Raw genomic sequence first — 70,781 nt, 5'->3', positions numbered from 1 at the left:
TGACGTCTTGACTGGGTCCTCTGAGTGCAAGGGGTCCATGAACTTGTATAACGGAAATGGAAGAACCGGGAAATCCTCATTGACCCCATGACCCCGGGACTCAATTTCGCACTCACAGTGAGTCACACGAAAATAGGCAACGGAAGGAACTATTGATCTTGTGAAAGAGATGAGGGATGGGTCATACCAAGACTACTTTTACTATTATACTGAAGCAAAGATGGATATGGAAGAATAGGGCGAGAGCATGATGGAGGCGGAGGGCAGTGGAATTGCAGTAGGGAAAACGCGCAGGGTGAATTCAAAGACAAAAGATCGAAATACAGAAACGTTTTGGGCAGGCCTAGATGAGTGTATACTAGTTGTGTATACTAGTAGAAGATGGAAACTATGGAAGTCTAAATGAACAACGTATCAAGAAAATTATTGAGAGATTCTTGTACGAGGATGGCGCACTCTATTACAAGTCAAACGAGCTAAACGTTGCGCACAGGAAATGCATCTCAAGGGAGGAATTGATCAGCAAGATTGCAGAAGAACATAGTATTGATCATCGGGGACCCGAGACGATATACGAATCCTTACGGTGTTCGTATTATCCTATCAGCTGCTTTTTATTTTGATTTGGCTGTGTAGCTGCACGTGGGTCTCTGCCTCTTTGGCATTCTCCTTCGGTACGACGTACCCATCTGTGTTACAGTTCAAAAGGCACACGTGCACCGTACATTGGAACAGCTAGCTCGATCGACGAGCACACGGGCTGGACTTCGTTTTTGACGACGAATGTACGCGTGGAGGTCAAGTCCGGCGTGACGTCACTCGGTACTTCGGGACAATTTTGGGCACCTTCTTTTCAAGTTTTCACCCACTTCCAGCCATCGCAGAGAAAAACGGATAACACCATCGTGATCAGGAGCCAAAGAACTACAAGATAAGACAAAGAAATATTTTGGTGACAGTTCCCCTTTAACTGCGATTCAAATCAAATTTGTATTGCCGAATGTTCGGGCCCAAAAACTTGGTAATAACATAAACTTGATTTGAATCGCAGTAAAGAGACCAATTTGGAGTTTGGACTTGAGAAGTGAAGTTTATATAAATAGAAAGGAAAGGGACATGCGGATATGAGTTAACGAGAGAGCTTGAAAGCTCAATGCCCTTCGCTATGCTTTTTTGCTTAGCTCATCATGCATGTTCTAAGAACTGATCGGCTACATTATTGTCTTGAAAAAAACGTTTCCATTATGTTATTAGACTCCATAGGTATTATGCGGACCTTGTTTCCACGTGTTATACCCAACGGTATTCCACATTCAGCGCATATTTTTTTTGTACAGTTTCTTTCCCGTTCCCTTTGTACAAAAGCATATCGATGTTATAATTAATTTTGTTCTCTTCTCCTATACGCGTCGCTCACTCTTTCTTTTCCAAAAAACGGGATTGAAGCTGTGTGGACCCTGGCTAGAGCCAGACGTTACTCAAGTAACGTCTTTTGCATAGCTTCGGCAATTAACAATGCATAGTAATTATACTAGAATACACTCCGAGAGTGCAACCACCAGGCATACAACTGACAGAGTACTGAGACATTCGGTCACCTGGCATTTACAGTCCACAACCACTAGGCATACAACTGACAGAGTACTGAGACATTCGGCAACCGGGCACTTACAGTCCACAACCACTAAGCATACAACTGACAGAGTATTGAGACATTCGGTCACCTGGCACTTAGAGTCCATTTAGAAAAAAAGACGAGCGTTGGCTCAGGCGAACTCTTGTATTTGGTGATTTTCACCATTTTGTCGTACAGAGTGAAGTGCCCGCGAGACCTGAAACTTGAAAAAGGGTCCAGAAAAGGTACCTCAACTGGGGTTTGAACCGATCATTTTACTGTTATGCGAGTGGAGTTGACAGCCTGGATTTCATGGTTTTCCCCAATTCAGCACTGTGGTGGCAAAACCTGGCCGTAATCCTATACTTTTTTCCTTAGGTTTTTCGGAGAAATAGACTTCAGAAGCATAATTTGAAGAGCATTCCATGGGGGATTGCCAAAAAAATTGTGAAAAATTACTGAGTGCGCAGTTAGTTGCATCAACAAGAGCACTGTAAAACATGTTAAATTTTCGGTGTAACTTTAATTTCAGTGATTTCGGTAGAGAAACCAGGCACCTAAATTTAAATTACACGTAAAAGGCACTAGCGTGTGCACTGTATGTGAAGGGAACGTTGGTCACCTAATTCTACATTACACCTGAAACCTGGCAGGTCTGGGGCACCGAAATTTTAAATGCACCTAAAATTACATTGTTTACAGTATGCAACTGTGGTTATGGGTCAGTGCGCGGCGCGCTGCCTTCATTTCGTAACTTGCCTACATCACGCTATGCAAGCATGCACTCAAACCCACAATTTCTGGTACGAGCCCATCCGTTTTTGATCGATTCGTTCCAGTACCTATGCAATCTCTAAATTTTGGTGCGTGAACTCCAGTTCCGTACGAAAGTTAATTTCAAACAACAGGGGGAAAGTGCTGTGTTTGATTTTCCGCAAGGCGCGAACTGCTACTGAGTGATGTTATGAAGGCAGCATGCCGCGCATCTGGCCCACACAAAGGAGATCACAGTTGCATACTCTTGTTTAGGGACTCTTGGCACCATTCATAGCTTTAGGAAAGTAAACCTTCTTACATGAAGTCGTATACTGTAAAGGCCATATCTATAACGAAGTGCTCACTCTAACAAATTAACGAGGAGAAATCTGTGGTTAAAATAGAAATCGCTATGCAGAAATCGATACATATACTGTCCTATTGAGCTTTGAGAATGAGTGAGAATCGTTACCTTTGGTACACGTAAACTAGTCAATTTTGGGAAATCGTTATATATGCACCTCGTTAGAATAATGGCTTTTACAGTAATACTTGATGGGTCATGACTGGCCACTGTAACAGTGAGAGGAGGAGGTCGGAAGGAATATTTCACGCTGCTGTGTGTATTTCCGTGCATGCATGTATGTGTGTGTGTGTGTGTGTGTGTGCGCACGCATGCGCGCTGTGTGTGTGTTTGTTTGTGTGCCCACATTTGCGTATGTGTTTAGGTGATTCGTGTGATGGCATAGCCAATGTGGCCATTGTCAATGCAACTGTTTCTGACGTACACGCCGCGACCATTTGCAGTAACCTGCATCTACGATTGCCGGGTTTGACTGGTTTTGAAATGCGATGCCTTCAACAGATGATGGCTAAATACTTCCCTACCGGAACGGCGATCTTTAGATGGTCGTTTTCCAAAAAAGGGACTTACTATTCGTACAACATTCGAGGTGTGCAAGCACTACAGATCTCGAGTACGGTCTATGCTAGTCACGTACTGTGCATTGAAGATCAACTGGGAGTGAAGTAAGGTGAGCATTTGTTGTTATCTCCCGATGGATGACGTCACTAGGAGTCCATCACCAGACGTAGACAGTAACCACCAAGAGATAGTAGATACAGTGTATGCCGGAGTATAACGCACACCAGAGCATAATGCTCACCCCCTTTCTTTGTCCAACGCTTTGGCAACTCAAGCAGTGTTCCCGCTAAGGCGACATAGCGGGGCGCTGCGCCATCCTTCACTCTCTACCGACCCCTTTCACAATGAATGCACCACCCTTCAGAGTACGAGCGCCGCCTGTTATATCCGCCGCGCATGTAGTAGCAGAGCAGTGCGTGATTTCATTGCATCATAATCGTCACTTATCTCTAAAAACAATATCAACGGCTGGTTCCAGTGGCTGGTGTATAAATTAGGGCCGAAACGATCGTGGATTTTCGCGTATCCATTACTCTTTAGCCTAACGATCGAGTAATCGATTATACTTCAGTAATCGTTAGCAAATAGTGTCATAATTCTGTGCAAACATTACTCTGTTTCCACAAACTATGCCTTCATAATACCAACAAATCTGCATTGGTGAAAGGGTAGCTCCGAAACATGGCAGTTTTGAAGTCAATTTAACCTCAGAACATGAACCATACCCTGGCAACTGCATACTCCCAGCGGAAACTGATTTAAGCTTCACAAAAAAAGCATATTAAGACATCAAAATGTCTTTCCAGCTTTAAAAATGCACTCCGATCGCATAATGTAGTATGATAGGATCTCATTGCTGTATTCTTGTCTATCCTTCTTTCTTCTCTTTTTCTATATTCCTTTCTTTTCTTTTCTTGCCGTGGTTGGCTATAACCCCTCTCTCGCACTTTGCGTGCCAATTGGTCATGAACCACGAGTTGTATGAAATAAATAAATAAATAAATAAAAACGAGGGTTTACAGCACTTTCTGGACACAAATTTAAAAACGCAAAATAATCGTAATCGGTAATCTAAACGATTGCTGGATCATTAGAGTTATCAAACGAGTACTCGATTATTCGGTATAATCGTTTCAGCCCTAGTATAAATGCATAGAATGTATGGAAGTACAGTACACTGAAACCTGTGTAAGACGACCGCTCAGGGGGCCTTCAAAATGTGGTCTCTGTTACCAGGCGGTCTCCTTTTCCAGGGTCGTTTGGCCGGAAATAGCATCCCTCGGTCCTGACCTGTCTAAGACGACCGCTCAGGGGGCCTTCAAAATGTGGTCTCTGTTACCAGGCGGTCTCCTTTTCCAGGGTCGTTTGGCCGGAAATAGCATCCCTCGGTCCTGACCCGTCTAAGACGACCGCTCAAGGGGCCTTCAAAATGTGGTCTCTGTGACCAGGCGGTCTCCTTTTCCAGGGTCGTTTGACCGGAAATAGCATCCCTCGGTCCTGACCTGTCTAAGACGACCGCTCAAGGGACCTTCAAAATGTGGTCTCTGTTGCCAGGTGGTCTCCTTATCCAGGGTCGTTTGGCCGGAAATAGCATCCCTCGGTCCTGACCTGTCTAAGACGACCGCTCAAGGGACCTTCAAAATGTGGTCTCTGTTACCAGGCGGTCTCCTTTTCCAGGGTCGTTTGGCCGGAAATAGCATCCCTCGGTCCTGACCCGTCTAAGACGACCGCTCAAGGGGCCTTCAAAATGTGGTCTCTGTGACCAGGCGGTCTCCTTTTCCAGGGTCGTTTGACCGGAAATAGCATCCCTCGGTCCTGACCTGTCTAAGACGACCGCTCAAGGGACCTTCAAAATGTGGTCTCTGTTGCCAGGTGGTCTCCTTATCCAGGGTCGTTTGACCGGAAATAGCATCCCTTGGTCCTGGTTACAGTGGTCTTCTGGGGCAGGTGGTCGCCTTGACAGGTTTTACTGTTAGTAATGTTGATCAGCTACTTACAGTGGGGGTAGCGGCAAAAGTGGCGGTAAAATCACAAAATCATGGGTTGGATTGGATTGGTTGGTTTATTTAATGTCGAAGAACAAACTAGTAGTGTTGCCGTATCACTTGAGACTGACTAGAGGCGCACAGCCAGGACGGCATGCGATGTCATGCAATTCACAGCAAGTGTACTACACCGCGACAAGCGCAGCACGCGCACTTACTGCGCTGCATGCAAAACAGTCCAAATTGTCATATGTAGCAGGATCAAACCAGCAACAACACAATTCAAACAGAACATCTAACTGTACGACTGTACAAGCCAGGTAATAGTACCGTACCGCACCGTTGTACACGACTAACGGGTACTCGTTTGCTAACGGCACACCGTTGTACACGATTAACGGGTACTCGTTTGCTAACGGATCAGCAGCTAAAGACACGGGTACCCCGTTCACCCCTTGCTTTGTCAGTGCCCGGATCACCCCGTTCACCCCTAGCTTAGTCAGTGCCCGGTTTGTGTTGTCGGCTCCCTAACGCCACCTTGTCCGCTCTTTGTGCAGGTCTTCGCGCCGGTAGGCAAACGGAGGAATATTTCCAGGGACCGAGTGCCCTGGCAACTGCAAGCGATCGAGTGCGGAAACATGACGTCATAACCATGGCAACCCGCTGTCGTCGGCCCGTGGCGTTTGAGTTCCTTTCCCCCCCGGCATGCATGTAGAGTTGTTGATAACACTCTAGGCCTTTACGCATTCCATATGTACATGTGTATGCATTCTTTGCCATTCATGCATTCTTCATGCATTCTTCATGCCTTCTTCATGCATTCTTCATGCATTTTTATGCCATATTTACACGTGGACTGCACAGTCATAGTTGGGTTACCTAGTAGACCGGTGGTTGTCGAATTCCAGCGCCGAAATATCCATTTCTTTCTTTTTGTGCATCTGGTGGCAACATGTGTGCTGAATTACTACTATCTTATTATTATATCTGTTTTGTTTTCCTTGCCGTCTGGAGATTGTGTTTGGTGAACTAATTGGTGCAGTGTTTTCTTGAGCTTGTAGAATGCATGCATTATCTTCACGTACTACAGCACTGTCAGGTGCCGGAGAACGGAGCGCCGAAGGAAGAACATGCTAGGATTTCACCAAGCGCGGCATGCCAATGCATACACGGTGACTCTACTGTGCATGCAGTGATACCTGTCTAAGACGACCGCTCAAGGGACTTTCAAAATGTGGTCTCTGTTGCCAGGTTGTCTCCTTATCCAGGGTCGTTTGACTGGAAATAGCATCCATTGGTCCTGGTTGCACAGTGGTCTTCTGGGGCAGGTGATCGCCTTATCCGAGTGGTCACCTAGACAGGTTTCACTGCACTACTAAGCTGTAGTAGATGATAATACAAACGGCCCGGGCTAGAAAGTTGACAACCCAGTTCTTCGACACTGTACAGTCCGGTAGCATATATATATATATAGTTTCCACTGGCCGCAGAGTACTGTAAAAGCAGAACATTTTCGGTGTAGTAATATTTTCGGCATTCTCCAAAAACCGGCGGTTTGGCGGAGGGAAATTTTCGGTAAACCCGTTTTCCAGGTAAGTGTACTATACTATACAGAAATTTTCGGTGCGTTTTATTTTGGGTAAAAATTTCGGCACCAAAGTTACCGAAAATAAAACACTACCGAAAAATTCTGCTTTATCAGTACTAGGAATAGATGATTACAGGTCGCAGTAAACATTGCTGCATTAAAGTATTAGAGAGTTTCTGCAAAGCGAAAATGCGTGCAAACTTTGATTTTCGCTCTATGTCATGAAGTGAGAAGCTTCGCACGAACTTTGCGCGAAAGTTGCAGGCAATGCGAAATGAACTTTCGTGAAACGTTTCGTGAGATGGGGTCACAGATTCACCGCGTATGTGCACTTGGGCGCATGCAAACTAGGAAAATGCGCAGAACGCAAAGTTCGTGCGAAAATTCGCACACATTTTCGCAAGGCCCGTCGCGAAACTTAGTTCGAATATTCGTTTTGCAGAATCACTCTAACATGGGTGCCTAATGTTACCATATTTCCGGAGTATGGTGCGCACTTTAGATGTGCTATTTTAGGCCCTAAATCGCAGGTGTGCACTATGCTCCGAATATGAAATGCATGTACTTCAATGAGGATTGAAGTGCGCACCCCCAATGAAGATTGGGGGTGCGCGTTATACAAAGGTGCGCACTATACTCCGAAAAATAGGGGTACATGCAGCCACATGTGTGCATCAACAATCCGGAGCGCTAATGCTACTGACAGCTAGACGCAGCCACTGTGCATCAACAACCAGGAACGCCGAGGCTCCACAGGTTCACCCAAAACTCCATTAGTAGAGAGGTTAAGTTTCACGTAAAAGTCTTACGTCCGTGAACTTTTACGTCAAAAGACTTTTAAAGTGAAAAAACTCACGTAAAATTTGATGTGTTTTACGCGAGTTGACTGTCCCGCACGTAAGTTCATGACGTGAGTTTTTGGAAGTTTCGCTTGGTTATCCCGACCGAATTTGTGTGAGTTTCCGGAGTTTTATCGAGATTTATCAAGTTTTTTGGAAGATTTGATATTTGTGCGAACTAAACCCGAATCCTGCCAGGCAAAATTTCACGTCGCGTCGCACGTGTAACTTAACCTCTAAAAATTACACGTAACGTGAGATTTGCACCGCGTTTTGAAAAAGGGCAAAGAACGTGTAACTTAATCTCTCTAGACTAGTCTAGTAGAGCTAGAGTGTCATGTGCTAGTACACACACCACTACTTCATGTTTTCATACAGATTATTAACCGATAATGGGAGATCTACATGCTACACCAGTATACAGTAGAGTCGCGAGTTGCAGAACGTTGAGCCCAAGAGCACCCAGCCTGAGATGCTAAGAGCGACACAGCCTAAAGTTGAGAACGGCTGTGTTAGGTTTCAGGCAGCTTTTCGGATAGATATGGTCCAGTACGAATTGTTTCTAAGAACGTGCTATAAGAACACAGTCAGGTTGCCGGACAACATAAGAACACTCCAGGCTAAAGCCTTGGAAACAACGTTCTTAAACACACGACTCTACTGAAGACCGAGCAAAAGATCGAGGTCTTTTACGAGGTCTCTATTCTATGTATTGACTGACACCAGTCGACTTCGGTTATAACAAGCTCACATGTAACGAATTATGTGATACAGCGAACCATCATGTCCCTGTTTTGAACCAATACCGAATGGCCCCTTTGTAGCAATCCGTTTTTGTTTATAAAGAACCATAACTTATATTGCGGGGTCACATGCACTCCAATACAAGTACACTCATACGTCAGCGCCTTTAACGTCATGGCCTTATATTCGAAACACCGCTGCTTTCCTTGCTATGTAAGATGCAAAATGACTCACCCACTACGCCATGCCATGAAAGTTAAAGACAAACCAAAAAAAATCATTCTAAATCCACTTACCGTATATTCTCTATTATAAGCACAGGTCTCCATTACTAGCACAGTCTCTAATACTAGCACACTGTGAGCACCTTTCGAAACATTAAAAGCACAGTCTCTATTATTAGCACGGTCTTGGTGGAAATCAATGCTGCATGCATGATATCTAGTATTTCTTCTTGCTCTGTATGGATGTACGGGCTGAAACAAATACAAACACAGTCTCCACTATAAGCGCGGTCTCCAATATAAGCACGGTCTCCAATATAAGCACGGGGTAGAAGGGTGTTGAAAAAGTATACGCACAGCGCTTATAATAGAGAATATACGGTATTAACCCTTTCTGCTGGGCTGTAAGTTTGTGTGGTACTTCTGTTTTACAAAACATACTTCAAAATGTCATCTCAGTAATTTAAGAAGCCCATGGCTTCATAACTGAGACTGGCTATAATCGAATACACCTCCATGGCTTTAAACGGGTATATAGAAGTTTCCAGGGCAACAGCAAGAATCTGGTGGAAAGCCAAAAAAAAAGCTGCCCAATCCTTTCAGGCAGGATGAAAAACCCTTGTATGAGTACAAGACAACTTTCCTGCATTCACGTGTAAAATATTACCCAAGTGCAAGGGTGATACCTCCCGAATATCTTCCTGACTGCATGGCAGGAGGGACGATAGGGAGGTTCCGGAGTACGATTTTTCGTGCCAAAATCCGTGGAGGCTCTACGGATTTTTTATACGTCGTTTTCGAGCAGTGAAAAGTTCCGGGGTACGGAACTTATGTGTTTGCCGTCATTGCCTAGGTTACGATCGCAAACACGTCACATTCCCGCGCTATGCCTTTCTATTTTGAAAATTTGTACCGAAATCAAAACTTCCCGCGAAGAATCGATGTTTCTCGTACCAAATTTGTACGCGAAAAATCTTTCTGCACCCGATGACGCAAAATCTCCATACGAAGCATGGTTCGTATGAAAGCCAGTCCACACGGATTCTCGTGCCGAAAAATCGTATGGAGCACGCCTGGAAAAAATTCGTAGCGCCCATACGGATTTTGGCACGGAAAATCGTACCCCGGAACCTCTCTGATATTAGGGTACGGTATCACCCGAGTACGCGGGTCAATATCCTGCATGTTCTATGTGGTGTTCACAGGGCTTTACTAGACGAACTTCGCCAATAAACTTGTAAAGAACTAAGAGGGCGTTCGCAGCACTGAGTTTTGATCTACTTCTTTCTGTTGACGTTTTTGGTTTTTTTCTTCCACCGCCAGCAGAGGATTCTATTTCCTCTACCGGCTCTACCAGGTTTGAGGCTGGTAGACGTCCGTAATAATAATAATAATAATAATAATAACTTTATTAGGATGACCCAAAGGCTGACCGCCTATCGTGGGGTCCGTCGCATTGAAGGATGATGGTACAAGAGAGTACAGATTGGGAAGGGGGGGGGGGGGGCTACGATGAACAGGGTAACGGCATGCCAGCAAGTATGTTATGTTAGCTTTATTTTACTTCACCATAGGTACAGGCATTGCTGCCTTCTTGCTGTGGATCATAAATGATGCCACAGCTCCTAGGCTATGATGAAAAATATAATAGTATGATAGATTAATATGATAAGATGTCATGACTGTCAGCAGGACAATTATAAAAATACCATGCAGCAGTGTATTTTATGTGTGTTGTGGTTGTACATGTAGATAATATTGATGATGGACAGGGGACAGAACGTACTCGTGTGTCAATAGCTAATGGAGTGAAGTGAGATCAAGATCTGAAAGAGATTTTTTGAAATGAACAAGGTTTGTTAGAGAGCGGGTAGCATCGGGTAGAGAGTTCCATGTGGTGCTACCCAGAAATTGGATAGAACATCTCCCAGCAGGATTGGGTAGGAATGGGATGCGAAGTAAATTATGCAGCTGCCCACGGGTGACTATACGATCAGCAAGTGGTATCTGAGGCTGGGCAAGTAATACAAAATAATCTTGAAAGAGAGAGAGCTTGCAGATCCGTGTATAGACCGGAAAACAAATACAAGCAGCTTCTGTAAAAGGACTTGGTGAAGTGATGGCATGGATAACTTAGCAAGCAAGGGAGCTGTTGCAGTGCGGCGGGGAGCCTGAAACACAGCACGAATACCAGACTTATGCAGTTTTACAAGGCAATTTAGCAGAGACCGTGAAAGCGCCGGAAAGAAGCAATTAAAGGCGTAACAGAGATGAGATAGTATCATAGACATATACCACACTCGACGTGCTTTCAGTGACAAGGCCCGGCCATGCCTCCAAAGCTGTCCAGTGGTCGCCGCCAATTTTTTCGCCAGAAACTCGATGTGGGGTGCCCAAGTTAGCTGGTCATCAATCAACACACCGAGGTATTTTGCCACGTGTGTGACTTGCAGAACACTGTTGTTGCAGGTGACGAGTGACGGAGCAGCGTCAAAGGCACCTCTGGGACGAATAAACATCAAGTAGACCTGAATACTGACAAGAATGTTTGCGCAGCTCTCTCTTGAATACATGGACAGAAGATTCCGAAGTCAATGTGGGTGGGAGACAATAGAAGTTGGTAGAGGTACGGTGTTTCTGTAGTTGCGTGGAGAATGAGCTGAGAGCTGCTTTCGGGAAAATTATCGCACATCGTACTGTAGCATTGACGTTCTTCCGATACGTTTGTAAACTACCGTCCACCGTCTTTTCATTTTCCAATATCTACTGTAGTATACTCTTACCGAGTAGACAAAAAACGAATGCAGCCTATTTCTCTTGCACAACGGTGCCCGCTATAATTATCAGGAATCAACTGTACGAGGTCTATGATCTATTTTATCGTCTTCTCTAAAAGGAGGTAACTACAAGCAGACAATATGCAATATACTAGTATTTGAGCGCTTACGCCGTTATCACACTGTGTTCTCCGACTCCCGTTTATGTCTACGTCTATGGTGAAAAAACCAAAACGGGTGGTCGTGTCATCAGACAGGCACAGTTCTTGACGCGTACACGCAGTCAGGTTTTTGGAGAAATTTGAACGCACATACATCGAAGCACAGGGTCGCTCGGAAAAAGGCTGGGGGAGATACGCACGTTCATACAAAAAGTCGTATACCCCCCCCCCCCCTCCATACCACGTCCACGTCTCCCGTTTCCTCTGCTCCCGTTTTCACCCCGTATACGGATCATCATGACAACCGACCAAAAACTCCTAATACGTGGACGTAGACGCCGTGCTTTGTACCATGGTGTGATGACAGCCTTAAGCGGGATTCACAGAAGGTTTTTTGCGATGCGACACGCGATGCGACAGCCGCGAAACCGGGAAATCCCCAAATCGCAACCATCGCGGACCCCACGCAACTGCCGCAATAGGGCCATCGCAGAAGTTGAGCTTGGCTCAACTTTTGCGATGCGATGCGACAAACGATTTGGCGTACGATTTTCACCTTTTCTACAGCAAAGTTGTACAAAGGTTCAAGAGTTGCCTATGAATTTGTACAAGTTGTATCAAACCGCGGGAATATCATGGTGACGTAGCCAAATCAGCAAGATGTTGTCGCAGCACTGACTTCTTCTGTGAATGGTATTTCGCGAGTTGGCATCGCACGCGTCCGTCGCAGATCGCGTCGCATCGCGTGTCGCATCGCAAAAAAGCTTCTGTGAATCCCGCTTAACGCACCAGGGAAATCAGTGAGGTCCAATGCTAAAGAGGGTGAAAAAATTAAATTTTTATAGTCCACCAAATGGCGGTCAACACACGGCACATAATAATTATCCTATGTTTATCTAACTGCAGAACATTATTTTCTATCACATCTTGCACGTCCTATCTCCTCTTACCTTCAGTGCTTCGCCATCAGTTCCCGCATCGCGCCTGCGGTCGATGGTTGGCGAGATCTTGCTTGGTATGGTAGCCTTGGTAGCCTGGGGCATCAGTCTTGGCGTGTTGCATGCAGGCATAACGATGCAGTGAGTGTGTAGTAGGCAACGGCTTGGATCGCCTCTCGAGTTTCGTCCCTGCAGGATTCGTCAACCTTGGTCTGACATTTACAGACTCTCGATTGTACGCAACGATTATAGGAAGCATTGAAATGAAGCAATGAAATGACTTGCTATTTTAGGTGTATATACCGGTATTTGGCCCAACTTCGGCAGTAATTGTAGAAGAGGGGACTGGTGGCTGCTCCTGACGATGGAGCTTGCCAACTAACGACTTGTATTACTTCTCTAACATGACGATAATGATGCAATGCTCGGATGCTTTATAGCCAATAGTAGTGGAAAGAGGTGCCAGGTCATCGAACACCTCCCTGCTCTGCCAATAACATGGTGCCAGCCTGCATACAATCTTGCAGCTGAAACTAAGATTTTGCAACATCGGCGCTAATTTGTGAAGAAGATCGTGCGGCTGCTCCGGACGTCGGCCACGTCGCGCACAGCTCGCACTTCCTACCCGACCTGGCATTTCACTTGACTGACTCACGACTGCCAGCCAGAGCGCACAAGAAAGCACCACTCCCACGTCCCAGCTACACAGTGTGTCGGGAAATAATTCGATCCTCATCACTTGAGCTTGGGTAAAAAAGAATGAAAACAATTTTTTTCACACTTTTAATTAATTATGCTGTTATAAAATGTTCTATTTTTGTACACAGTACCCTCAGTTCCGATACTATTCACTGATGAGCGGAACACGAAAATCGATTTTGAATAACATAAAAATCCTTAAAAATTCCATGAACTCGTTGTTGTCTGGCCATGTCTGCATCGATTATACTCCTAATTGCACTAATAAAATTGCTTTCTCCACGCCGACTCTTTAATTAATTAAATAATTATTTTCACTAGTTTGAGGGAAAGAGACAAACGGGAAAAGTCTGAAGAAAAAATTGACTGTCACCACCAGGACTCGAACCAGGGACCCTCGCTTGTAGCTAGCGATGCTCTAACCACTGAGCTATGGTGTAGTCGTCATCCCAGCAGATAATTATTATTAATTTTTGTTTTCTGCGAATGGTCCGGGCTAGCCCTAGGCCCTCAGGCTCAGGCCTAGTGTCCGGCGGATAATGCCGGCATTATATTAGATACTTATGAGACTATCCGAGCATCAGAGCATTCTGGAGCATTAGAAAGGAACAAGACGAGCATTATGAATTTATGATTGTGAGGTTTGAGCATAACGAGTTTCATAGTGGATAATAATAATAATACCACAGCACGCGTACAAAGGCCAAAGAACAATGCATGAGAATACACTGAAATTAAGCCAAGTCCGCTTCTGTCTCCAGTCAACAATAAACTCATCCATAAACAATGTCTGATCTCCATTTCGACTGTAGACATGTAACACCTTTAGCACTAATGCTACAGTTACCTGACTACATACATGTAATGCCATTGCTACATACAGTCTTTATGTACTTCCAAATTAGATTAGATGAGTATAACCAAGAGTACCAAGACTCAGGCAAGAGTACATAACCCCCCAGAATGTGCAACGCCTGATCCAGCTCTGCATAGGGTCTTGGTGACTTGGTCGAGCGGAATCGGATCTTTGCGTCATAATACCGTACACATCTGAGGGGAACCCGGGGAGTCGCGGGTACTCTCGGATCAAAAACAATGGTGCCCTGCCTCGAGACCGGCCTTGCGCTGTTGTGGAGTGTACGCATGACATCAGAAGATCCGATTCCGCTCGACCAAGACCCTACAGTAAGATCGGGCGCCGAAGAACGCAGGGGCTCGAGCGCAGCCTAGGAAAGTTCTTTAAAAAAATTTGATTCTACTTCTAGCCAGACCGTTCTTATTCACACGCGCGCGGCGAGTCGAGTGACGTCATGACGTTTGTCATGTACATGTACATGTACATGTGGTGCATGCAATGTAGTACTTCTAAACTAGTGGGTGTCGTAAATGGGAATGACTGTACATGTAGCAGTTACTGTTTACACGTGTACATGACATGTACTCACCTCCCATACATGTACAATGTAGATCTACGTGTAAATTCGCAACTTCATGTAAGTACATGTATGCTCACTGACTTGTCAGTTTGAGCACTCTGGCAAGGTACATGTACGTTCGGGCCTGATTGGAAATTTTTATTTCCATTGCTATCAGGTTCGGCCTCATTTTCTCTGTGCTGCGCTGATGAGTTCAAAAAGAACGAAACAGCATGCTGTCCGCAGATTGAGTATGACAACGTACATGTAGTCGTAACTCAGTTAAATACTGCACTCATGTGGAAATTCCAAATTTTAAAAGTGTTCTTCAATCTGATAATTCTGGCTTGGACTGTTCTTAAATTTTGCCGGTTTTCCAGCATGGGTGTTCTTCGGCGCCGGCGAGGTGTTCTTCGGCGCTCGATCTTACTGTATGCAGAGCTGGGTCGGCGTTGCACACTCTGGGGGGGGGGGGGTTATGATTGTACTCTTGGTATGACCAAGAGGCAAGAGGAGGGTTATGTACTCTTGGTATAACATGTACATAACTGTATTACATCTACATAACTCAGCAACTGCATTACATCTACAAGTACATAACTGTATTACATCTGAGTAACTGTATTACATCTGTAGTGCACATTGTAGTATCCCTGACTGTCACTGGTACAGTAGTCACGCAAGTCGCAACCTCCTGTACCAGTACTACGTAGTTACATTGTAGTTCTTGAACACTACGCATGCATTGTACTTTAGTGTTTCTTTCCCCCGCACGCGCAACCACTGTACAGTGTAGTGTAATAGTAATATCCCTGCCTTGCTAACGTAGTATTCTACACGTGTGTAAACTGACTGTGATACATGAACCTAGTACCTAATGTTAGCATTCTAACGTCTTTCACTGTACATTACAAATCTCTCGCTTATACTCGCTTTACGTAATTCCCCACGCTATAGCTCGTTCTTCCATTCGTCTGTCTTAATTGTCTTCCGAGTATTTCCCACGACACTATTCTAACACTGTTTCTCTTACACGCATTCAAAGGCGATTTCTAGTAGTTATGCATGACACGCCTCGTTGTTTCTGTTACTTCTTGGAACTCTTATCGCTGGCTGTAAACCGGCGTTTGCTTTGTCTAGTTCAGTTCCGTTCAGTTCATTCAGTCAATCTTATTCAGTGTGTCTTGCTCTCAGTCTTACTCTTAGTACTTTTGCTTGTGACTTCAGTCCTATCCAAATCTTCTAACTGTGTGTCTACTGAGTTACCGTGTGAGAGAACATAACATTTGGCGCCCAACAGTGGTTCACGAATACCACGACCCTGAGATTCCCGATTGCTGTGCTGTGCAAGCATCTGCCCTGGTTGTTGCGCTTCGTCTTCCCGTGCGCCAGGTAAGTCGCCACTTCGTTTCTTTCGACTGTCTTGCGTAGCGCTCTACCCTTACTTCAAGTACTGTAAATATACACATTTTCGGCAGCTATTTTATTTCGGCTATATTCGGCACCGACCCAAAACGCCTAAATTAAAACGCCGATGAAATTTTTCACAGCATCTGGCAGTGTCGCGCGCACTACACCATGCCCTCTACCCCACGCCGAAAATAAATCGCCGCCGAAATGTCAAAAATCGTGAAGTGCCGAAATTTTGCAGCGCCGAAATTTTGTATATTTACAGTAGTTACCTCCATAGCTCCCTCTGAACGCAATCTACACACACACACACACACACACACACACACACACACACACACACACACACACACACACACACACACACACACACACACACACACACACACACACACACACATACCATGGCCGCGTCACTAGTCAAACCGCCGACGTTTTCGGGGACCCCGGATGAGGACAGTGGCGGGTTTAGGGGGGAGGGGGCGCGGGGGGCGCGCGCCCCCCCCTCAAAAGTTTCGACCTTGGTTTCGAAAAATAAAAGGCAGGGCGCCGGGGCTAGCTAGGCTAGGCTCGGGGCGCGCGCGGCCTGAAACGATCGTCCAAAAGCGGTTGCACGCGCGGTTCGGTGCTCGAGCTGGTGTTGATTGTACACACTACAGTCTCCAGTCCAGAGTACTGTCTACAGACCACACTACACTACAGTAAGATCGGGCGCCGAAGAACGCAGGGGCTCGAGCGCAGCCTAGGACAGTTCTTAAATTTTTGATTCTAGCCAGACCGTTCTTATTCACACGCGCGCGGCGAGTCGAGTGCCGTCATGACGTTTGTCATGTACATGTACATGTACATGACTGTACATGTAGTGCAATGTAGTACTTCTAAACTAGTGGGTGTCGTAAATGGGAATGACTGTATATGTAGCAGTTACTGTTTACACGTGTACATGACATGTACTCACCTCCCATACATGTACAATGTTCCAAGTTTTAAAAGTGTTCTTAAATCTGATAATTCTAGCCTGGACTGTTCTTAAATTTGGCCGGTTTTCCAGCCTGGGTGTTCTTCGGCGAGGTGTTCTTCGGCGCCCGATCTTACTGTACAGGCTCTTATCACTCCCTTAGTATTGACTCCCATTGATTTTCGCTATACCTAAGCAGTCAAAATATTCCTGCATATTTCACTCCTAGGCTATACTGACTGCTTATATTTGACTGCTTAGGGGTTGCGCAGTTGAACGGTGCCTAGTGCAGCATTGCATGAGTAGGTAGTGGTGCAACGGTTGTGCAATCATAAAACCGGGATTCATGAGGACTGGACTGTTTGTCGTGATAAAATTTAATCTAATATTGACTTCGTACTTGGTCAGTATAGGAAATAAAACCTCGTAAAAGACCTCGGCTTCGCCTCGGTCTTTTACTCGGCTTTTATTTCCTATATTGACCTCGTACTCAGTCAAGATACGTACAGTCTAGCAGAGTACAGCCAGTGCGCATGCACGGCTACAGTAGTACAGAAACACGGTGGCCTGACTACGAGTCAACCAAAACACGATTCGAATGCCGAGGGCTCAGCTGATCAGGCGATCATCCTCGTTTGAACCGTGTTTTGGTTGACTCGAAGACTTTACTCCGATGTCTCAGCGACATTCCCAAAGGCCAAGCTCTAGCCAGCAGAGCCTGGATTTTTTGTGAAGCGTTCCTCTGGCGGCGCAACTCCTGCTGCCGCTCCAACAGGAAACAGTGGGAGTGATGAAGTCGCTGTTATTCCAGTTGAACTTTCGGAGCGGGCTGACAGTCACACTCCGCCAGACGTGGAAGCACCTGTTGTCAGCGAGGAGCCAGAACATGAAGAACAGCGCACAGTGACAAGTGGACGTAGACTCTAGTACCGCTGCCTATGTAAAGGATGCTTTGAGCGGTGAGAAATTGTTGGACGATCTCCTAACAGTCAGAATGATCATTAATTTATAATAGTGAAGCGACTTGTGCAGGCATTATGCTGTTTATAATGAGCGCAAAATTGTGCCCGAAATTCTGAAACAGAATCTATAGCGGTAATTTTGGGTGGAAGGATAATATTATTTGCCGATTTTATGTAAGAAAAGGGAAGATGGAAATTTCCCATGAGAGTTGAAAACAAGCTTGTTCGGTCTGCGTTCACTACGAGCAATATTGATATCAAAAAGGGATAAGATATGAGGTTGAAAATGGATGTACATGTACAGTAGGTATCGGTTATAGCGTGGGTGTTTGAAAAACGACTTTCTATTCTTATTTCAGATATTTCTTACACACGATAAATCAAGACAGCTAGTGTGGCATATCATAATGCATGTGCGCAGGGGCAGGAAGATTATCGTACATGCAACGCAGTACTTCTGTGCATGTGCCTGGTCATAGTCCCATAGGCTTACCATGTGGCTATGCAAAATGAGTTACATGGCCACAACAGTTGAATCTGCAGCACTACGACGCAACGAGAGTCTCATCAGAACGGAATTGGACAGATGTTATTACTACAGGCGATACACTTAGTACTAATCTGGCATGTTTCGCTACACAAAGTCCATTCTTAGGGCCAATATAATTCTAGTATGGGATAAAACTGCTTGTAAGAATAAATGTGCACTTGAAATCCATGTTATGATTATGAAAACAGGAGGGTTCATTCTTGTAGGCAGTATATTCTTTTACACGACCACGCTATAACCGATACGCACTGTATTTGAAAAGAATTGTAATTTGAAGTGTACAATGTACAATGTAACTGTGTACATAAATACTGCTCGTGGTGTGTGAGATTTACGGCTTCTTGACTTGGCTGACCTGGGAGAGTAGCATGATGTCTACCCCCACCCCATCCCGGCCGCAACCCCCCCCCCCCCCCCTCAGCCAAATCCTGGGCACGCCACTGGAGGACATGGGCCAATTTCTTTTCGAGTTCGATTTGGCCTGTGCGGCAAACGATTGGCCCGAACCGGACCAGGATTACGGGGAAGATGAACGCAAAAACATGCGACACATCATGCTCCAGCGCTCATTAAAAGGCAGGGCGGCACGCATTCTGTTAACACTTCCAGACGACATTTTGTCCAGCTACGAGCGCCTACGGACGGAACTGCTAACATGATTTTTGCCGCCAGAATTTCGGTCGGTAAAGCGAGCCCAGCTAAGAATGCGGCGCCGTCAACCAACGGAAGCACTACACTCTCTTGCTGAAGATATTCACATCACTGCCTGTCGGGCTTACCCCGACGCCGCAGATGACATGATACAGGAGCTTGCCAAAGATGCATTCATTGACTCCTTGGAGGCAGATCTGCGTCTCCGCGTGCTGGACGCGGAACTGGCTACGTGAAGTGCAGCATTTCGCCGCGCTTTGGTCGTGGAGGCCAACCTCCAGCGCACCGTGGCCGCCGCAAACCGTTACGGCAGCCGCGCTGGCTAGTCCCAGCAGTGAACGCGAAGAGCGCGAAGAGCTTCGGAAAATGTTGCGAGATATCTCGGATAGGCTAGGCCGACTTGAAACTGAACAGTGTCGCACACGCCGTGAGGCGCCGAACGAGTCTGCGCCACGACGAAACATTTGTGAGTTTTGCTCCAAACCCGGTCACACTGGTGACAATTGTTGGTCCAGGCCTCCACAGTTTCAACGCGCACCTCATTTTCAACATGCTCAATACCCACAGCGTCCACCCATGCATTCACACTATGGGCCGCGACCTCCTCGGAATCACTTTCAGGAAGGGCAACACAAACCCCAGGGTAAACAGGGTCCCGGAAGGCCTAACATGTCACGCCGTTTAACCTAACTGCTGCGAGTGCGACGGGTCACGCGCTTGCCACTAGTTCTGCATCTCCCACCTCCTCCTGTACTGTCCTCCATCGCCCACCCAGGATATAATAGGGATAGTTTGGATATTTCCATTGATCAGGGCCAGCCTAGTATTTCTTGTGCCATGCTGGATACGTCCTGTGCATGCCATTGTCCGAACTCTCCAAGCGAACATTGCCCCCTAACTGCTAGTTCTAGCAGCAGTTCTACCTCTCAGAATTCTGCATCCCCACACCTGACAAAGGAGTCCCCTACAGCTTGTTGCATATCACCGCTTTTAGTCCTCTTGTGCACGACCATTGTGACTTGCCTCAGTGTGGTTTCTCAAGCAGTCGTTCTCTGCCTGATCCGTTGTTCTTCTCAAACCTAATTGTGCTTGTTAGTGATTGTTTCCGTATCCTGTATACACGCACGCCCATCATTGACCCGATGGCATCATCCACACACACCGAACCTACACCGACACCAAAGCCTCCGCGTGCTCCGTCTCCACATGTACCACTCAACATGCTCGCTCTGCAGTCAGCACCCACGACGCACGCACTTCCCATAGCAACGTGCACTACCCATACTGCATTTTACGTTCCCTTACACCTCAGGTGGCCTACAGTTACACCTACCCAAGCACAAGTTCCGGTCACTGCCTTTATCGATACCTCGGTCTCGATCGTTTCACTCTCATTCCTCGCAACCATCCACTTCCCTCTGGACAACATGACGTCGCGCTCGTCCACTGTCCGTCTGGTCTCAGCTACGGGTGCTCAGATCCCCGTCCGTGGTCAACTAGTTCTGAACACGCACCTGCCCGATGGCACACCCCTCGACATAACTGCTTTGGTTGTTAAAGGCATAACAGAGTAGGCCTTGGCGGATAATGCCGGCGGAAAAATTGGCAGAATTCGGTACTTTTTCTGGTAAGTTTCATGCATGTTTGGTATGTGGATAAAGAAATGGAGCAGAATTCGAGGAATTGCCCGCCATAAGGTTTGTATGGTTCTGCCAATTTCACTGCTTTTCGAGCAGAATCTGCCACCTTTTCGAGCATTATCCGCCAAGGCCTATAACAGAGTCGCTAATCCTCGGTGCCAACTCCCTGGTAGACCACCACATCACCCTCGCCTTCACATTTCCTCCATGCATGATCTACGCCGACCAGAAATACACCCTCCACACACCTACCACATCAACATCATCCCACATCAAAAGCGAACCACCCACGTCTTCATTCACCACACCGGCTCTTACACCAGCTTGCGCCGTTCCCTCTGCACACCCACCACAAACCACTTCTCCAGTCCCCACAACACATGACACACCGCATTACACACCGGTACATGAATTATTCCAATGGCAAGATTTTGCTGGCACGACCTCTGAACGCCACGACATTATTCACTTGCTCGAATCATTCTGGGACACAGTGCTCAACACCCCGCAGATGTTGGCTGCGCCACATCAGGTCATCACACGATCATACTCACACAATCTACACCAATCGGTCACGCACCACGCCGCCTAGACCCACAACAAGCCAACCTCATCGACACAATGGTCACCGACATGTTGGACCATGGTATCATCGAAGAAAGTTCGTCACCGTACGCCAGCCCAGTAGTACTCGCACCAAAGTTTGATGGATCAAAACGGTTCTGCGTTGATTACCGGCGCCTGAGTGCCATCACTCGGAAGGACAGCTTTCCTCTCCCACGTATCGACGACACGCTCAACGCCCTCGCAGGGTGTACCTATTTTTCTACCCTGGATCTCCGATCCGGGTACTGGCAAGTTCCCATGGCCGCCGATTCCAAGCAATACACGGTGTTCGTCACCAGGAATGGTTTGTACCATTTCCGCCGTATGCCGTTCTGTCTCTCCAACGCACCAGCCACTTTCCAGAGAACAATGACACCCATTCTCCGGGATCTGCTCGGAAAGCATTGCCTAATCTACTTCGATATCTCTAAAGGTACAAAATATTATCCTGCAGCGAGGGTGTTTTTGAGGCCATGAAAGTAGGTGTACCGGTACTATTACCGGTATGTAACATAGAACGGTCTACACCCGGGAATGTCCTTCACAGACCTGTAAAAACACATTGGCAAGGTACAGGCACTAGTTTTCCGAGTGTTGCTACGGCAAGCAGCATTTGAATCGACCACATCTCGGCTACATAGGTGATACGAATATTCAGAAATTGTGCTAATCTATTCAAAATTCATCTCACTGCAATCGCCCTCCTAGGAAGCTCATCAGTATAATAATATTGTCGTGAGACGTTCTATCGAAATAGGAGTGGTAGGGACGGATACCAAGGTGGCCAACAGCAACGAAAATAGAGAAAAATGGGAGTTATTGGCCATCCTTGCCCCTCGACTATAGTCGCTGTTGAATACTCCTGATAAACGAAAGTCGAATGGATATATCGAATACAAAAGACATTTCCCAACCACATATCAACACCATGAGTTTGGAACTTCGAGGCTTACCACTTTGTAACATTTCTCTATCGATTTTAGGGGCATACACATGATGACTGACCTGGGGGACGTCAACATTCACATAATTTACTATAGTCTGTTTCAAAAAGATTTACAATCAGGTTTGGGTCTTAAAAAGTATGAAGATAAGGGAAATTTTGACAACAAAGTACATAGAATGGCTTGTTAGGACACGGCAAATTGTTCTGTGAAGGTTTCGGAACAATTGGACCAACCGTTAAGGAGTTAGAATTTCGGCCAGGTTTCCGGCCTTTTCCCATGGTTTACAATTTGCCCAGGAAACCAGTATCGATTTTTTATCAAAACCCACGATTTATCCTTTCCTTTTTGGCCTTGTGGTTATCATGGTTATGAATGCTGTCTGCTGACCGACCATGAAGTTGTGAGTTCAAATCCCCACCTATCCTCAAGTCAAACTTTTTTTCATTGTTTTGATCAAGCTGGTACAAGACAAAGAAGATGGCTGCACCAAACGACTTGTTGTTGGAGCTCGCGCTTCCTGCCGAACTGACTGACACTTGACTGGCTCACGCCATGTGAACACACCCACAACACTGCAATGGTGTGAGTGAATTATAATGGAAGTCATCGCGCCGTAGCTTTTTGAGATTTATTTTAGTATTTCAAGATCGCCAATTTATTTGAATTTAGCAGTCAACGCCGTCTTCTATCAGCGTTCACAAGCGTCTGCTTTTCTCAAAATGTCGAAGTCACACGGATAGCTTTGCCAAGTCATGGCCTTGGGAATGAGTCCGTGTCGATGTCGTTTTCGTCACACGGTGAGTAAATTGCATCGCAGCTCAAAGAAACTATTTTGGTCACAAAACGAATTGGAACCCACGCCGCTCGTCAACATTTACAACACTTTCGTTTCGACATGTCCTCTCTGACTCCATTATCGATACGAGGAAGAACTCGTTTGTTGTAAACCAGACGTACATGACTGTATCAACCTGAGTGAGTTGTCATTTTTCCTGCTTTCGGGCGGAATATTTCTTCGAGTTCAAAGTGAGTTTTTCCAGGCAGCGCTCGAGTGCTCATACGGTAAGACGCCAAACTCCGCGGGCGATCGCCAGGATTGCAAATCTTTTTGAAACGGACTGTAATTTCATCCAATTCCTACGAAATGGGCACGCTTCAACAGGCCTTGCCGACCTTGCATGACGCCAATATTTTGTCAGCTGAAGCCTCGGTGGGATAGCTCCAGACGGTCAAAAAAGGAACTTCTGGTTGGCCTCAACAGACCCGAGGAATGCATAATTTATAGGGGATTCACACGCACGGTTAAAACCATGGTTATGGGAAAGTTGTTATAGAAACTATGGTACTGGGAGAAAGGAAGAACCTCTCGGGAAAAAATTGGCAAAGCCGTGGGCCTCAGGGCGTTTGTCAAGGGAAAAATCCCATGGCTATAAGACGCGCATGCGTAGATCTTGTCTTTGGCGAGAACTCTGAACCCTAGTTGTACGAGTGCATCGCAATTTGCATTTTCAGACAGTGCCCATCGGAAAATCGTGCATGGCGAATGCAAGATACAGTACAGAATGTACTACAAAAATGCAGTACAGATTATTTTTTTAGTTGCCCCGCCACAAGTTCATGGTCAAACGTGCGGCCAAGGCAAAACTGACCACGGGTGTGAACGGCCCCGCTCCGTTGACCGAAGGTCTGAACTTTTACCTTGTCCCGTGACCTCAGGTTTACCCGTGTTATAATAGGGGATTCACACACACACACGGGTAAAACCACGGTTATGGGAAAGTTGTTATGGAAACTATGGAACTTGGGGAAAGGAAGAACCTCTCGGAAAAAATTGGCAAAGCCGTGGCCGTGGGCCTCAGAGCGCTTGTCAAGGGAAAAATCCCATGGCTATAAGGCGCGCATGCGTAGATCTTGTCTTTGGCGAGAACTCTGAACCCTAGTTGTACGAGTGCATCGCAACTTGCATTTTCAGACAGTGTAGTGCCCATCGGAAAATCGTGCATGGCGAATGCAAGATACAGTACAGAATGTACTACAAAAATGCAGTACAGATTATTTTTTAGTTGCCCCGCCACAAGTTCATGGCCAAACGTGTGGCCAAGGCAAAACTGACCACGGGTGTGAACGGCCCCACTCCGTTGACCGAAGGTCTGAACTTTTACCTTGTCCCGTGACCTCGGGTTTACCCGTGTGTGTGAATCCCCTCTGTCCCGTACCGTCGGCGTTGAACGTCGACTGCTGCATGTCGTGTCGAGGGAATAACAGCTCAACCAATCCTTCCCGACAGGCTATTATAGGTTATTCACACACACACGGGTAAAACCACGGTTATGGGAAAGTTGTTATGGAAACTATGGTCGTGGTGTTGTCTAAACCAATGTTGGTTTATGGTTGGAGGTTAGATTCACACACTGATAACACAGAGACACCAGTTACTTGGGAGTCGGATAGTATATTTCAAGACGAGGAAAGATCATTGAGAGACCAGCATTAGGGCAAGAATTCGACTGACTAGCTAGACTCTCTGAAGTCTCGTTATATTATGTGAACTACAATAAATGTACGGTGCAATGCATGAGCATTTAGCTGGGCGCGCATTTTATGTATAGCCCGACTATGTACACTAGAAAGGGGGGAAAGGAAGAACCTCTCGGGAAAAAATTGGCAAGCCGTGGCCGTGGGCCTCAGGGCGTTTGTCAAGGGAAAAATCCCATGGCTATAAGACGCGCATGCGCAGATCTTGTCTTTGGCGAGAACTCTGAACCCTAGTTGTACGAGTGCTTCGCAACTTGCATTTTCAGACAGTGCCCATCGGGAAATCGTGCATGGGGAATGCAAAATATCGTACAGAATGCACTACAAAAATGCAGTACAGATAATTTTTATAATTGCGCCGCCACAACTTCATGACCAAACATGCGGCCAAGGGAAAACTGACCACGCGTGCACGGGTGTGAACGGCCCCACTCCGTTGACCGAAAGTCTGAACTTTACCTTGTCCCGTTTCATTTTTATACTCGTAGCAGCAGCAGCAGCAGCAGCAACACCACCAGCAGAAGCTGAAGTTGCCGGCGTCTTCTTCCTTGAACCGCCTTCCTTCCCATCTCTCGCGCCATCGGATAGAATGGCTCCATCGCTAAGTTTTCTTCTAGCCTTCCTCATTGGTGCTACATATGCAAGTAAGTAAAAGTACAATGTGCATGTTCAACATGTACAGTTATGTATGTACTGTATGTATTGTATGTACCTGTACCGGTTTATCCATTCCCTCAGTCTGTCAACAATCATGTACGGTCATCTGTATCTATAGGTATTGCTGCTCTGTGTGTTCGTGCCATTATCAATTGCCACTTCAGTCTGAAATCTGCCGGCTGTGTCAGAACAACTTTTGGTGGTGTTGGAAGGGAGGGGGGGGGGGGGGCAGGTCAAAGGCAACATTGCCTGTTGGGAAATCCCTAACAAAATAAGAAAAAAATAATAATAATAATGTGTGCGTCGCAGATGTTTTTGTTGATTCTGTGTTTATAATTGTAGTCATGGGTTATCGTGATGAGATCATCCTGCATCATATTGCACTGAAATCGTAATCCTGTTGATGTCGATAAAACTTTTGGAAGTAGTCAATGAATTCAAAGTGTTAGTCCACGATTGTCTAAAACGAAACAGCAAAGGAGGAACAATAAACATGTATTAAAATGTAAACAAATACATTGCTGAGTCCGGCACCTCGTTCCAACAACTACACTGATCCTGAGGATATAAGGGGCAAGGCTATGGTTGGAGGTACTGAGAGATAAACAAGGCACTCTATATAAATAACGAGAGAGCTTGGAAGCTCAGGGCCCTACGCTATGCATTTTGCCTTGAGGATCTAGACAAAAAAGGCATAGGGATATTATAAATTCTTATAAATTTCTCCTTTTTTTTAAAGACATAACCTGGGATTCGAACCCGCATTAGAACGAGGTCTGTCTCGTTGTCCAGGAAACGACCAATCAGTGACATTCCCGCCAAGGGCCTTATCAGAGTTTAAAGCCCGATCAATCGTTATTTTACTACTCTTGATGACGCGTCGAGGGCCTTGGATTAGTTTAAAGCCCGCTGAATATACTCTAAACTGGTGCATACAACTCCCTGTATGCATTATAGTACGGTGCAGACAATGAACTCTGCATAAAATGTACGGTGTACTACTAAGCCATTAAAGGCCGTGTTTACATGAGAAATTTCAACCCGGGTCGAGTTCAGCCCGGGTTGAAAGTCTGTACGATAGACAAAAGAAGTGAGCATTTACATGAAGACAGTTGACCCGGGTCAAATACTGATATGCCGCCAAAGGTCCACTTCTACAGTCCTGTATGGTCACATGAATCCGTTCGCGCGAAATTTGCATGTGCAGTGCTGTTCAAACCTGGCGCGAGATACGCACAGAAGTACGTTTGTACGATTTTCTTGACCCGGGTTGGTTTCAACCCTCCCCTTGGGGGGAGGGTTGAAACCAACCCGGGGCGAATTTTCAACCCGGGTCAAGCGCAATGCGTCATGTAAACGCGCCATTTACTTTGTGCACATGGCGGGTTGAAATCTGACCCGGGTCGAACTCAACCCGGGTTGAACCGCCTCATGTAAACACAGCCTAAAAGCTACGCCTTTCAGAAGTGTGCACGGTTTTTGCCTCCCGTATTCTTTCATCTGTACGAATTTCCTTTGCCAACAGCTTGCGGAAACCTATAAAAACCGAAGATCCTAGTCATTAGAGGTATCGACAAGGGGCTCTCAAATCCCCTAAATAGCTCCACAAGCTATGAATAAGAATGAAGCTCGCAATAAGAGCCCAGCATTTCATTTGCTTCTATTCTAGTTTTAGTAGTCCTAAGTGGTGCTGAGTTTCCATAACTTACCAGAAGAATATGATTCTTTCATACCACACCAAGTCTCTCTGCACACAAACCACAAAACTACCCAATATAATGGTACACAAGCATGATGGAAGTGAGACAACGCATGGAACCTCGTTCTAAAAATTAATAGTTAGTGCATGGCAGGGAGGGTCTTATGGCTTGTTTGTGCCCTTCGGGGTAGCCCTCGGGCCTACGGCCCTCAGGCTAACCTGTCGGGCACTAACAAGCCATAAGGCCCTCCCTGCCATGCACTAACCTATAATTAATTATCGCCCTGCATGCATCCCCCGATACACTTCCCACACATACTAATTCTCCCAAGTTGCTTCGCGTTATGATCTTTTCATTTCAAAGCCCTATTTGAATATGCATTGTGGCGAGCCGTCTTTGATGGTTCGGTACAGTACGGGACAGGTACGGTCGAGGGTAATACGACACCGTCTATCGCTTTGATGACAGCAAGCAAGCATAGGGATGTTATACATTTTTCAACTCTCCTAGTTTTTTAGGCATAACCAGGGATTCGAACCCACACTATCATCCTACATGCATTCCCCCATACACTTCGCATTCGTACTCCTTCTTCCAAGTTGCTTCACGTTACGATCTTGCGTTTGAAAGCCCTATTTGAATATTGCGGCCAGCTGTATGTGGCCAGCCGTGTTTGATGGTACGGTACAGGACAGATACGGTGTAGCACCAAGCGTGACACAAACAAACAAACAAACAAACACCAAATTAAAGCTGTGTGGACCCTGGCTAGCGCCAGACGTTACTGAAGTAACGTCTTCTGCATAGCTACAGGAATAAAATATTATACATGTGACTTTGGTGAGTATGAATGATATCCAATCAAACCTCCTTAGGACGAACACCAAGGGACCGATGGTATTTGTTCTGTGAGTTTGTTTTAACCCTGTGTTTATAACCAGTGAATACAATTATTTCTCCAGAAAAGATACGAATAAATTTCTTCTACAGCGAAAGATTCTAAGCCAGACCAACTCATTGACTCGTCTCGTATGAAACAAATCAGTCACTGAACCTTTCTTTAGAAACATGACGGCAACTGAAAGAGCAAGAGAGAAAATACGATACATGTACAGCACATTCTTGCAAGTATTACCACTGTAGATTTGCATTTCCTAAGGCAAGATTCCCATTCTCAGCTTTCACCAGGCACTCAAATTGCTCATATCGATAGTAAAACTTGTCATAGAGGAGAAGAGAAAGAAAGGCAAGAAACACATGGGCATGCGCGCAGCTTACAAGGCCAGCGATTCGTCACGTGGACAGGAGCAGGAAATACGAAATACAAATGTAAGAAATAACAATCGTCATGCAATGATTACGGTAAAAGTCAAGTAATCATTGGCCTGTACTACAAAATTCCCCTCCTCTCTACATTCACGACCTCGTGAATAATAGGCAAGCAGGGCAAAAACCATCCATCGACGAGGCCAGGCGCGAACTGATGGTGGTGGCGGTGAGAAGGAGAGCTCTGTGCCAGAACTGTGCAGCTTAGAGAGCGTGTGTGGGCAGGCGTGTGTTCACCGCCATATTGCCAAGTGTGTCTTTACCACCATATTTATCAAGGGCAAAACAAATAAATTTATAATATAGAAAAAATCACGGGTATACAATGACTTAACTACAAAACATAGTCACCAAATCTCACAGGAGCAGTGCGGATCCGGCCTGATCGACGCCATAATACTGGAGTAGCAACAGGAGGAAGTAGAGGTGATACGTCAACAGGCGGCGACAACGGAGGCGTACTCGGCACAGAGTCATCGGCATCATGTGGCACAACAGGAACAAAGTCATTAGCTGACAAACTCACTGGGTCAGGGAGATCATTGACAGACGACGGTATTAAAAGCAACTGGGCACGATGAAGTAACTGGCTTCAAGCGACTGAAGTGAACAGTACGTTCAACTCCATTCAGCACTAACGTGTATGATGTCGGACCATGAACGCGCACAATAGTATATGGACCAGACCAGAAATGATGAAATAATTTAATTTCACTACAGCAACACGCGCATGCACCAACATGACGTACACAAAATAACATGCTACTTGTACAACATAACTCCCTCCCAAGAGTAGAATCATAAAACAAATTAAAAAGAGGAAAAGATCACACAAATAATTACTCAATCATACCACACCAGTCACACCGAGAACTGGACTGCAGATTATTAAAAAAACTCTGTCCACCCACCCAGAACACCAGCCACGATCGCTGTCACATGTGTACGAACTGATAGCCTCAAAAACTACTTCACTCAACACACCACCTCACAATCACGCAAAAATTCTAAAATGTGACAGCACAAATCATAAGAATAACAAAAAGAACAGAATCCACTGGCTCTGTGGGGCCTCTAGTTTTCCTCATAGAAGAGCAAATCAAAAAACGAACAGAACACACGCGCTGTGTAGGCGCCTCTTTACCCTCGAGGAGAGCAGTAATAAAGAACAAAATGTTGGGAGAACAGAAAATACAAAACTCACATACTCATCACGTTCACAACACACGTACCCTCTCACCAACGAAACTCCTCACGCCGTCTGCCATGCCATCCGCCATCTCAAGGAGCGCTGCTCAGCGTCGACATCCTCACACTGCGCCTCTTGTCTTCACCTTCCGTCCTTTCTTTTTTAGTTTTTTCTTCTGGGCACAGTTTACGTCGTGTCCGGGACCAACTCAATGACGACGACTGATGAGAGACAATTTATCACGGACGATGACGACGGACCAAACTGTGGCGATAAGACGACTGGAGATGACATCGGAAGCTCCAGTCTCTCCGGAGGAACATCATTGAAGTTAGTTTGATAAAGAAGACAGGTAAATCTACGACATCTCGGAGGAAGAATGGGTGACTTGCGAGGCCCAGAGTGTCAAGGCTTCTTCGGAGACGATCCGCAGCTCAGGAGACGAGATCGAGAGCGTTTACCGCTGCCACCAATGTAGGATTCACTTTCCTAAGACAAGATTCCCATTCTCCGGTTTCACCAGGCACATGAATTGCTCATATCGAAAGTAAAACTTGTCATAGAGGAGAGGAGAAAGAAAGGCAAGAAACACGTGAGCATGCGCGCGGCTTACAAGGCCAGCGATTCGTCACGTGGACAGGAGCAGGAAATACGAAATACAAATTTAAGAAATAACAATCGTCCTGCAATGATCACAGTAATACTCAAGTAATCATTGGCCTATACTACACTACAAACAGATTGCAGATCGTAATTCTTGCTTTGCCGGCACGCAACTTTATTTAGGGCTGTGCAATCTCGGCGCTACTCACAAATCAAACAGCCTAGACTCGAGTAAACAAAACTAATGCAATCGTACGAGATTTTCACGAGACTGCACCCATTGGCTTTTTTCGTATGAAGAAAACCAGTCACTGAACCTCTCCTTAATGGAGATTTTCCCTGATATGCGAATTTATTTTGCATACTCGCCGAGTCGGTCAATGCGTCCTTGAACCTTTCCCTCCAGATTGGAAACTGCCAAAGATGTTATGCTACTGCAAAATTCCTATTCTACCCTATGATCGGGGCACGGAATGTGGGAAGCAATCATGACCAGTGATGGACGGTTTGGGGTTTGAGCAGATTAGTTGCCAAGGCCTGGTCTTGTGCCGCAATGACCAGGCTCTCTGTGGTCTTCTTCAGACCAGTCTTTGTCAGCCAACTCTCAGGTGTTCTCGTTTGGTCAGTTGTTCTGTTTGCCGGACAAACTGTCCATGCAAAGGTGTTTGGGTCCACGCCAAGAGGTGTTCTTTTTGAAGCCGACACTCCAGCCACCTTCAGGAGTTCCTCGTCTGACGAAAGCACATAGCGCTGCAGATTGCTTTTTTCCATGGTGGAAACATCATGAATACTTTGCAAACCACGTCCACCCTCCTTGCGGCTGACTTGCCTACCGGCTACATCAGCATGTGGATGGAGAGCTCCGTGCATAGTGACATAAGCTTGCGCATTCTTCGGTTAGCAGATTTCAACTCGTCAGGCGTCCATGCCATGATACCAGAACTACCGTATCAAGGCCACAGCCCAGGAGTTGATGGCTGTGATGATGATGATGTGGCCGTTTAGAGCTGAACGGAGTACTCGTTGCGCACGCCACTGGTACTCCTGCAGAATTTTCATCTTCATACGTGAATGGTCCATACCTCCAGCTTCAAGGAATCCTTGGTATTTGTACTATTCTTCTTCCTGATCGATGAGCGGGCAGGCAATGGGATTTCCTCAGAGGCTGCATACTTTTCTGCCTTTATTATAGGTGGAGCTCTACACCACTTCCCATAGCATGCAACTATAGTCAGTTTTACACAAAATTCCCATAATCGTAATTGTACTAATAAAAGGCCTCTTTTACGGGCAAATTAACACAATGGTTTAAAATGCAATAAATCATACACTGGAGAAGAAATCAGAAAAATGCATGTGTAATTGTACTCAGTTCTAGCCAGGGAGTAGTACAATAAGTATCTATTATTGCACGATTAAAGAGGTCAATATATGAAATATAGAACGAGTAAAAGACCGAGGTCCCCCGAGGTCTTTTACGAGGTCTATATTTCATATATTGACCGATTATGAGGGCAATAATAGATTTATCACGACATAGCATACCTAAAACTGGTTTTGCTTTGCTATAGGAAGAAAGGAATACTATTGTAATAGTATGTACATATGCCGTTTACATTGGACATTACTTCTGTGTAAACCGAAGTTTTCAGTTGTCTCTTGTAGTATGTTCCCCAAGTTCTTTGACTGAGAATCTGACAGTTTGGGTTCAAACCCCAGCATTTGGCTTCAGATTTTTCTTCTTTCAGTTCTAATTTTTTTCTAAGTTGAGGAAAAAGTTCTAAGTCCTCGGGCTAAGTGGTCAATAATAAGTGGTCAATATAAGCGGTCAATATATGCTGATATTTGACCGCTTAGAGATCACAAGTTTCTGTGGGGGTCAATAATAAGAGAGTGATAAGCAGTATTATCACTCTCTTATTATTGACCCCCACAGAAACTTGTGATCTCTAAGCGGTCAAATATCAGCATATATTGACCGCTTATATTGACCACTTATTATTGACCACTTAGCCCGAGGACTTAGAACTTTTCCTCAACTTAGAAAAAAATTATAACTGAAAGAAGAAAAATCTGAAGCCAAACGTTGGGATTCGAACCCAAACTGTCAGATTCTCAGTCAAAGAACTTGGGGAACATACTACAAGTGACAACTGAAAACTTCTGTTTATAGAGAAGTGATGTCCAATGTAAACGGCATATGTACATACTATGTACTATTACAATAGTATTCCTTTCTTCCTATAAACACAGCTAAAAACAGTTTAGGTATGCTATGTCGTGATAAATCTATTATTGCCCTCATAATCGGTCAATATATGAAATATAGACCTCGTAAAAGACCTCGGGGGACCTCGGTCTTTTACTCGTTCTATATTTCATATATTGACCTCTTTAATCGTGCAATAATAGATACTTATACTAGCCATTCCAGCAGTGGCAATCTTTCTGAAACCTTTGCCACAGCACTCTACCCTTTTGAGTGATCGTTTTCGAATTTCCATTACCTTCATGCATTTTAATTAACCCCTCTTTCATCTGTACGCTTTTCCTTTGTGAACAGCTGGCGAGAAACCCTATATAAAGCTCCACAAGCTATGAATAAGACTGAAGCTTGCAATAACAACCCAGCATTTCATTTGCTTCTATTCTCCTTTTCTCTCTGCACATAAACCACACAACTACCCAATATAGGGGTGCACAAGCATAATGCAAGATGATACATGTAACCTCGTTCTAAAATAGTTAGTGCATGGCAGGGAGGGCTTTATGGCTTGTTTGTACTCTTCAGGTGTGACCTTGGGCCTACAGCCCTCAGGCTAACCTGTGGGGCACTAACAAGCCATGAGGCCCTCCCTGCCATGCACTAACCTATAATTAAAAATCAAATACATGTTTCTTCTGCTTACAAAGATCAGGTTTGTACAACTTGACGGGTACAATCAGCCCCAAGCACTTCCACCTGACTAGCATACCGTGTACGACACACAACAGAAAAACTAAAATCATCATAAACCTGGAGACAATTAGGGTGAGACAACAAATTAATGAAGAAAAACAGCAGACTTCTTACGATCACAATCTCCATCCGATTCTTTCTCTCCATGAACCGCAACCTCGTCCTCCATCTCATCTCTCATCTCATCCTCAGTGTCATCTTCTGTGTCATTCTCCTCATCAATGTTGATCACTCCCAGACTCGCTTCATGTTCCTTAGCCTCTGTTCACTGACTCCTTCTTTAATCTTGATGGTCAATTATTACGAATGTTGTTGTTCCTGTTGTTGTTAAGTCCTGTTTTCCCGTGTCTTCGCTGGTGCTTGGCATCCGGTGCTGTAATAACTCGTAGTGGTCACTATAGCATAACCTGTAGCTCTTTGGTCCTCTTTTCTTCTTGTAATAATCCTTGAATAATTAGCCTTTGGTCATCTAGGTCGTTGAATGTTGATTTTGTTGTTTTCAGTCAGCATGTCCCACTGCACATGCTGACTGGCTCGGCACGGGCGCTGCAGCCCAAACGCCGCAGGCCACCTAAGAACCCTCGGCCACAGCCGTCGTTAGTACAATTACCGCCATCGGCAAGAGCGCCTCCATTACCCGGGTCGAGAGCCTTGGATACGGAGAATCTGCACATTGTTAACAAGACACAATGCACCATGACAACACAAGTGCGCACGCCACAACAACATCCAGCTCAAGACCAAAGTGGATGCTGCGATGAGGTGATGCCCCCACCCCCCGGCGTTGTTGCCGTTGCCTCCCCCGGAACCGCCAACTGCATCCGTCATCAGCAGTGCTGTGGCTGAGTCTGTGGCGTCGGTGGTACATGCGAATATGGATGCGGCAAGCACTGGACATCGCCAAGGAGAAACAAGGCGAAAGGGAACGGAATACGACAAAGAAAGCAAAACACAATCAACAGTACAAATATTATCCATTTGTGGCCATTGTTCGAAAAGTGACGAAATGATTTTAGCGGGTCTCCTTTCCATTCCCACCTTCCAACCCGGCAAATATTTAGATTTTGATAAAAACGATTCAAAGCCTCTCAATTATTTTGTAATACTTATAAGAATACAGTTTCCTCTGAGACAAAAATGCGATAATACTCATAAAAAGGACACACTTCAGGCTCATTAGTATACTTCTGAAGACAAAAACTTTCATGATGTTCGTAATGAGCCTGAAGTGTGTCCTTTTTTTAAGTATTATAATATACGAATGATATTAGAGAGGTTCCGGGGTACTATTTTCCGTGCCAAAATCCGTAGGGGCGCTACGGATTTTTTTCCAGGCGTGCTCCATACGATTTTTCGGCACGGAGAATCCATGCGGACTGGCTTTCATACGAACCATGGTTTGTATGGAGATTTTGCGTCATCGGGTGCAGAAAGATTTTTCGCGTACAAATTTGGTACGAGAAACATTGATTTTTTGCGGGAAATTTTGATTTCCGTACCTATTTTCAAAATAAAAAGGCCAAGCGCGGGAATGTGACGTGTTTGCGATCGTAACCTAGGCAATGACGGCAAACACATAAGTTCCGTACCCCGGAACTTTTCACTGCTCGAAAACGACGTATAACAAATCCGTAGAGCCTCCACGGATTTTGGCACGAAAAATCGTACTCCGGAACCTCCCTAATAATCTTTACTTATAAAGAAGAGGCACCTGTGACGTGTGTCTGTGTGTGTGTGTGTGTGTGTCACGCTCCTTATAAAGAAGAGGCATCTGTGACGTGTGTTTTTGTGTCACGCTGAAGCGCTGCGGAGCAGCACTGCCATGAGCACGCGAAGCGTGCGAACAGTGTAGCACAGTGTAGCTAGCAGCCGCAGAAGCACTGCGAATCGTGTAGCTAGCGGAAGCAGCCACAGAAGCACTGAGCACGCGAAGCGTGCGAATCGTGTAGCCACCACCACGTGCTGAGCACGCGAAGCGTGCAAACAGTGTAGGTGGTAGCAGACACGATCAGTACGAGTGCAGTAGCAGCCGCGCGCAGAAGCACTGAGCACGCGAAGCGTGCGAATCATGTAGCCATCTATACCTAGTCTAGGCCATAGGTAGCACTAGCAGCCGCACAAGCGCTGCGGACCACGTGAACCGTTCTCTGCAAATAGAAACATCTGCAACAAAAGGATACAAAAGATCTGCACTGACTACACTCTGCATCTGATCTGCAGTGAAGAGCGCATCGCACTTTTGTTCGTCATTTTATGAATTTTTTGAGCCGCTTCATCCGCCGCCAGGTGATGGACAACCCTGACCAGCCTCCCGAAGGCGTAACAGACGTCCCTCCTTCTCCTTCCAACGTTGAAGAACCTCCCTCAAGCTCACCAGGACTTCAGCGGTCTGGCCACCACCACGTGCTGAGCACGTGTGCTGTTCATGTACTTGCTTCACCCGCATGCCACATTCGGCCAGGCAACGCCGGCCGTTGGTGCTGCTTGTATAATATACTTTCACACAAAACAAGCTGGGTGCAGCACTAATCATGGCAGGGAACCCGACCTTTTCCTGCTTTTCAGGTGAAGTGATCGGCCTGTGCTTGAAACAGCGAAAAAGCTGAAAGTTACAGCAAACCAGCGGCCGCCTTCTAAAGACCTCGGACATGCCTACATCATAGAAAAGACCTGAGGCCGGGCCAACTTTCCAACTCCTTGACGGCTGTGGCATTATTTTCTGAAACCTTCACCATAGCAAGGAACTCAACAAACGTGTTCTTCTGCGCGATCAATTTTCCAATTTTCATTCAACTTTTCACCTTGCATTTTCCTGACTGCCGATTTCTTATGCTTTGGTAATTGACAATAATGACGATCTCTTCATAGTGGAAGTTGTATGTTTTGCTCTTTTTCTTTTTCAGAGAAGCTCCTTCATGGTACATTCACAGATAGTACGCCACCAGGTAAGTGCAGTGTATAAGTCTGTCATTCTTCGGAACCGCGTGGTTGCATGAGCCCGATCGATTTTGTTCAAAATGGCACAGCTTCAATCCTACCAAAATATTGTCCATCCCGAAAAATGAGAAGGATTGAAGCACTGTCACAGCTTTGAGGGAAAGACACAAACGGGAAAAAACACTTCTTCACAGTTTTAACCCGATTTAACATTTCCGTTATTTTGGAGCATTTTGCACAAAAACACATCCCAGTATTTTTCCTCTACTATTGTAGTGTTCAGACTAAATGTTGTAGTGTTCCCTTCAGGTATCTGAGTGGTGATTTCTGCAGTCGAGCCAAGCCAAATAGGGCGAAAGGGCTTTATTTTCAGGGATCTTGGCTACCCACACTAACAATCTCTTTAGGTTTGGAACGCAAATATCGGTACTCCGCGGGGTGCTTTCCGAAATTGGCCTGATAGATTTTCTTAATTTCTTCAAGAGGTACAGCCAGCTATGTGCGTGGTCCATATGCTAAACATTAGATATTTGACATTGAATCGATGTGAAGTACCTAGGAGCACGGTTTACCTGTCCCTCCAGGAAATCGCGATTCCACGGATGCAACAAATTTCGCGATTTTCGCCCAAACCCGCGGTTTTCAGCAAAATCCGGGATTTCCCGCGTTTTTTGTTGTTTTCTGCACTATATCTCACTCTTTCTGCACTTTTCACGCAGTGCTTTCCATGATCCTGTAGGTTTTTTGCACTCGTACTACTCCCGAGTAGATATACGATGCAACAAATTGCGTGATTTGGCTCAAATCTGCAATTTTCTGTAAATATTTCCGCGAATTCCTGGCAAGTTCTGCATCGTTCCGCACTTTTCGTTGCATTTTTTGTTGTTTTCTGCTGTAATTTCTTGCGCAAGTTTTTGAGAGTTTTTCCGCAAATTTCCACAGGGACAGGTTTACTGAATCCAATATTGGCTGACTTGTGCGGTAGACCAAAACATTATAGCACAATAGACGGTCAGCCTTTGGGTCATCCTAATAAAGTTATTATTATTATTAATATTAATTTCAAATTTGGACTTCACGGAGAATTGTTTTAAAGTGTTAGGAAATTAGAGGCCACATGCCACGTACTGCTCTTTTCTCTCCGAAACTCAACACTTGCAAGGCAGATATGAAAGAAAGTAAAAATCATCAGTCACACCACCGGGTGTGAGTTGCCAGTATGATGCAGGCCAGATATTGATTGATCGAAGAAGGATAGATTTGCCATCACTGTGGATAAGAGTCATACTGTAGCTCAGTTGGTTAGAGCATTGCTCGCGAATAGCAAGGTCCCTGGTTCGAGTCCCGGTGGTGTGACTGATGATTTTTTCTTTCTTTCATATCTGCCTTGCAAGTGTTGAGTTTCGGAGAGAAAAGAGCAGTACGTGGCATGTGGCCTCTAATTTCCTGATTATTATTATTATTACTATTATATTTGAAACTCGGATGTTGAGCCATAAATAAATGTGGAAAGGAAGAGGACATCTGGATACGATTTAAGAGTAACTCTCCATCACTGTAACTGGATACTTTATATGAGCCAGAGCACGCCAAAACATGACCACAGACCAAAAATTCGATTTTCAGTTTTTGTTCAAAAATGATCTAACACACCTAATGTTCACTGTCTGAAAGTTTTGGATTGATCCGACATGTCTAAGTGTTGCTACAATGGTATTATATGCAGCACTGTTGAAATGGTGAAATTCTATGTACAGCAATGGGATTGTCATTTTTGCACACAATTGATATGCCCCTGGGTTCATCCTTTCCGGGTCAGTTCCTCTGTCCAGGGTCTTATAGCATGAGCTGACAGGTACTCAGCCACATCCAAATTGTGTATAGGCAGCTGAGCTGGGTGTCCGAAATACCTCCTGTTTGGAGCACCACTGGAGAACCGCCAGCGAAAACACGGTCAACATCAGACTAATAAGATGGCGGAAGAAGTTGGCACTCCACGTCCTCTCCATCACACTCCACCTGTACTTTCAGATATACAGTATACACCACTACACACAGTCTTCCTCAACATACTCGACGTCGCACTCATATTCCCAACACCAAAGCCCATCTGCACACGGTTTTCTCCGCTCACCAGAGAGTACTGCTTTCGCTGCCTACTGCTCGTGCTAGCGATGTTCCGCATAAGGGTACTCAAAATTATCGACTTGAGCAAGTTGAGGTAGCAGCAGAGTCCAGTGATTGTTTTTGCACTTGCAACCAATACTGGCATTGTCCCGGATATGTGCAGCGATGTCCATTCTGGCCAAATCATCGGCCGACTCACCTCCCAAGTCAGTGTCGATGCCAATCGCTTGCCAGGTTGTCATCAGAGTAGAATTCCTCGTCACTGCAGATCGTGGGACTACCAGCATCAATTCTTTTTACGCTCGATGAAAGTGTTGCCCTCAAATGACTCGTCGCTGTAGCCATCATCGTCTTCCTTCTGTTTCCGACTCGAATCCTCAAAATATTTTATCCTGCGCATGGAGTGCGATGATGTCGTCTTCTTCCGCTCCGCAGTACATTACTACAACTAGGCTCTTCTGTCGATACATCGATGACGATCAGTTTTAGGCGACTCAGCGCAACATGGAATACAAACTCTAACAAATAAACTTACTTGCAACAAAGAATTGCATCCGGAACAGATCCAGTCGACCGAGTAAAACAACAACAGCGACTCGCGTTGCACTGCACTTCGTATTTTTTGCCGCGGAATTCAAATCGCGATTATCTCGACTTTTTCAAAAAAAGCTGTGGTCATGTTTTAGCGCGCTCGGGCTCATATCTGGATACTATAATTATATTGTCAGTTTTGTGGCTAGGTATTGTACTTTCTGACTGTATAGTATCAAGTTACAGTGACGGAGAGTTACTCTTAATTCGTATCCAGATGTCCTCTTCCTTTCCACATTATTATTATAGTCAAACATAATGGCCCGTTAGATTTAATTCCAATTTTGCTGAGGTATACTTAGATGGAAAGCGTCTGCAAAGTTATAGCCCCCTGCAGCTACCAGAAGCATACTTTCTCAAGTCCTCTCAATTTGTCGATTGGGGGTAAATTAAATTTACACATTACTGCCCTCAAGAAAATTGAAACCGCCTAAATGGATTTCCTTAAAATTTAGTACGAATGTTCCTTTGATTGATGCACAAGTGCCTGCCAAGTTTCATGTTTCTGTTACCACCCGAACAAACTTTGGAGTCCATTATAGAAGCATATCTTGTCAAAACCACTACCGAAAAAGAAGAACACGTTTTCACCGGGGAAGCCCGAACCCGCGAGAGGCAAACATATTTCTACTCCAAACCTGCCCAGAAGGATGCTCAAAGGACTCGTTTTCGATTTAGGTATGAGCCACCTTAAAGACTTAGAACTTTCTCCTCAACTTGAAATGAAAGAAGGAAAATCTGAGACCAAATAGTGGGACTTTCAAACTGTAATATTCTCAGGCAAAGAACTTGTTAAACATACTACAAGTGACAGCGGAAACTTCTGTTTGTAGAGAAGTAATGTCCATTATAAAGAGCATACTGGTATGTGTCACAATACTGTTCGACTTCCCAATCCATTGCTCACAAAAATGGCAATTTTGTCCGGTATACCCTATCCTTGGTCATGTACATACAATAATCCCTTCACTGTGCATAGTTCAAAACTCCCCCCCCCCCCTCCCCTCCCCTCCCCACACACACAATGGTTTCCTCTTTGCTTTGTCATACCACAACCATTCAGCGCGGCGAGCCCATCGATAGGCGATTTGCCTTTGGGTCATCCTAATAAAGTTACACATACAATGTACTATGTACTATTACAATAGAATTCCTTTCTTCCTGAAAATTAAAAGCATTATTACATTTATAACATTTCGAAGGAAAGGTGTCAGCACCGACCCAATACACACAGTCAGGTAAGCCAATTTAGTAACCGAACGTTTTCGTTCCCTTCTCATCATGGGTAAATACAGGGAATAATGGAAAAATGTCAAATACAGCAACTAAGGGCCCTTACACACTACGTACATGTAAAACGCAACTAACGTTGCGTATGCGCCAGCCTGATCAAGTGCAGTTGCACACTGACAAGTGATCTGCTTTTTACGTACATGTACATGTAGTGCAGTTCGGATGAAAATTTCTGCTCTCAGAACGAGTGCTGTGTGTGCTTCTTTGATTTCGTTCTGCATCTTGTGTTGGAGCCATGCCCATGGAGCTCAGGTTGACTCCGGCAAGGAGAAAGCGGCGACGTAAAATTGTTGCCGACATGACATTGCAGGACCTGCAGAAGCTAGTGAAGTCGTCTGATGTCGGTCCTGTTCTTGATATTTTCTAGATGACTGATCACAGTTGCTCAAATTTCATGGTGACGACGATGCTCAGCATGCTGTTGCGGAATGGTACCGTCAAATACAGAATTGGTCGCAACTTGTGGACAGCTCACCCTGAGAACGAGTTTGGAATGCCTTGTTTTTTTGATATATCGCCCACAGCTCCATGAGCTTCACCTCCATTTCTTCTGAGCACTGGATTTTCGGCATCGTGTCGCGCTCAGCGAGCAAACAAGTTCGAGTCTACTACGGCTTGAACAACACGAGTTCAAGTACGAGAATTTCAGAAGCAGGCGAAAAATCCAATGGACAGCTGAAATTGAAACACGGAAATCCACACAGCATCAAACAGCAAAAACACCAACAAGAAGTTGAAGTCCGAAAGCGCGGGAAGGCATAAAAGCTAAAAAGCTACTACCTCCGACAAGCGAAACTTGGCGCGTTTTTTGATTTTTATTTGTGTTAGTACCACAAGTTACTTCACAAGGCTGTGAGGTACGCGACCTACTTGTACCCTCCATGCAACCGGGTGCAGGAAGCCAAGCGACGAGCTGGTGAGTGGCACATGGCTCGACTAGTCAGAAGCAGGCCAGTCTCTCGTGTACCAGCACAACAGTGCGCGCGCGAAGCGCCTCCATTCTGCGAAGGAGAATCGTCGTGATTTCGCGTTTCAATGCAAAACCAAGAAGTTCTCTCCCTTCACTTGATCACTCAGACAGCACAGAGTACATACATCCATGCCAAATAATCCTAGCGTCTTTCAATAGCCTTCAGAGCGATGCGTCTCTGGTGGCAAAGGAAAAGCGCCAGGAATTGCTGCCTGCAATTTTGGACAGTAGGAGAGAATACCCGGCAAACATGTTGCAGTCAAGGCGCGTGTGGAGGTGCTGCAGAGTTCTTACCACGTCAACCTAGATAGTGGCGGCGGAAATGACGACCCTGGACACCGTGGCTCAACCACAGGAGCGACATCGAGATTTCCAGAGCGATCACAACAGAGATACTTGCTGCAACTGAATCTGCTCTAGTCGCTCTTTCGTCTCAAAACAGGGACAATTCCTCTCCCGAAGAAACTGCGATCTCTGAATCAGAGGAGAGTGATTCAGCCTAACTGATGTCTCTTATATCCTTGTTGAGCAATGCAAAGTAATATTTTGTGGTGAGTCAATCATTAGTCTTGATTGAAAAGTGTGAGTTATTTCGTGTAATTTGAAGTAAAAAACGCGCCAAGTTTCGCTTGTCGGAGGTAGTAAAAAGCAGCCTTCTACACCCGTCCGAGATCTGAGTAAAACGTTTACGCAACTTTTTAGATTTCGTGCCATATGACGTCAGTCGACATGGCAACTTTTACAGGAACGCAACAAAAAAGCGGTTTTCTACGTAGTGTGTAAGGGCCCTTATACTGTAAGACATGCATATATATAACGAGGAAGTAAATCTAACGTTTTAACGGATGACATTTCTTCGTTATAATAAGATTCGTTTAGGCCGTGTGGCTTCATATATTATGCTGTGTGTGGATATGGCGGAATACTACAGGATCGTTAGCATATCTTCTTGTTAACCCATGAATTTTGGACAATCGTTAAATTTGCGACTCGCTATAATAACATGTCTTACAGTACAGCAAAAGCATAGATTGAGCACTCACGCTATATGTGTGGAAAAAATAAAACTCAGGTGAACAAGTCAACAACAGGGTGAAGGTGAAGAAATGACTAGAACATAATGAAAACATCAATGAGAAGAAGCATTCCTGACACTTTCACGAGGATTACCGCCAAATAACTGAAGCGATAAAACATTTTCCTTCTTAACACATAGTTCAGGGGACAACGTACTCCCTACTGTAAACCGTGAAATTATTGCCATGGTCTAATTTCTGCGAAATTCGCGACCGCGTGGAAATCGCGAAATTTAGACAGCGCGAAAAGGAGATCCATGAAAGGTTTAGCAAGAATGCCACAGGTTTAGCAAGAATGCCATTCTGCAATCGCAAAATTAAAACCTCGCAAACCTGTCCGGATTCTGAAAACGCGAACTAAAAACGCCGCGAAAATTTCGCGCTTTACAGTATAATTATAACGCTTTCAAAACAGACAAATGTAATACAGATCTGCCACCGGCCAAAAACTGAGAAAACATCTCTGTACAACTCACGACAACTATCACTAATGGACAGATGACTCTTGATAGCCGATTGCTGACTGTTGGAATGTCGCGTCTTTTTCGTCACCTCCAATGTCACACAGTCACACACACACACACACACACGCACACACACACACGCACACTCACACACACACACACTCACACACACACACACACACACACACACACACACACGCGCGCTCGCGTGCACACACACACACACACAAACACACAAACAGTGACTTTAACACACACACACACGCCCGCGCGCACATACACACGATAACTTCAATTTCCAGGACGAAATGGCAAGAATTGCTAGGCGTAGAAAATGATACCATGTTTTGGTTACAAGTGTTGTAAACAGATCAAGCAGCACGGCATTGGAAAAGGAGACTTTCTAACACCTCTTCATTCTCGTTTTCTTCGTTGTCACCATGTACAGGTGGGTACCTTCCTGAGTTTTTCGTCGGTAAGTGGTATCAACAAGTTAATTAAAATATAATTATAATTAAATATAATTACATAGCAGACTCAGCGGAGGACGTTCAGGTTGGTTGTAACTCTGAGTTTCATGCCGCTAGGCAATCATCAGACAACTGATACTCGGGTCTACCCAACAGTATGCTTATAAACATAGAGCCACAAGCATAAACAAATTTAGCGCTAAATCTGGTGTGAGGTATGGGGAGAAAGCTGGCGCGGGCCAAGGCGCGACAGGGGGAAGTGCCAGGATGGTGGCGGGCAACAGGCAGGTGTGAGCATGAAAGCGCGGAAAGAGGCGATGGGGAGGCAGTGTACAGCAGATGGGTGGAGGTGCCAGGAGGGTGGCGGGCAATGGGCCAGTGAGATCGCTACAAGTAGGGAGTCGTTTGGTGACGGGCAGGCGTGAGCAGAGTGGCATCGCCGACTACAGGCCAAGGGATTTTGTTATTAATAATAATGCGTGCTCAGGCAAAGTGCAGTACAGTACTTGGTCAGTTCATTTGATAGGTGTGAAATTTGCGAGGCGGAACTTATTCTCGTGCCTGCATTTCGAGACCATCTCAGACCGCTTGTTGAGTAGGAGCTTCTTGGGTGTAGTCAGGATGTGGAATTTTTCCGCGGTACAAAGATTGCATTTTTTTGACTCACATCTGTATGATCGGCTCTTCTCCCGCACCTTCCATGTAATGGTCAACGGCTTTCCCTCGCTCTTCAGCTCCCATACGTGTTTTGCGAGCTCAGTGCTGTTTTTGTATTTCTCATGACGCATGGAGGTCAGGTGGTTGGCGTGACGGGCTTTGAAAGGTGTCTCTGATAGGCCGATGTAAATCTTGCTGGTAGATTCTGCAGTGGCCTCATACACAATCTCCTTCGTCTGGCACTCTCCGCGCAGCGGGCAGGATTCCTTGATTCTACAGGTGCATGCCTTGGTTTGTTCTGGCTCTCGGAGGTTGCTCTTGTTGTGGCTGCTGATGACCGCTCCCATGTTGGGCATGCAACTGTAGCTCACTTTCAGAGTGTTACGGTTGAAAATCTTCCCGAGCTTGGATGTTTTCGGGAAGTGCCTGGAGACAAGGCTCAGGAACCTACCAGCGACGTTTGTGCTAACGTTTTTGGAGTAGGGAGGGTTGAACCATATGATCTTCCGGCTGCGGTTCTTCCTGCCCATGTGCTCATGTGCCTCGGGCTGAAAGCTCAGCACTTTGGTGTATCCACTGGCCTTTAATGCGGTCTGGTACACGGGGGCTGCATGGTTGAATGCCTCCGCGTCGCTCGATATAGCGGAAAGGCGCTTGTTGACAGCAGCAGGGATGTTGTTGGTGATCCCAGGCGGGTGGTTGGACTGCTTGCTGACGTAGAGCGGGTTGTCATTTGGTTTTCGAAAGGGTTGAAATTTCCCGGTGTCCAGGTTCATGGTGACATCCAGGAAATCCACCACCTTCAAGTTCGCTTCGATGGTAATTTTGAGGTCGAAGCGCTTGAAGATTTCCGTCAACTTTTTTCTGAGGCGGTCTGCGGCCTGTGGGCTGGTGTCCTTGAGGGCGGCCAGTCCATCGTCTCTGTAGAGGCCGATAGCGGATCTATCGACGAGGCTTGAGAGCTGGTTGAGAAGAAAGGCTCCCACAAGTTCGCACGTCTCGGCGCCATCGTAACTTCCCATTGTTACGTCGAACATGTCGCCCTTGTCCTTCATCCAGGGGCGGCCATCGTGGAATAGGAGCGATTTCCGGGCGTGAAAGATGATGTCCATTTCACGCGGCTCGATCGTGGTGAATTGCTCCGCGAACGATAAGGCCTGACGGAGGAGCTGCTCACCAATTGACGGGTAGAATTCTACCACGTCAAAGCATAGGAACGTGTGGCGCTGTTTGTCGGGTATCTCCTTGAACCACTCGATCACTGACATGGTGCTCCTCCATAGGTTCACGGCCGTTTAAATATAATTATTAAATATAATTAATATTTTGTTTTACACACTTAAGATGCAGAAGTGGATGAAACTCTGTACATCCCCCCCTCCCCCCTCCCCTCCCCCCTCCCCCACACACCCCCCGGACACCCCACCAGTTAAGATCTGACTTTGTATGTTCCATAAGGTTTTGAATGGAAGATCCTTACCACTCATAGTTGTAGTCGATGAGAACGAAAGTATTCCTGTAACATCAAAACACATAGGACAGTACTCAAGTTCCCTCAAAACCCCATTGTAATTATAGCAACAAAAACTGCTTTATGGAAGTTTTCAAAAAAACGTTATCGTGTTCTAGTCCTGGGTCCTTCCCCTAAAGAAAATTTATAAAATTGCTTCCAAACTGCCTTGGACTCCGTCTAAAAAGTAAAAAATTAACGAAATGTGTTTGCCGAAAATATAAATTTCGCACAAAACCTCACCATCATCACAACACTTGACAATCCAATCCCCTGCAGCGCCACTTCCAGCACTCACTGCAACATATGCGGCAGTTGTCCACGACCCAGCCAGGCCAGGAGTGTTGCAGATACCGGCCGACAGGGATCCGACAGCATCTAGCACCCTGACTGACTTCACCTTGGTCAACACTGAAACAGTTGAGGCTCTACTGACTACTCTCAGCTCCCACAAGGCCGCGGGTTCGGATGGCATTCCTCCCTGCATCTTAAAGTCATGCAAAGCAACTATCACGGCCTCACTAACATCCATAATCAATCAGTCCCTACTTTCTGGCGTTTTTCCAGCCTCTTACAAGCATGCACACGTGTGCCCACTCTTCAAGTCTGGAGACAAACTTGCAGCCACCAACTACCGGCCAATATCTCTGCTGCCTGTTGCCTCCAAGATATTGGAGAAGGTTGTCCACCAGCAGATTAATGAATTCTTCCGTGACCACCCAGAGCTGTCTGCCTTGCCACTGGAGCAGTTTGCGTACCGTCCAAAGCACAGTTGCGAAGATGCCCTCGCTGTTTCCATAGATAGGTGGACAAGAGCACTGGACAATGGCCAGCGATGCGCGATACTGTTCGAAGATATGAGCAAGGCTTTCGAACGTGTACAGCATCAGCAACTGGTCAACGAGCTGGCTGACTTCGGCCTAGGCGGCTCGGTGCTGAAGTGGTTTGCGGACTATCTGTCCTCCCGAAGTCAACAAGTCATGGTCAATGGGGAGCATGGTGGGACTGTGCCCTGCACCAGGGGAGTTCCGCAAGGGTCCGCCCTTGGCCCCCTCCTCTTTTGCATCTACATCCGCAAGGTTCCACAGATTGTTCGGAACAGTATTTCTCAGCTCTATGCCGACGACATCGCCTTTTTCATCATTGGAACGGACCTCTCTGTCATGCTGCGAAAGCTTCAGGATGACCTTAGCGCTCTGGAGCTCTACCTAGATGACAAAGGACTTCTCATGAACCCTGACAAGACGCAGTTCCTGGTCCTTCGGCGCCCACGCCAACCTGTGCCGCATCTACCAATCCCCCTAGTTTGTAAAGGCGAGCCTTTCACCCCGTGAAGTATCTCGGACTACTCATCGACGAGCATCTCACCTTCCAGCCGCAAGTCGAGAAGGTCTGCGGTGCGGTGTTCAAGATTGCCGCCTTCAGTCATGGCCGAAAAACCTAACACCTGAAGCGAAGAGGACGTTCTATTTATCCATTGTGCAATTGACTCTCGACTATGCCAGTAACGCTTATCTGCACTGTTTCAGCGCCACCCTGTTCAATAAGATCGTGACGGTCAGTCACATAGCAATGAAGAAAGTTTTTGGGTTTGACCGTATGATGTCTACTGAAATTGTTCTCCGCAAATATCATCTCTATTCTTTTGAACAGCGCATAATTCTTAAAATCTATATTTTCGTGTACCGCTGCTTCACCCCACATCTTGCTAGTCCCCTTCTCCAATCCTTGTTCCAGCTTAGGGCTGCTGTGCCTGGACACCAGGCTCGCACGAGCGGCCAGGCACAGCGTGCATTAGTTCTTCCGCCTGTTTCTACGCAATATGGCATGCGTTCTTTTTCTTTCCTGGCGGCAGACAGATGGAAGGCTCTTCCCACTGACTGCCGTCAGGCCCCGTCTCTTACTCTGTATGTAAACATGATAAAAATTCACCTAGGGTTCCCAGTAAAAAGGCAACGCCTATTGGGACTCCCCTAGTAAAATAACGAGAGAGCTAGGAAGCTCAGGGCCCTACGCTATGCTTTTTTGCCTTGATGACCTAGACAAAAAAAAGCATAGGGATGTTATAAATTCTTTAAAAAAATCCTTTTTTTTTAACCTGGGATTTGAACCCGCACTATCGCGCGCCCTGCATGCATACCCCGATACACTTCGCATACATACTAATTCTTCCAAGTTGTTTCGCATTGTGCCGATTGTGATCTCGCAAAAAAGAAAGCCCTATTTGAATATGCATTGTGGCCAGCCGTCTTTGATGGCACGGTACGGTAGGGGATAGGTACGGGACAGGTACGATCGAGGGTAATACCACACCGTCTAGCTGCCCGCAATATTCAAATAGGGCTTTCAAACGCAAGATAAGAACGTGAAGCAACTTGGAAGAATGGGTATGAATGCGAAGTGTATGGGGGAATACATGTAGGGCGATAGTGCGGGTTCGAATCCCAGGATATGCCTGAAAAAAAAGGAGAATTGAAAAATTTATAACATCCTATGCTTTTTTGCCGTCAGATACGGATAGCGCCAGGCGTGACACAAAGAAACAAACACACAAGCAAACAAATACCAAATTATAGCTGTGTGGACCCTGGCTAGCGCCAGACGTTACTGAAGTAACGTCTTCTGCATAGCTACGGGAATAAAATCTACTACTACTACTGCTGCTGCTGCTGCTGCTGCTGCTGCTGCTGCTACAACTACTACTACTACTACTACTACTACTACTACTGCTACTGCTACTGCTACTGCTACTGCTACTGCTACTGCTACTGCTACTGCTACTGCTACTGCTACTGCTACTGCTACTGCTACTGCTACTGCTGCTGCTGCTGCTGCTGCTGCTGCTGCTGCTGCTGCTGCTGCTGCTGCTGCTGCTGCTGCTGCTGCTGCTGCTGCTGCTGCTGCTACTGCTACTGCTACTCCTGCCGCTGCCGCTACCGCTACCGCTGCCACTACCACTACCACTACCACTACCACTACCACTACCACTACTACTACTACTACTACTACTACTACTACTACTACTACTACTACTACTACTACTACTACTACTACTACTACTACTACTACTACTACTACTATTACTAAATACCGCTTTCAAACACTTGTTTAGGCTGTGTTTACATGAGAAATTTCAACCCGGGTCGAGTTCAGCCCGGGTTGAAAGTCTGTACGATAGACAAAAGAGGTGAGCGTTTACATGAAGACAGTTGACCCGGGTCAAATACTGATATGCGGCCAAAATCCACTTCTACAGTCCTGCATGGTCACGTGAAACCGTTCGCGCGAAATTTGCATCTGCAGTGCTGTTCAAACCTGGCGCGAGATACGCACAGAAGTACGTTTGTACGATTTTCTTGACCCGGGTTGGTTTCAACCCTCCCCTTGGGGGGAGGGTTGAAATCAACCCGGGGCGAAATTTCAACCCGGGTCAAGCGCAATGCGTCATGTAAACGCGCCATTCACTTTGTGCACATGGCGGGTTGAAATCTGACCCGGGTCGAACTCAACGTGGGTTGAAACGCCTCATGTAAACACAGCCTTAGTCTGACACTTGTACATGTACTTGTACTGCACCAACCCTACGCAAGACAGCTCATGCAAGAAGCAGTTCCAAAGCAGGAAGTTCCCCGTGCACGCACAGACGAAAAGGCTGCAACAAATGTCTGCTATGCACACGCACGCGGCCGGCCGGCCACGCGATGGTAGGAGCCATGGAGCCATGGAGTAGCTCCCTGGTCCAGATACCACACACCTTTCCTAGAAACTTACGTAGACAACTTGTCTCAAAAGCGGTGTCATTAGCCTTTACATTGTGAACACAATAATAGAAAAGCTGACAGGATCGCTTTTCTAGATCAAAAGATGTTTCTACTTATGTCAGGCAGGCTTTCACGGAATACACTGCAGTATCGCTAGGTGTGGATGTGTGTGTGTGTGTCCCATATGGTGCAGTGGTATGTGCAGCGAGTTCCAATTGAGAGGTTGCGGGTTCGATTCCCGACGATTATGGTCACACACGTCTTTCTTCTCTTTCTCAGACTTCTCCTGACTTTTCTTTCTTTCTCTTGGTTGGTTACCAACAGCCAGTGCATGCGGGACAAAAAAGGAAAAAGACCAAAAAGTAGGGATTCACTAGCCAGAAAAGCCACTTCATAGCTGTGTGGTGTAGATCAGGCTGAATAGTGGGGGTCAATTTTTCAGTCTTGCAAGCTGTTGAATGCTGCAATCCCAGCACAAGTTGCCATGGCTTCTGCTGTAGCATCGCTATCATCGCCTCAGGCGATGGGCGTCAAAATTAATGGTCAGATTGTGTGTGTGTGTATGTGTGTGTGTGCGCCCTTGACTTGTTCGTCTTTCTGGTTTGCTAATAGTATGCAACGACTACCGTTTCATGAATGGAACGTTTCCGTCAATACACTATGGCCGGACCAGTCCGCTAAAGTGCGACTCTGGATACTTTGCAAACTCACATGCACGGGTCCCAGTAGCAATTTGTACTGACTTACATGGTGCCTATGGCTGGGTCATCACGCGCGCCACCCCGCCTGAAGAGTTCTGCATTGGTAAGCATACTCTGGTTTGGAACTCTATGTAGATGATTGAAATTGCAGCGGCCACCGTCTTTTGTCAGTAGAGGGGAGACTCATTCACGCGACTTTCGATTGGCGTGGCGAACTTTCAGTAGCTGGGAGCTTCCAGAACTGACCAGTATTGGTGACCTCTAGTCAGTGCTATCTTTAAAGGGAACAACCGAAGCGGAAGCAAAATGAAGTTTATTATTATTAATGTAGAAAGGAAAAGGACACATGGATACGAGCTAAGAATAACTCTCCATCACTGTTATTATTATTATTATTATTACAAAAAATGTATTATCTACGCATGCATCTACGCAAGAGTCACCACCAGCCAATTAGGACATGTTTCAAAGTATAGGACATGTGTCAAAGTATTGAACGTTTTCGTTCCCTTCTTGTCAAAATACTACAGGGAATGATGGAAATAAGCTAAAAGACTACAACTATATGGAAAAGAAGTTCAGAAATATATCACTCCAATTATGTGTAAAAGTGACACGAAAAAAAAGATGTGAAGAATCGAGAAAACAGCATGCAAATCCAATAAGTGACAAAAACGTGGTGAAAAGAAAAAGAGAGAAATATCAAGAGATCAAGGGATCTATTTCGCACCTTCACGACGAACAGTGCCAAACAACTGCAAAGACAACACATTCTCCTTCTGAACACAAAGCTCAGGGTCTAATTTACGTATGTACAAAGCTTCCAACACGGCAAGATTTAACAAAGACCCACACACACACTTCTACACATAATTGGAGTGATATATTTCTGAACTTCTTTTCCATATAGTTGTAGTCTTTTAGCTTATTTCCATCATTCCCTGTAGTATTTTGACAAGAAGGGAACGAAAACGTTCAATACTTTGACACATGTCCTAATTGGCTGGTGGTGACTCTTGCGTAGATGCATGCGTAGATAATACATTTTTTGTAATATTTTCTGCCTCCGTCCTACTTTCAAATTATTATTATTATTATTTTGAACGGATTGGGAGAGCTTCAAATACAAAGGATCAGTTGGGGAAATGAACTGCCTGAAAAGAGAAAAAACCGCCAGACCCACCAGGACTCGAACCTGGGACCCTGCTTGTCATGAGCAATGCTCTAACCACTGAGCTATGGGACCAGGCTGAACCTAGAAGGCGCTGACAAGTTTTTCACTCCAAAGGCAGCTCACAACACGTGCCACACATACTGATGGCACTTGGGTCTATCTCCCTCCCTCAGGGGACCAACTACGGTCAGTTTCTGGACCCTTCCAGACCCCAACTGATCATTTGTATTTGAAGTTCTCCCAATCCGTTCAAAAATTAATCACTTTTCTTTCACTTCTGGTAGGGTCCAGAAACTGACCGTGGTTGGTCCCCGGGGGAGGGAGAAAGACCCAAGTGCCATCAGTATGTGTGGCACATGTTGTGAGCTGCCTTTGGAGTGAAAAACTTGTCAGCGCTTTCTAGGTTCAGCCTGGTCCCATAGCTCAGTGGTTAGAGCATTGCTCATGACAAGCAAGGTCCCAGGTTCGAGTCCTCGTGGGTCTGGCGGTTTTTTTCTCTTTTCAGGCAGTTCATTTCCCCAACTAATCCTTTATATTATTATTATTATTATTATTATTGTTATTTGAAAGGAGTGGGAGAACTACAAATTCAAAGGTTCATTTGCGGAAGAGAACTGCCTGAAAAGAGAAAAAACTCGCCAGACCCACCAGGACTTGAACCCGGGACCTTGCTTGTCATGAGCAATGCTCTAACCACTGAGCTATGGGACCGGGCTGAACCTAGAAGGTGCTGACAAGTTTTTCACTCCAAAGGCAGCTCACAACACGTGCCACGCATACTGATGGCACTTGGGTCTTTCTCCCTCCCCCAGGGGACCAACCACAGTCAGTTTCTGGACCCTACCAGAAGTGAAAGAGAGTGATAAATGTTTGAAAGGATTGGGAGAATTTCAAATTCAAAGGATCAGTTGTCCAGAAACTGACCGTGGTTGGTCCCCTAGGGGAGGGAGAAAGACCCAAGTGCCATCAGTATGTGTGGCATGTGTTGTGAGCTGCCTTTGGAGTGAAAAACGTGTCAGCGCCTTCTAGGTTCAGCCCGGTCCCATAGCTCAGTGGTTAGAGCATTGCTCATGACAAGCAAGGTCCCGGGTTCGAGTCCCGGTGGGTCTGGCGATTTTTTCTCTTTTCAGGCAGTTCACTTCCCCAACTGATCCTTTGAATTATTATTATTATTCAACGCAATAAATAGAGTAAGCTGCGCACTCAGTACAAACACCATTAGCAAAAATTGTTTTCATGTAAATAAAGAAGCTTGTTCCTAAACGTTTTCATCGCCATCTCATCAGAGGATTACTCATTTTCTCGCGCTAGTTAGGGTCTAAATTATTACTTGCATTGTGCGCATGTATTGAGTTTAGAGCTAATGATGATTTGCCAGTAATCCTCTGATGAGATGGCGACGAGAACGTTTAGGAACAAGCTTCTTTATTTACATGAAAACAAGTTTTGCTAATGGTGTTTGTACTGAGTGCGCAGCTTACTCTATTTATTGCGTTGATTACATTTTTATCTCCACGTAAGCTTTTTAATTATTATTATTATTATTATTTGTTAGAATCAACTCGTAAAAACTCCAAGTCAATCTCCCATTGACACAATCCTCGTTTATTGAACATAATCATATCCTATCCAATAAAAACAGTTCTTAAAAACAGTTCATAAAAACAGCTTTTTAGGATCGTACCCAATCCGCATAACCAAGAGAGCTAGCTCCCTTGGCTGCTGTTGGAATATGCAAGAATGGGCCTTCCAGATAAGGTCTAACAAGGAGCAGTGGCTATAGTTATGAAATGAACACCGGTAACCATGGAGACAGACCACACTCTCATTATAGATACTGGTTATAAATATTTTTTTTTAGGAAATTAGAGGCCACATGCCACCTACTGCTCTTTTCTCTCCGAAACTCAACACTTGCAAGCCAGATATGAAAGAAAGAAAAAATCATCAGTCACACCACCGGGACTCGAACCAGGGACCTTGCTATTCGCGAGCAATGCTCTAACCAACTGAGCTACAGTATGACTCTTATCCACAGTGATGGTAAATCTATCCTTCTTCGATCAATTCATATCTGGCTTGCATCATGCTGGCAACTCACACCAATCAAGAGGGCCCTCGGCCATTCGCTTGATATCATGGGGAGCGCATCAAACTATGTCCACTGCGAGCAAATACAAAAAAAAGATATGAATTGATCGAAGAAGGATAGATTTACCATCACTGTGGATAAGAGTCATACTGTAGCTCAGTTGGTTAGAGCATTGCTCGCGAATAGCAAGGTCCCTGGTTCGAGTCCCGGTGGTGTGACTGATGATTTTTTCTTTCTTTCATATCTGGCTTGCAAGTGTTGAGTTTCGGAGAGAAAAGAGCAGTAGGTGGCATGTGGCCTCTAATTTCCTAAAAAGTTTGAAATTCTCCGTGAAGTCCAAAATTTGAAATTGAAAATTTGTATTTGCTCGCAGTGGACATAGTTTGATGCGCTCCCCATGATATCAAGCGAATGGCCGAGGGCCCTCTTGATTGGTGTGAGTTGCCAGCATGATGCAAGCCAGATATGAATTGATCGAAGAAGGATAGATTTACCATCACTGTGGATAAGAGTCATACTGTAGCTCAGTTGGTTAGAGCATTGCTCGCGAATAGCAAGGTCCCTGGTTCGAGTCCCGGTGGTGTGACTGATGATTTTTTCTTTCTTTCATATCTGGCTTGCAAGTGTTGAGTTTCGGAGAGAAAAGAGCAGTAGGTGGCATGTGGCCTCTAATTTCCTAAAAAGTTTGAAATTCTCCGTGAAGTCCAAAATTTGAAATTGAAAATTTGTATTTGCTCGCAGTGGACATAGTTTGATGCGCTCCCCATGATATCAAGCGAATGGCCGAGGGCCCTCTTGATTGGTGTGAGTTGCCAGCATGATGCAAGCCAGATATGAATTGATCGAAGAAGGATAGATTTACCATCACTGTGGATAAGAGTCATACTGTAGCTCAGTTGGTTAGAGCATTGCTCGCGAATAGCAAGGTCCCTGGTTCGAGTCCCGGTGGTGTGACTGATGATTTTTTCTTTCTTTCATATCTGGCTTGCAAGTGTTGAGTTTCGGAGAGAAAAGAGCAGTAGGTGGCATGTGGCCTCTAATTTCCTAAAAAGTTTGAAATTCTCCGTGAAGTCCAAAATTTGAAATTGGTTATAAATAGACCGAATAAGGAAAATGATCTAATAGCCTATTAAGACTAAAAGAAATTGAACCAATGACAACAAATACTCGTCCAGCACACGGGTTGTCATAGCAACACAAATAACAGCTGTCCGCTAATTTTGTTGTTGGAGATTGAGTAGGAGTTTTTACTGGTTGATTCTAAATACAATAAATGCTCCGGCCTTGGGTTTATGACCAATAAAAACTAATTATAAAAACCTCGGGGGACCTCGGTTTTTATAATAGTTTTTATTGGTCATAAACCCTCGGCCTCCTCATTTATTGTATACTTAACCGCAATGAATAAGACGAGCTGAACCTACATTTGTGTACTTTATTCATGCATTGTAAAACGGTGGAGACGATGTGCAATAAAACGATGAAAATATGAAGAACTGGTGTAGAGAAAAAAGAAGGAGTCAAACAAGTTTTCGTACAACACTCATCAGGAATCGTCGTTTTACTAAAGGACACTGAAACAAAATTGAACTATTATAGAAAATCTAAGTTAGAGAAATAACACTAAGAAGAACAGCAGTGAATTTTACAAGTGTGAATTTTAACAATTTTAACGAGAGCAGTAACGAATGCGTGTACTAACAATAAACTTGCAAATGGAAAAATGAACAAACAAGTGAAAGAAAGAAGGAAGGACAAATTGATAACACATAACAGCAGTACATTTTAGAATATTAACGGCCAAGCTTGGCCGCACCAAACACGACTTGTTACTTGAACAATTTCAACCCAATTATACCGTCTTTCTGTACACACAAATTAGGCTCATACAGACGCTGATAGATAGCTTCCAACAGTTTTAACTGTAGTCCATAACCATGACGACCACGGCACAATACAGTGAACGAAGAGTCGGAATACGAAATGCAACAATCAGGACTAGCTAGAAGATGATTGTACACTGAAGACTTGCTACCACGAAACCTACGCACAACACTTACACTCTCACCGGCACTCTCACGATCACTCCCATCATCGCTCTCCGACTCACTGCTCCCTTCGCCGCCCGTTCCATCCTCCGCTTCCTCCATAGATGGTACATAGATGCAGGGGTTGGCTGCAGTTGCAATCACCACAGCTGTTCCGTATGGTCATGTGATAGTTATGAAATCACTCGGTTGTACTGGCGAATTATCTATCGACGACACACTGTAAGAGTTGAACTTGTGACGAGTCCAAAGCTTAACGCTTTGCAAATGTTCCTCCTGGCACGCACATAGTTTAACGACCTACCATCACACACCCGTCTTCTGTTTCTCTAGTACAGAAGAGAGAAGCCTTAACATCACACACCCGTCTTCTGTTTCTCTAGTACAGAAGAGAGAAGCCTTAACATACAGTATAGCAGCCAATTTTCGGACGGACTTTATTTTCGTACGATTTCGTACACGGCCTCTTTTGCACTAAAATGAATTCCGTACTAAAATTTATAGATGCGTACCACATGCAAACACGTGCATTTAGCATGCAGCACTGTACGAAAATGAACTCCGTACGAAAGGTCGAAATTCGGCTTTGTCCGAAAATATTTCCGTCCGAATATTTTCTGCTCTACAGTACTACTGTAGCATCGTTTCTTGAGTTAAATAAAAAATTAATGAAATAAAAAAATAATGATGGATCTTCTCTCTCGTTACAACGTTAATAAACTTTGTACCCCGTTTGAGATTCAACTCCTAGAGTGTTATCTTCTTTCCTTTTAAACATGTTCCTGTCCCGCTGTTTGTCTGCCTTCCGGTCTGATTCTGATTTCAGCTAGTGGGTTACCATCTGGGTACTCACGCGATGGTCTCAATATTACAAAGGTGGCCCATACTGCGAGCACTGGACCGCAGTTCAGATTCCAGTGCAAGGCGAAATACTATTCATACTGCAAGCCAGGCGCTACCTGCGTGGCTGACGATGGACTTTTGCCATACTGGAAACTGCCGAGTGGAGGATATCAGTTCTACAATCTTCCAGAATGCCGGCAATTGAGTAAGAATTACATCAATTAAATTTCTTTCTAGTTTTTTCTTCTCCAACTGGCTATTGTCCAGTCGGTGGGAGTGAGACATGCAGAAATAGAGATAAGAAATAGTGCTAGGGACTACGGCAAGAGAATAAACATGCCAAACATAGTTTGTTCCTATCACTGGAACTGACGCTTTCCCCGTCAACTTGACATAGTCTAAATGATTGTTATCTTTACAGGACCTGCGAAAGCAGTTTTCGTTTGGTCCGGCCATACCGCAGTCTTTCAAACAGTTTGTCTCTGCCAGGGCAGGTACACAGGACCTCCTCAGCAGTAAAGACGTGTTGGTCGCCAAAACGTTGGTCCGACCATGGCCTGACCAACCGGACTGGTTCTGCCGGGCCAGTGCCTTCTTCCCCCAAGCCATGCCAGAGCCATGTGAAGTCACAAAGTGATGCAGTATGTTCAGCATAGTTCCTTCTCTCCCGTCTGCGTGGCAGTGACCCCTATTGTTCAACCCTTTTTGAATCTCTTTTTTATTATCTTAGAGGCCAGTACTTGTGCAGGAGTTACGAGTTATTACAGCCAGAAACCCAGTACACACGCTGGCGCTCAGAAAGCATGCAGACGGCTCAATATGCGACTAGCAACTGCGTCCTTCACCAGAATACAGTTTACCGATGAGGCCAGTAAGTGCCTGGGCCATACGCTCCCCAATCCTATATGGATTGATAAGAGCTATGTTGCGCAGTTCAGGAAATCTCCAAGCGACTTCTGGTCTGTGCCGCTTCGCCACGTCCAACAAAACTCCGTGAATGGTATTGTCTGTTTGCCAGATTACTATCGTAAGTACCGTAGAGCCTCTAACCCACACACACCTCTCAGATCCACACACCTCTCATATCCACACACCTCTCATAGCCACACACCTACCATATCCACATACCTCCCCTATCCACACACCTCTCATATCCACACACACACACGTCTCATCACACACACCTCTCTTATCCACACACACACACACCTCTCTTATCCACACACACACACACCTCTCATGAAATGCACAGCTCTCGTATCCAGACTTGTCATATCCAGACCTCTCATATCCACACGCTTCTCATATCCGCACACATACCTCTCATATCCACACACCTCTCATATCCACACACCTCTCATATCCAAACCTCTCATATCCAAACCTCTCACATCCAAGCATCTCACGGTAGCAAGAAACACTCAGAAAAATTGAAAAAAGTGAAAAATTCTGTTACACAACCAAGTTGTGCAGACTTTCGTTTAGTACATAAACCCCGCTAATACATAACATTTTTCAAGTCCCAGAGATTGTATAAACGAGGGACGACCTGTATGGCCAAAACAGCTTGCTGTCTACAGCATTGCATATGGAATTTAGATACACATATTGCTCTTCTTGAAATTTCAGCCCACATATGTGTAGAAGATGAACAATGAACTGGACACCTGTACCATGCAGCCTCTACCGTAAAGTGCCGCGAGAGCGCCCCCACCTTGATTTTACAGCCAGGGAAAGGAAAATAATATGACGGAGTGCAACAAAGTTTGTACGGTGTGAGAACCTTAGTGTACTAAGGTTACGATAAGCATGTTCTTGTGTGGAGCTCAAAGGTAAACTGAGTACGGATTGACTGTACAGCTAGCAATGTGTGTACAAGGTATGTGTCGTATGGTTTTCAGATAGGACACCACTTCCACAGCACCACCACGAAAAACCGAGTTGGTGGGGCACTCTCGCCGTACTTTAGAGTAGTACCAAGAGTAGATAAACAAGAGTGTGCAACTCGCGGATGGGTTGGCCCACGGCGGAATTTTTTGTTGACGTAATCTTTTCGACGACGCACGCGCTGCGAGCCTTTTGGAGAGGTTTCCCTCGTGCACTTGGCCGGGCTTTACACTACATGTCTGTGCCCAGCACGTGCTCTCACACTGCTCTGCGGCAAAGTCCGCGTTTCTCTGAAAAAAGGTGACGTCAACAAAAAATTCCGCCGTGGGCGGGGGTATCTGCAGATTGTGCAGGAGAGATCCGGAGTTGCACACTCTTGTTTATCTACTCTTGGTAGTACAGTCAGACCTCGCCTGACCACACACATCCGCTTTCCACAAAAAAATATCCGGATAGGCGAGGGGACCGGATAACCGAACACCGGTTATGTTGGATGCATCACGTATGTTGTAAATCTGTGACCAGCTCACGCTTTTCATACGCATTACATTATGGTGGCATTGGAGGCATTGGAGTGCCATCGCTGATGCCAAGAGTACATGAAAACCGGTTTTTATGTACTCTTGTTGATGCTAATGAAAAATCTCACATTCTTATGGCCATTCCAAATGATTCCCTTCTTTTGATTTCCTCTTTAGAATACATTGTGAACCGCAACGTTATCAAGCTAGGACCAGATGCAAGTAAGTGGCTCTTGTTTAAATTTGTTGATGGAGGAATTTAGGTGGATAGGGACGACATAACTGTGGGGGGGGGGGGTGCAGGGGGGGGTCTTAACGGAAGACTACAGTCAGGACGAGAGAGAGAGAGACAGCGAGAGAGAGAAAGAGAGAGACAGAGAGAGGGAGAGAGACAGAGAGAGAGAGAGACAGAGAGAGAGAGAGAGAGAGACAGAGAGAGAGAGAGAGAGAGAGAGAGACAAAGAGAGAGAGAGAGAGAGAGACAAAGAGAGAGAGAGAGAGAGAGAGAGAGAGAGACAGAGACAGAGAGAGAGAGAGAGAGAGAGAGAGAGAGAGAGAGAGAGAGAGAGAGAGAGAGAGAGAGAGAGAGAGAGAGAGAGAGAGAGAGAGAGAAAGAGAGAGAGGCAGAGAGAGAGGCAGAGAGACAGAGAGAGACAGAGAGAGAGAGAGAGAGAGAGAGAGAGAGAGAGAGAGATAGATAGATAGATAGATAGAGAGAGAGAGAGAGAGAGAGAGAAGAGAGAGAGAGAGAGAGAGAGAGAGAGAAAGAGAGAGAGAGAGTGAGTGAGACAGAGAGAGACAGAGAGAGACAGAGAGAGAGAAAGAGAGTGAGAGGGAGAGAGAGAGAGAGTGAGAGAGAGAGAGACCGACAGAGAGAGAGAGAGAGAGAGAGAGAGAGAGAGAGAGAGAGAGAGAGAGAGAGAGAGAGAGAGAGAGAGAGAGAGAGAGAGAGAGAGAGAGAGAGAGAGAGAGAGAGAGAGAGAGAGAGAGAGAGAGAGAGAGAGAGAGAGAGAGAGAGAGAGAGAGAGAGAGAGAGAGAGAGAGAGAGAGAGAGAGAAGAGAGAGAGAGAGAGAGAGAGAGAGAGAGAGAGAGAGATAGGAGAGAGTGAGAGAAATAGAGTGAGAGAGTGAGAGAGAGAGAGAGAGAGAGAGTGAGAGTAAGTTACATTTGTAAAGACAGGTAAGTCTAACAAATGAGGACTGAGACCTCTACAACAGGGTTTTTACCCCTGAAAGCAGGTGCATGATTTAACAAGCAGGTTGTCAGTCTAGGTTTTATACGCAGATGGAGAAAAAATGCGCAGAATTTTGGTAATGAGATGAAAAGCAGAAATAATAAGAAATAATAAGAAAAGATGAAATGAAAGCCTGCTCACAACCCCGCCCAGCCTTGCGAACTGGGTATGGTGGATTAAGAACCCGGTTCAACGCTCGAGCAAGCGCTCTCCACTCAAGGTGTTCACAGCAACTGATAGGAACTCATATGGGGAAATTATAGAAAAGAAATAATAAGATAAAGAGAATAAATTTCAACGCACCTCAATAAACGGAGCCCCACATACAGTACCTCAGAAAAGTGGATCTTCCGACCAGTGTTTTTGTCGACGTCGCAACCAGATGATGTAGCTGCTTCGCAGAGACGTCTTACTGCACAAGTTACAAATAAATTGCATTCTTTGATTAGAAAACCCAAGCGCTTTCAGAGCCCTCCGAAGAGAGTCCGGGATGAAACTGTAGTATCCCTGCCCGACCAATACGGAAGTAGTACGGAACTAATACGGAGCTTTGCCTGATGTATATTTAGTGTATCTCCGTATGTAAGCGTACGGCGTCTGCTGCATAAAAGCGGCTGCGCATTTCTGTTTTGAAGAAGATGAGATTTTGATAATAACGAGTTATTCAACCTCCAGGTGTGCACCGGAGAGAAAGCCAGTCATTTTGCCGTTTCTTCTTTCACTAATAATTATATCTCAGGTGTGTACCTGAAAGAAGTAGAATAAAAGTAATTCTTGTTGATTTCACCGCGCCTACCACTCGGCTACCCATTACATTGGTGGCAGCGGTGTAGTTTTAAATAAAACAACGTGATTTGACCCCAGACCCCCATGGCTCAACCCGCTGCAGCTCCCTGCGACGAATCAAGGGAGGGTATTCCCCAAGACCAGCAGCGTTTGATTTTCGCCGGCACGCAGTCGGAAGCAGGAGCCCACTCTTCACTTTGGTACTTCGCCTCCGTGGTGGAATGCAGATTTTCGCCAACACTCTTCCTGGCTAGACCATCACTCTTTACGTCGCGCAAAGCGATGCTGTCGACAATGTGAAGACCATGATTCAAGACGAGGAGGGAGGTTATTTGTCTAACGCCGAGCTAGCCGCTCTGAGTGACCGGCTCAACGAAGATGAAGATAAAACCTCGCTCGCCCTCCGCCGTAGCTCCAGCCGCCGCCGTGGTTACTAACGCTGATTCCAGGTATGGCATTTTCTTTCCTGTCTTCCTTCAGTCTCCCTGTTCTCTTCAGTCTTCCTTTATGCGAGTGTGTGAATCCAGTTTAGTTTGGTAGGCGTCTGATCATGGTGAGCCACGGTTTACCCAGCTAACGTGGGACAATGTGTGTGACAACGCCCCTTATAGTTATAGTGTATTCAGTTCGATTTTTGAACTACGATGTTCCTGGCGGGTTGTGCCAGCGTAGTGCAGCAAGAGTGCTGTGGTTTCAGGTCCTATTTGGAGGACAGTTCTTTCCCCTTTTGACCCCGTGAGATCGTGTGAACCTGGTGTGCTTCTACTTTATGATTTGTTATCAGTTCATTTCTTCTGTCTACTCTAAACGTTATCATTTCCGATATAATTTCAGGGCTCACAGCAACTATGCCAAAACCTCGATTACGTGGGAGGACATCTTGGATCTGATCACCATAGAAACGAACTCGCGTGACCGCTAAGCGCAGGCGTAGAACGCAGTCGCGCAAGGAGATTTTGACTTGCTTGGGCTTAGTTGCAGTGACAAGGACTGAGTCGTGAAAGGTGAAGGCGATGGCCGGAGACTGTCTCACTATCTCTATTTCATTTCGGTAGTTCTTGTTTCCTTCCAAGTGGAATATTTCGCGAGCAGTGTTGGCCTTGTCGGCCGAAGGCTTCATTCAGACTGTCCGCACACGGAGTCCTGCGAAAAGTAGCCCCGAGCAGAATCCTGCAGTCGTTGACGAAAGAGTTCAACATCTACAGCCGGGCAGCTACGCCGCTGATGCACAGGCGCGGGTGACGGGAGAGCTAGAGGGAAAGGACTAGCATTCCTTGACGGCATGGAGCAATGACTCACGTCGTGTTCTAGTTTTAGTTTCTCCGCCGTGAAGTCCTGTTGTGTAAACGTAAATATACGGCTGGTCTGCGAAGAGCCGTGTAGCGCAGTGGTGACGATGTGGAGTTGTGAATTATTTGATTCGCCACTCCGTTTCGTTGCAAGAGAACAAGTCCAATGGCTTCGCCGTTGTGCTGGCCATGTATTTCTTCGGTCTGCCATAGCCTTGATAACTCCTGGAGGACACAGCGATGAAGCGCCAGGCGAGTAGCAAAAACATTTCAAAAAATTGCTTTGCTGCTAGTGTTGTTTCCGCATTCACAACAAGTGCAGCGCGCGCGGTTCTTCCTCGCGGCTGCACTGCAGATAGGGTTGCCTTTGAAATGTTCGTTTGTACGCGTCTCTGGCCCGATTTTGATGGCCAATAGCTTAAAATTTTCAGTAGGAAAATTAGAAGAACTTCTCCGAGAGACTTTTCAATTTTAGTACAATAATCCAAATCAGAATTACGCCTGCACCAACTGATACTTTGGCTCCATATATACGCCAAACCGTATCGATTAAAACAAAAAACTCTCGGACAAATCCTTACAATGGGTATTGAGAGTATGTTCCTAGAGTTTCAGAGGCCTAGGGAAAAGCATTGGTACAAATGAACATTTTGAATGCACCCCACTTTCAAGTTTTCAGAGATATCTGCCTGATCGCATGTACACGATTCTGGCATGCTGGCTGGCTCGTGTGACAGCGGCCTGTCCAAAATGGCGCCCACGCTTTTGTGTGATGCTGTGAGCCCTGAATTTGCCATCTTCCGGTTGACGCTGTGTTCATAACTCTTCACTAATTTTTTGAAAATCACGAGGGCGTGATTATCTGTAGGAAGGGAGGGTGTAGTATCCCTGCCCGACCAATACGGAAGTAGTACGGAACTAATACGGAGCTTTGCCTGATGTATATTTAGTGTATCTCCGTATGTAAGCGTACGGCGTCTGCTGCATAAAAGCGGCTGCGCATTTCTGTTTTGAAGAAGATGAGATTTTGATAATAACGAGCTATTCAACCTCCAGGTGTGCACCGGAGAGAAAGCCAGTCATTTTGCCGTTTCTTCTTTCACTAATAATTATATCTCAGGTGTGTACCTGAAAGAAGTAGAATAAAAGTAATTCTTGTTGATTTCACCGCGCCTACCACTCGGCTACCCATTACATTGGTGGCAGCGGTGGGATTCAATGTAATGGGTAGCCGAGTGGTAGGCGCGGTAAAATCAACAAGAATTACTTTTATTCTACTTCTTTCAGGCACACACCTGAGATATAATTATTAGTGAAAGAAGAAACGGCAAAATGACTGGCTTTCTCTCCGGTGCACACCTGGAGGTTGAATAGCTCGTTATTATCAAAATCTCATCTTCTTCAAAACAGAAATGCGCAGCCGCTTTTATGCAGCAGACGCCGTACGCTTACATACGGAGATACACTAAATATACATCAGGCAAAGCTCCGTATTAGTTCCGTACTACTTCTGTATTGGTCGGGCAGGGATACTACAAAACCACGCACACCTACCTCAACCGAAAAAGAAACGACCTGCCACCCGTTTGCTCGGCATTGATCGGCCAGATCCGCATACCGCCTGTCCTTCAGCGAGTTACTGACACTGAATCTGTCCTCAGCACAAACTGTCAACTCCAACCAGAATACAATCCTACGACTCGTAGAGTACAGAACTATATCTGGTCTTAGGGTGGTAAGTGCAACACAGCTAGGGAACGAAATCTTTGCACTAACTAAGTCGACAAGAAGTTTCCAGTCTGAGGCCGCTGACAGGAGATCAGTCGTAACCAACTTTCGCCTGGGCTGAACGCGAACTGGCTTCTCTCCCGCCTTGCAAAACGAGATGAAGTCAAGCTCATTTGAATTTTCGGTTTGATGGAGAGAGAGAGAGAGACAGAGAGAGAGAGAGAGAGTGTGTGAGAGAGAGAGAGAGAGAGAGAGAGAGAGAGAGAGAGAGAGAGAGAGAGAGAGAGAGAGAGAGAGAGAGAGAGAGAGAGAGAGAGGAGAGACAGAGAGAGAGAGAGAGAGACAGAGAGAGAAAGAGAGAGAGAGAGACAGAGTGAGAGAGAGAGAGTAAGAGACAGGGAGAGAGAGAGAGAGAGAGAGGCAGAGAGTGAGAGAGAGAGAGAGAGAGAGATAGAGGGAAAGAGAGAGAGGGACAGACAGAGGGAGAGACAGAGGGAGAGACAGAGAGAGAGAGAGAGAGAGACGGAGAGAGAGAGAGAGAGAGCTAGTTTAGGTGGCAGACTACCCAAAAATTCGCTGAAAAATCGAATTTGTAAATTCATATTGAGTTCTACGTCAGTTGAAAGAGCATGAATAGCTGCAAATTGTCTGAAAATTGGGTCCCGATCTGACCAGCCGTTCAAGAGTTATGGCCGAAAATGTGCCCTTGCAAGGAAAGATGTTTTTGTTGCACGCTCAAATTTGTTGGCAGCACTGTATTTGAATCTGAGCAGACCGTGCGCAACTTGTCGTATCATGGAAACACGCGAAAGTGTGCAGAATTTTGCTCCAAGTCCAAAAAAGTCCAAAAAATTACTAAAAAAACACGTATTGGGCTGCAGGACCTTTGCCAGCACCCTCTTGACGTTGCAGATAGGTGGCTTGATTATTGTAGTTGACGTTGATTTAGTAACTTTGGTAAGTTTGAGTCGTGTCAAGAAGCCAGGTAGGATTCAGTACTAGGCAGTAGTGGAACGTGAGTGGCAATCTTTGCCGATTTGTGAGGGTCTCCTGGATTTGGTGTGCAGCGCTGTGGAAATGGCTTGCTGTAGAGGTCCCAGCACTGGATGTTGTATCAAAGGTACGACCTCGTAGCACACCCTAAACCTAAAAGAATTCAAAAATTGACTTGGGTCTGTAGGAGTCTGTGAGAGAACGCCCACTCGTTCCGTTGTGACAGATTGCAGGGCCACGTTGAGGGGCCCTACCCCACCACCATGGCTGCTTCTGGACTTGTTTTAGGTTTGGATCTCGCGCACGGACAGAATGGGCACGAAAATGTGAAAAAATATTTTAAATGCATTTGTTTGGCTCCAGGGTGGCTCGCACACCGTGGCACTATGCCGGAATTTTGAGTTTTTCCGGCCTGGAAAGTCTGTCAGTGAGGCGCAAGAACTTTTAAAAATCATGTCCAGAGGGCCAGCATAGTGGCAGAAGTGTGTAGTCAAAATTTCACTCTAATACATTGAGAGACACCAAAGTTACGGTCAATTGAGCGCCATATGAAATTTATGGGTTGGCTGCTACCTAAAAAGGTAGCAGCCTGGTCGTAAAATTCATATGGCATTCAATTGACCGTAACTTTGGTGTCTCTCAATGGATTTGAGTGAAATTTTGACCACACACTCCTGCCACTATGCTGGCCCTCAGAACATGATTAACAAGTTCTTCCGCCTCACTGACAGACTTTCCAGGCCGGAAAAACTCAAATTTCCGGCATAATGCCACGGTGTGCGAGCCACCCAGGAGCCAACAAAATTCATTTTCATTTTTTCACATTTTCGTGCCCATTCTCTCCGTGCGCGGGACCCAAACCTAAAACAAGTCCAGAAGCAGCCATGGGTGGTGGGGTAGGGCCCCCCAACGTGGCCCTGCAATCTGTCACAACGAAACGAGTGGGCGTTCTCTCACAGACTCCCACAGACCCAAGTCAATTTTTGATTTTTGAGGTTCAGGGCGTGCTACGAGGCCGTACCTTTGATACAACATCCAGTGCTGGGACCTCCACAGCAAGCCATTTCCACAGCGCTGCACACAAAATCCAGGATACCCTCACAATCCGGCAAAGACTACCACTCACGTTCCACTACTGCCTAGTACTGAATCCTACCTGACTTCTTGACACGACTCAAACTTGCCAAAGTCACTAAATCAACGTCAACTACAATAATCAAGCCACATATTTGCAACGTCACGAGGGTGCTGGCAAAAGTCGTGCAGCCCAATACGTGGTTTTTTTAACGTGATTTTTGGACTTGGAGCAAAATTCTGCACACATTCGCGTGTTTCCATGATACGACAAGTTGCACGCGGTCTGCTCAGATTGAAATACAGTGCCGCCAACAAATGACAGCGTGCAACAAAAAAATATTTCCTTGCAAGGGCACATTTTTGGCCATAACTCTTGAACGGCGGGCCAGATCGAGACAAATTTTCAGAGATTTTGCAGCTATTCATGCTCTTTCACCTGATGTAGCACTCGATATGAATTTAAAAATTCGACTTTTCCTGGATGTTACGACCAGTCTGCCCACTTAAAGGACTGTGTCAATATGGGCGTGCTTTGGATCCTATGGGCCAGGGCGCCACAGCAGTGATGGCTATGTAGGGGTTGTATGCGGATAGGTGACACGTGTATGTCGTGTACTAGTGGATGGTATGATGTAGGGATGGTGGAGGGGGGGGGGGGGGGCGGGGAGAGAGTAGGCTATGACACGCATAGCAGGGTGTATGTGTGCATGTGCTTGTGTTCGATGCACTCGAATGCACTGCACCGTTGATACTGCGATTGTCGAATTCCTTTTTGTTTTGTTGTGCAAACTGTGATGTTTTGCCACTGCTCAGTTTACAAATGTCCTGGAGGCAGAAAGCTCTACTACATCGCTAGCGACGTTGGTCGCACTTTTGCAGAAGCCTCCTACGCTTGCCAGGAGAGGGCTTACCAGTTGCCTGCTGGCATAATGATAGACTGCATGAGACGCTTTGCAGAAACGCTAGGGTTTTCCGTCTCTAAGGGAGAGGGAACTTCTTGGACTGGGGCATTTCATACTCCTGACACAGCGTTCGCCACAAGTGGGTATGCTTACTTCTTGTATGTGAAACAACGCCTGACCATATGTACTCCATACTGAGTGTAAGTCTAGCTGTGAGTCATCATTTTATTGCTTGTGCTGGTTTTGTCCTTTTCAAAGCACACGTCTACACACTGTGATCAAGGTGCTTGACTAGCACAGTGAACTTCGTTTATAACGACTGCGGATATAACGACAATTCGCGAATAACGACAGAATTTCCATGCCCAGAGCAAAGTCCTTTCCAACTGTAATACATATAATGAGTCTTCCGTTATAACGACACTTCTTAATAAGGACACTTTTTTGACGCCCCGCCGAGTGTCGTTATAAGCGAAGTTGACTAGTACTGGTAAAACCTGTCAAGACGACCACTCGGATACGGCGACCACCTGTCCTAGAATACCACTGAACCAAGCACCAAGGCATGCTATTTCCAGTCGAATGACCCTGGATAAGGAGACTGCCTGGTAAGAGAGATCAGGTTTTGAAGGTCCCTTGAGCGGTCGTCTTGGATAGGTTTCACTGTACCGGTAACAACAGTCAACTTTGCGTATAGCGACACTCGGCGCCGGGCATCAGAAAAGTGTCCTGTTTCGCCAAGTGACATTATTATGTATTGCCGTTAGATGAGACTTTGCTCTGGGCATAGAAATTCTGTCGCTATTCGCAAATTGTCGTTATATCCGCAGTCGTTATTAGCGAAGTTGACTGCATGACTACAACAGTCTGGTGCGTGTAGCTCCAAAGCTGTGCCCACTGCGCATCAAAATTCCGAGACTTATAGTTATACGCAGTATTGCTTTTCTCCGAGGGCATACTGAATGGTCACAGGTTGTACAGGAGTACTTTTATCACAAGCAGTGAGTACATATCTTGCTGCTGATAACATGCAGAGCGCAGATAGGCCAGTGCGGTCTGACAGCATAGATGAAAACTTTGACGCGGTAGTCAATGAAGTTTGTACTTTTAGGGTTGTGGGCACACACACACACATGAACACACACATGCACACACACATGCACGCACACACACACACACACACACACACACACACACACACACACACACACACACACACATGCATACACACACGTACTCATGGCAGCATTGATACAGTCATAACACTTTGCGTTGGGTGACAGGCTGGCTCTACATCTACAGCTGTAGCAGTGGCCTGTTCTCTGATAGTCCAACATCACATTCTGTGATCTACAGCCCATGTACATGTGTACAACCATGCACTGTAGCCGACATTAATAACCGTTGAGAAGTCAAATGGCCACGGGGCGCTGACCTTGCGGCCACGAGCGCCGAGCACTGCTGCTCCATGTTTGCAGTTTGTCCGTAAACTACAGTGCACATACGCACTAAAAGCAGTAAGGGCTCCGGTCCACAGCAATCTTATGGGATTTTAATGTCCACAGAAGTACACGTACATGCTCTACCTACTGGTAAAAATAAAATAAAATAAGTAAATTATCGTGTCCGTTCCGGAAGGGAACTCACGACGGCCGCTAACACCCGGTAAACCCTAGCGGCAGATACCTACTGGTACAGTCATACTACTACTTTACCAGAGTTTACAGCGGAGATTCATTCATTTTATAGAAAAGAAAAAAGGACCAAGCGACTACAAGTTACGCTATAATGTCCATTAACACCACCAGTTACTTGACACTCAGCTCACGAGATAACATTGCACGCACTGGTGGTGTTAGTGGGACATTATAGCGTAACTTGTAGTTCCTCGGTCCTTTTTACTTTTCTATAAATTTATCCTTGGCTCTCCATCCGAGTCCATCCATTCATTTATTCATTTATATTTAAAATTATACTTTGAAGAAGGATACAAATCTCAGGAACCTGAACTGTGTCCTTCTTCTAAATTTTACAGCACGTTGTTTATACTCCAAAGAAATTGATCAAATTTTATTTGAAGGATTCTCCAAAGATGACTAGATACCTATATGGGGAGTTGTCTGGAAAAGTGGAGAGAGAAATGTGATTGAAAAGCCGGGCAATCTAAAAGTGAAAAAGGAATAGAATTTAGCAGAAATACTGATCAAGGCCAATTACCGGTAAACGCAGCTGGTGACAATATAAACAGGATCAATAGCCGGACATCATTCAGTTGACGCACCCTGTGGGCTTTCCCAGCAGACACCAGTACTGCTTGTCATACAGACCGGATGGAACACAAAATCATTCTTGTGATTCGCTGACGGCACTTAGACTGCCATAGGAGGATAGGTTATCCGATGAGTCACAATGGCAAAAAAAATAATAATTCACTTCGCTTTATGCAGCTTTAGATGGGGAAGAAATTATTGAGTTTTGTACTCTTTCTTCAGATGATGAATGCGGGGGGGGGGGGGGTAGGAAGGGAGAGGAAGAGGACGAGGAGTAGGGGAGCAATATTCGCCAGTAAGGGCCACAGGTGTATGTGTGTTGGTTTGGTTTGGTTTGGTTTTTATTATTTCAGTTCGTTGCCTCAACAGTACAAAGTACAAATATCAAGAGGGCGAACGAAAAGAGAAAAAAAACAGAGCAGAGAGGAAGATGCGACTGAAAGGAAAGAAAAACGGAGAGAAACGGAGAAGGAATGTGGACTGGGCGGATTCATGAACCATGTGTGTGTGTGTGTGTGTGTATGCGTGTGTGCGGGATGGGGGGGGGGGGGGTTCATGTGTGTGTGTGTGTGTGGGGGGGGGGGGGAGCTCAAGCTCTGCAGGCACCAGAGATCTTTCTATTTTTTCTGTTTATTGTGCAGGGCAGCCGTCATGCACACGTATTACCTGTGGCCGGTCCTGGGCTGCTGCTGCACACTATTACTATACAGAAACATTACAAGACCGACTCTTCCGGTACAAGAGCCAGCTGTAGATCCGAATATTGCCAACACGCGTGTGCCCCACATTCTCTCTGACAGCTTTGGTCAGCGCGGCTATTACAAGTCATTGTATTACTCCAATCCTCAATTGGTCCTATTGAGCTGGACTACCCAGATCGCACTGAAGCAGGTTGCAGTATTTTAACTGGGATTTGGAGGGATATCAATTATCAACATACTTTCTACACATTGATATCATAGGTAATAAAGGCTTCTTCCTCAAGTTGTCCATTTGTTCTATTTTTATCTGATTATAGTTGCCAGTATGAGTTTGAGTTTTGCGAGAGCCACTTACTGTTTCTTGGCACCCACAACACCGATGCAAGATTGGAAGTAACGTTAGTTCTGGAGCAGCGTTGTTCACCATGTTGAGACTCACGGCACGCTCTGTGCTATGTGCGTATGTGTGTGTGTGTGTGTGTGTGTGTGTGTGTGTGTGTGTGTCCCATATGGTGCAGTGGTATGTGCAGCGATTTCCAATCGATAGGTTGCGGGTTCAATTCCCGACGATTATGGTCACACACGTCTTTCTTCTCTTTCTCAGACTCTTCCTGACTTTTCTTTCATTCTCCTGGGTGGTTACCAACAGCCAGTGTATGCCGGAGTATGTGGTGTGGTGTGTGTGTAGAAAAAGAAAAAAAAAAGAAAAAAAGAAAAAGAAAAAAATGGAAAAATGAAAAATAGGGATTCACTGGCCAGAAAAAGTCACTTCAAACAGCTGTGTGGTGGATACCAGGCTAAAAATAGTGGCGGTCAATTCATCAGCCTTGCAAGCTGTTGAATGGTGTAATCCCAGCACAAGTTGCTATGTCTAAAACATAGCTGTTCGCTATCATCGCTCCCGCGATGGGCATGTCTGAGGTCTGAGGTGTGTTAGGGTGGCAGTTTCCAAAGAATGGACTACAATAGTACAGTATCCAGATTATATAGCACTCGTATATACTCTGGATAATACGAGTACAATTTTTCTGTACAGGAAGCGACTGTGTGAGTCGTGGGTTTTCACGACACCAGCATCTGCAATACCGGTAGATAGAGTGCACATGCACCTGACGCAATATTAATTTTATCAGCAAAATGTGAGGCCACTAAGCTACAGACCAGGGAGTCGTAAAATACCGGGAGGCGACACGCCACACATTTCACGATCCGAGGATTGCTGCACTCGACCCGCGAAATTTGATGCGTGATTGAAACGTCGTCGTCATCTTCTTTTTCTCAATTGTTTTTGCTATGCTTCGAGGCCTATTCTGGGTCTC

General features: G+C 45.6%; 1 protein-coding gene across 3 annotated transcripts; it reads left to right on the top strand.

The window, feature by feature from the left end:
• The first annotated feature begins 15,570 nt into the window (after window positions 1-15,570).
• On the top strand, window positions 15,571-69,872 carry LOC135811408 (uncharacterized). 3 transcript variants are annotated; one of them, XM_065324644.1, is made up of 10 exons: window positions 15,571-16,058; window positions 25,414-25,569; window positions 36,263-36,304; window positions 43,266-43,292; window positions 49,828-50,019; window positions 56,057-56,278; window positions 56,804-57,100; window positions 58,659-58,703; window positions 66,403-66,691; window positions 69,408-69,872. In XM_065324644.1, exons 2-9 carry the CDS (start codon window positions 25,515-25,517, stop codon window positions 66,687-66,689), a joined length of 1,167 nt encoding a protein of 388 aa, XP_065180716.1. In that variant the 5' UTR covers window positions 15,571-16,058; window positions 25,414-25,514; the 3' UTR covers window positions 66,690-66,691; window positions 69,408-69,872. The 3 variants fall into 3 exon arrangements, with proteins under 3 accessions (XP_065180716.1, XP_065180715.1, XP_065180714.1); XM_065324643.1 differs by having other exon boundaries at window positions 15,573-16,058; window positions 25,417-25,569; window positions 69,403-69,872; XM_065324642.1 differs by having other exon boundaries at window positions 15,573-16,058; window positions 69,403-69,872.
• Window positions 69,873-70,781: the final 909 nt, after the last annotated feature.

This window comes from Sycon ciliatum, chromosome 3 (genome assembly GCF_964019385.1).
Source record: "Sycon ciliatum chromosome 3, ocSycCili1.1, whole genome shotgun sequence".
Taxonomy (NCBI): domain Eukaryota; kingdom Metazoa; phylum Porifera; class Calcarea; order Leucosolenida; family Sycettidae; genus Sycon; species Sycon ciliatum.
This window is presented reverse-complemented; position numbering and strand designations above follow the sequence as displayed.

Coding starts and splice junctions, on each gene's coding strand:
- LOC135811408 (XM_065324644.1), top strand. CDS start 25,515: ATGGCTCCATCGCTAAGTTTTCTTCTAGCCTTCCTCATTGGTGCTACA. Junction 57,101..58,658: donor CTGTTTGCCAGATTACTATC/GTAAGTACCGTA, acceptor TTTCCTCTTTAG/AATACATTGTGAACCGCAAC. Junction 58,704..66,402: donor CAAGCTAGGACCAGATGCAA/GTAAGTGGCTCT, acceptor GCCACTGCTCAG/TTTACAAATGTCCTGGAGGC.